Source organism: Pelophylax lessonae, assembly GCF_965119305.1.
Source record: "Pelophylax lessonae genome assembly, chromosome: 3".
Taxonomy (NCBI): Eukaryota; Metazoa; Chordata; class Amphibia; order Anura; family Ranidae; genus Pelophylax; species Pelophylax lessonae.
The window spans coordinates 625,702,846-625,774,934 of record NC_138770.1 but is presented as its reverse complement, the minus strand read 5'-3'; the positions used below and the strand labels follow the sequence as shown (position 1 = coordinate 625,774,934).

Below are 72,089 nucleotides of genomic sequence, written 5' to 3'. Positions count from 1 at the left end.
GATACATCATTAACCACTTAAGCCCCGGAAGATTTTACCCCCATTCCGACCAGGGGGTATTTTGCGATTCGGCACTGCGTGACTTTAACGGACAATTGCGCGGTCGTGCGACGCTGTACCTAAACGAATTTGACGTCCTTTTTTTCCCCACAAACAGAGCTTTCTTTTGGCGGTATTTGATCACCTGTGCGATTTTTTGATCACGCGCTATAAACAAAAAAGAGCGTCAATTTTGCAAAAATAACAATATTTTTCACATTTTTTTATATGAAATTCCCCCCCAAAAAAAAGTAAAAATCAAAATTTTTTAACATTTTCGGCCAATTTGTTTTATGCTACATATGTTTGGTTGAAAAAATCGCAAAAAGCGTATTTTGATTGGTTTGCGCAAAAGTTATCGCGTTTACTAACAAAGGGAAAGATTTTTGTCATTTTTGTTGTTTTTTTTTAACGCGTAATGGCGGCGATCTGCGATTTTTTTTGCGGTACTGCGACATTGCGTCGGACAGATCGGACCCCTGACTGACATTTTTGACACTTTTGGGGTTACCAGTGACATTTCTACAGTAATCAGTGCTATATATATGCACTGTTACTGTAAAATTACACTGGCAGTGAAGGGGTTAACTTTATTTGAGAGGGAGGGGCTGTGTGTGTCCCTAGGGGCGTGATTCTAACTGTGATTGGCTGTGGCTTGAGGTGTAGTTACACTGATCAACGGTTCTACATAATAGAACCGTATGATCAGTGTCTCTACACAGGGAGAACTGACAGGCAGCTTGTTTACACAAGCTGCCTGCCTTTCTCCCTCTCCCCCGACGATCGCAGAGTGACCGGTGGACATCGGGTCCACCGGTCACACGCGCGGGGGGGTGCGTTACCGCGCCGCCGGCGGCGCGCGCTCGCTCCCCAGACCCTCCCAGGCTAGTGACGTATATAAACGTCACTTTGCCTGTGAGGGGCTGACCGCCGCAGTATATTTACTTGCGGCGGTCGGCAAGTGGTTAATGGAGGATGACATTCAGAAATGCATAAGAGACAGCCCATTGCAGCAAGCAATCCAATTGGGTAATATGGACTAGCACCAGATATGGGTAATATAAATAAATTGGAGTTAAAATGTATTGCAATACATAAAAAGTTAGTAGACACATAATGATCATGACGTGGCATCCTTACAGCTCTACGCGTTTCATGGTTGTAACCAATCATCAGGAGCAGATGTAACGTATGTAAGTATAAGCATGTCTATAATAAAATGCATGATTGTTAGTATGGTATAACAAAGGGCTATAAAGGGGGAGGGGGGATGGGCGGATGGGGGAAGGGAAAGGGAGAGGAAAAAGGGGGAGGGTGGGCATATACCTGTTGGCACTGATAAAGTAGCTAAGATTGCAAAAATCACATGAAGTAGTTTGGAGGTGCATAGGGAATAACATCCCCTTCCCGGGAGCTGTGGAAGAGGATCGTGGCGGAAGGTCAACAGGACCACCATTGGATAATATCAGGAAATTGTGGGATACATCCTAATAAATCAGCAAAGAAAGAATGATTAAATATCTCAAATGTGCTGATGTAGAGTACCTTATAAGTGTGTATGTGAGGTATAAACAAATATCTTATATGATTCAATTAAAGATGATCCCCAAAAAGGGTAGTCACAATAAAGTGAATATTAGTGATATGGTAACAAAATTTGAAATTATAGAAATAGCATATGTGAAAATGTGTGAAAATTGAAGACCATAGATCTTAAACTAAAGAAGAAAGGGGGAAATAACCAAAGGTTGCACCAAAAATAACCATAGATAGGCGTGTAAAAAATTGTATATATATATGAAAAAGATGATACCTTATGGGATAGGTAGCACAGCTCCTAGTGAGTAGTGCTAGGTCTCCTCAGGGTAGGTGCTCAAAAAGTGAATGTGATATCCACGGTGGTACTTAGCAGGACGGTATGATCTGTGCTGCTACACAGGGGAGAATGACAGGCGGCTTTGTTTACATTAGCCGCCTGCCTTTCTCCCGGTGTAACCGACGATCGCGAGTGACCTGCGGACATCGGGTCCGCCGGTCCGCCGGGGGGGGGGCGGGGGTCCGTGAGCGAGCGGGAGCGCGCCTCTGGCGGCGCGCGCTCGCTCCCTAGAGCCTCACAGGCAAGCGACGTAGTGCTACATCGCTTTGCCTGTGAGGGGCTGACCGTAAATAGTTGTGCGGCGGTCGCCAAGTGGTTAACACTGACACTGGTGCCACTAATGCCGCACAAAGGGGTTAATTAACTGCCACTGATCGGTCACTAATGCATCAGTAACCAGTAACAATACATTAACCCCCTCATGCTGCGTAATACAAATACCATTGGCAATTAAATTAATCACTTGCCAACCCGTCACAGTACATATACTGGGACAGGGTGGCAGCTACAGGTGTACATCGCTGCCTGTTTCTGGCATATGCCCCTGTTCTATCTATTTTAAAATCATTTGGGGGAAAACAGTCATTTTCGGTTTCGGTTTTCAGCCAATGGCATCCTGAATGTTCGGTTTCAGTTTCGGCCCAGAATTTTCATTTCAGCGCATCCCTAATATATATAGTCATATTTATATTTAGCATATGTTGAAATGCAAAACATATCACAAGGTCTGAGCACACAGAAGCACTTTTTCTCTGGATGTTTTTTCAGACTTATCATAAATTCTATAGAGGTAACTTTTCAAGTGAAATACAAATATACTTATTAACACTGGTGATAAGTTCAGTCATTATTGACACAAGGAAAAAGGTGACTGACCTGTTGATTGCATGTCATACAGTGTTTCAAGCATTCCAACCATTTTCTCCTGAGTCATAGCTGGAGAGCAGTGTGGAGTTTTGAGCTGCTTGTAAATGTGATCACTAAGAGGAAGGAAAGAGGAAAAAGAGATTGCATAACCAGGTTTTGACGTACACAAAATCACTCCCGATCTCTTCCTCATAGGGCCTTCTGTTTCAAAATTCCAGAATTAGGAAATCTCTGCAAAGCCCTGCAATGACCAATCAGAAATCAGATTCAAACCTGCCCTGAAAAAAATATCAGCTGAATTCTTCGATCTCTTTGGTAGCTGTTGGCCATCAGAGATATGTAAGCTACTGACACTGTGCTGCATCACATCAAATGACCGGACTAGAGACCACAAGGCTCAGTGCTGTGTTCATAGCAACCAATCAAAATCTTACATTATTTTCTTAAAAAGTATGGGCTAAAATGTAGCAAATGTAAATGAATTATTTGGTTTCCTCATTTCAGTTAAAGGAAAAACGTTAGTTCATTGGCTGTTAAATGCATCGTAAAAACCCCAAATTGCAAACTTTAATCTGGACCCTATTTAAATTGACAGTAAGTGAATCTTGAAAATCAGTTTTGACCATTTTGAAGGCTTTAACCTCCCTGGCAGTCTGATTATGTCCAGATTTCTGTGCTATAAGCGGTACATTCTTTTGATGGAAATCTGTTGTTTTACATTTTAAAACTCACCTTCCCCTGCGATCCCCCGCCGTCCTTCCCCCGCCATCCTCCTGCTGTCCTCCCGCTCTGTGCTCGGCCGATGTCGGCACCTGTCTTACGGTTCCCTTCCCTGCAAGCATTGCGACGCAGGGGGTGGAACCGGCGGCAATTTAAAAATTGTAAATACACTAAATGACATGATAGAAAGTTGTGATCCTAATGGATTACACTGTATCATGCCATTTCAGCACAGGATTTCACCTGGTGACTTTTCCAGTGCCCTGCCTGTGCTTTTCCAGTGCTTTGTGCCTGAAAAATTGAGAACAACCATGGTGTCCAAAAAGCGCTCTTTTTGCGAAAAAGCGCTTTTAGACTAACTGGAAAACAGCGACAGTGAAACGGAGTTACTTGAAGAACTGAGCGATAGCGATTGGTGGGAAAATTCGTCATCAGGTACGGAAAGTGACGACAGCGACGATTCTGATGTCTCTTTCTGGCACATACTTCCGTTGGAAATTCTGAAGAATACTTCCCAAATTCCACAAGCTATGTGCCAGAAAGAGACATCAGAATCGTTGCTGTCGTCACTTTCGGTACATGATGACGAATTTTCCCACGAATCGCTATTGCTCAGTTCTTCGAATAACTCCATTTAGCTGTCGCTGTTTTCCAGTTCGTCTAAAAGCGCTTTTGTGCAAAAAGAACACTTTTAGGACGCCATGGTCGTTCAAAATTTTCCAGGCACCAGCAGGGCACTGGAAAAGTCACCGGGTGCAATCCTGTGGTGAAATGGCATGATACAGTGTGATCCATTAGGATCACAGCTTTGTATCATGTCATTTGTGTATTTACAGTTTTGAATTTGCCGCCAGTTCCACCCCCCTGCGTCGCAACGCTCGCAGGGAGGGAACCGGAAGGCAAGTGCCAGCAATTGGCCGTGCACAGAGTGGGGAGAGACTGTGAGGACAGCGGGGAGGATGGCGGGGAGGACAGCGGGGGAGCGCAGGGAAGGTGAGTAACATTGCGGGGTAATCCCGAGTGTGGCTCAGGGTTACCACTTTTGGTATTGAAAGTTAACCCCAAGCCACACTTGGGAATACCGCTAAGGCAAGGGACTGTCCAGCAAAGGGCATGGGGTGCGGTACACTGCCTTGGTGGACTTGTACCATTGCAATGCATGCTTGGGAGATGTCTTTAAACTGTATGTTGAGTTCCGGAATAGTACAATTCTCACGGACGTCATCAGCAACACCACCACAAGCTGGCATCACATAATTTTCACATGTAATACATTTTTCTACTTTTATATTATTGCTTGGCTTTAATATTGCATCAACAGCACCCAAACCTGATTTATTCTCATAACTAGGGGGAAAAAAAGCTTTTTTGGGTAGTTTTTGAATGCAACATCCTATTTTTGTAACGCACCCGTAAAAGGAATGAAAGAAAGAGCCACCGCACACTGGATAAATCACAAGCATCCACATTTATTGTAGAAAGTCCACAAACATGACAATAGCAGTCCCCACCCTAGGACCGCTCCCCCCCATTCACCCAATCAGGGCTTAATCATAAAGATCTTTATAGTATAATTATTTCCCAGAAAAAAACACCCCAAATGTTGAAATTTGTACATTTCCAGATTTAATTTCCCAGCTTGCTAATTCAAGTCCCAATCGGAATAGGATCCCTAACAGCCATTTGTAACTGTGGAAATCAATATTACATTGTCATTTATTTTCAGAAAAAAATCCCATATATGTATTTCATTTTAGGATAAATTCCAGGTATGGACATTTTATACATAGTTACATTGGTCCAGCTTATACCAATGTCTCTATGTATATATCATACCTGGAAGCTGGAAATCACGGAAGTAGGCACCACTACTCCAGTGATCTGCACTTTCTTCTGGATCCCGTGCTGATTGGCTGGCTTGATGCTTACTAAATACAGGAGGTCAGTTGCTCAGCACAGTACCATTCAGAGAATGCTTTGATTGAACAAGGTGGAGAGTGTGATGTCACTGTCCTACCTCTCCACCTCATCCAATCAGGGAATGCTTTACATTCACTCAGAACATGCAAAGCATTCTCTGAACGGCATCCATGTTGAGCAGCTTAGCACAGGACCTGGAAGCAAGTGGAGATCACTGGAGTAGCAGTTTCTAATATTTCCAGCTTCCTGGGGCATTGGCCGGGTATGGTATATGCATAGTTACACAGGTCTAAGTTGGACCAATGTAACTATGTAAAAAATATCCATACATGGAATTTATCTTTAAGTGAGTATGTCCTTAGTATTAATGTATTTTGCGTTTAAGCCCCATTTTAAATAGGACCCCCAACAGTCATTTTTAAATGTAAAAATAACATTACAGTTTGATTTTTTTCCAAAACACCCCAAATATTTTGTGTGTTCCCAGTATTCAAAAAAGCCATTTTTAAATTTAGAAATCAACATTATAGTTACAGTATCAATTATTTTGAGAAGAAACAGCCTAGACATTGTAATGAGTGCATTCCCAGGATTCATGTATTTGTGTTCCAGCCCCAATTTAAATAAGACCACCAATAACCATTTTTATATCTAGAAAACTACACTACAGTATAATTTATTTCCATTAAAAACACCCAAAAGCTTGCACTGCTTATGTTCCAAGAATGAATCTAGTTTGTGTTCAAGCCCTTGTTTGAATAGGAAAACAAACAAAACAAAGAAAGCAACATTACAGGATGGATACATTCTCAGTATTAAATTATTTGCAGTTTAGCCCCAATTTGAATAGGATCACCAACAGCCATTTGCAAATCTAAAATATCAGCATTAGTCCCCGTTCACACTGGGGAGACCTGTGAGGCGACCTGGTCGCCTCACAGGTCGCCGTAGGTCGCCTTCCATAGGGAAGCTGCGGACCCGTTCTAATAGGAGCGACACAAGTCGCTCCGACTTAGAAAAAGGGTCCGGAGCTTCTTTGGGGCGACCCGGAGCGACCGTCGTAGACTTCAATGTTATGAAGTCCTTGAACAGGGCCTTACGGTATCATTTATTCCCAGGAAAAAATGTAAATGTTGTAGTAAGCACATTCCCAGGCCCAGCCTTAGGTGTTCAGGCGCCCTGTGCGAGCTAATCCTGTGGCGCCCCCCCCCCCCATCCTCTCCTCTTGCCCCCCCCCCCTAAACATGGCTGTATCTATTGAAAAACTATTTAAGAGTATAATTTCTGCTAATTGACTGCAAGTGGGTGCAGCAGCAAGATATAAACAGGGAAAAAACAGCGCAAAAATAGTATTTACCCTAAAATGATATATAAATATGTCACCCAAATCTGTTTCTGTTGTAAAAAGTGAAAAGTGCTACATTTTTAATTAAATCTGCATGGCTACTACAGTATACATATCATATACCACTACTAAAAAAAAAAAAAAAAAAAAAAAACAATTAAATATTCATAACCTCTACAATGTGCAAAAAATGAATCAACATAGCGTTTCCATAAAATACATAGACTTTTATTTAAGTCTGGTGAGTCAGTTTGGGGTGATTGGTGGAAGCAGCACATAGGGTGCCTTTTTGGCGCACACCTTCCGTTGAAGATTTGTCACCATAAATATTTATTTGCACTTTTTTGCACATTTTCTTGCACCTTTTTGGAACTTCATTGGACTTTTCTTGGAACTTTTTTATGTTCACTAATAACTTAGCCCCCCTTACACCAGAGACCCCCCACGGAGCCCCCCCCATACATCAGACACCCCCCCATGGAGCCCCCCTTACATCAGAGACCCCCCACAGAGCCCCCCTTACATCAGAGCCCCCCCACAGAGCCCCCCTTACATCAGAGCCCCCCCACAGAGCCCCCCTCAGAGACCCTCACAGAGACCTCCCACAGAGCCCCCTCTTACATCAGAAACCCCCCACAGACCCCCCTTACATCAGATACCCCTCCACAGAGCCCCCCTTACATCAGAGACCCCTCCACAGAGCCCCCCTTACATCAGAGACCCTCACAGAGCCCCCCCACATCAGAGACCCTCACAGAGCTCCCCTTACATCATAGCCCCCCCCCCACAGAGTCCCCCTTACATCAGAGACCCCCACAGAGCCCCCCCCTTACATCAGAGACCTTCAGAGCCCCCCCTTACATCAGAGACCCCCACAGAGCCCCCCTTACATCTGAGACCCCCACAGAGTCCCCCTTACAACAGAGACCCCCCCTTACATCAGAGACCACCACAGACCCCCTTACATCAGAGACCCCCCACAGAGCCCCCTTACATCAGAGACCCCCCCCCACAGAGCCCCCTTTACATCAGAGACTCCCACAGACACCCCTTACATCAGAGACCCCCCACAGAGCCCCCCTTACATCAGAGACCCCCACAGAGCTTCCTTTACATCAGAGACCCCCCACAGAGCCCCCCTTACATCAGAGACCCCCACAGAACCCCCTTACTTTAGAGACCCTCAGAGCCCCCCTTACATCAGAGACCCCCACGGAGTCCCCCTTACATCAGAGACCCTCAAAACCCCTTCTTACATCAGAGACCCCCCACAGAGCCCCCTTTACATCATAGACCCCCCCACAGACTCCCCTTACATCAGAGACCCTCACAGAGCCCCCCTTACATCAGAGACCCCCCACAGAGCCCCCCTTACATCAGAGACCCTCAGAGCCCCCCCTTATATCAGAGATCCCCAAAGAGTCCCTTTTACATCAGAGACCCTCAGAGCCCCCCCTTACATAAGAGACCCCCCACAGAGCCCCCTTTACATCAGAGACCCACCCCCACAGACCCCCCTTACTTTAGAGACCCCCCACAGAGCCTCCTTTACATCAGAGACCCCCAATAGACCACCGCCCTTACATCAGAGCCCCCCTTACATTTGTTACATACTGGGGCAGGAGAGAGGGTAAGCTTACTTACCCAAGGATGAAGGCTGGCTCACGCTGTCTGCAGCTTTTCTTCTGTGTTAAACTTCCCGCCCACACATCCCCGGAGAGTGTGGGTGGGGCAGACCCAGGAGGAGAAGGGCGGAAGTAGGAGGAGAAGGGGAGGTAGGACGATCTCTCTCTCTCTCTCTCCTCTCGCGTCCCTGAGGCTGAGCTGTGTGTGAGATACACAGCTCAGCCCTGCAGTCCGGACTCGGAATCGAGACACAGGTACAGCCGCACAGCAGGAGGTAAGCGGCGGCTGTGGCCTGTGTTAACCATGTCCAGGCCGCGGTCGCCGCTTACCTCCTACTGTGCAACCTCATCATTTGCGAGATGTGATGGCCGCATGGTGCCCCTGTTACCCATGGCGCCCTGTGCGGCCGCACAGCTCGCACACCCCAAAGGCTGGCCCTGAACATTCCCAATATTAATGTATTTGCACTCAAGTCCCAATTTAAATAGAACCCCCAGGAACCATTTGTAGAGTACAGTAGAGTACAGTATACTTTATTCATGAAAGAAAACACCCCAGATATTTTAGTGAGTATGTTCCCAGTATTCATTTATTTGCGCTAAAGACCCAGATTGAATAGGACCACAAACCGCCAATTTCAAATCTAGAAATCAACATTACAGTAACATTTATTAAAAAAAAAAAATCCCCATATATTGTAATGAGTATGTTAATTAATTACCAGTATTATTTACTTTACTATAATTTTCTCAAGCCCTAATTTAAATAGAACCTCCAACAGTAATTTTTTAATTCAGGAAATTAACATTACAATGTCATATAATTCCAGAAAAACACTTCAAATAATGTACCGAGTATGTTCAAAGAATTTGTGCTCAAGCTGCTGTTTGAATAGGACCACCAATTGTCATTTTTAATGTAGAAGTCAACATTACAGCATCATTTATTCACAGTAAAAATACATCAAATATTGTAGGGGGTTCATTTCTAGGATTCATTTATTTACACTCCTGTCCAAATTTGAATAGGACCACAAATAACCATTTTAAATCTAGGAGTCAACATTACCAGTATCATTTATTCTCAGAAAGAGTCCCCTATTGATGAAGTCAGTATGTTCTCAATAATAATTTATTTACGCTTCAGCCTCAATTAGAATAAGACTACCAACAGCCATTTTTAAATCTAGAAATAAACATTTAATATTATTTATTTCCAGAAAACAATGTCTCAGATATTGAAATAAGGCCCCTTCCACATGGGGTGGACCCCACCAGGAGTCCACCTGCTCAGTGAGTAATCTGTCCGCTGATCCCTGCTGAGCAGATGAATGGCTGGTCCATGTCCGCTGTGCTTATGCAGAGTGGACACAGACACAGCCCGTTCTCCTCTATGGGCGGTCAGATTTAAATTGACCACCTGTCTGTTTACACCCGACTGCTATCCAATCTGATCTGCTAGATGGATGGGTAACGGATCCCCATCCATCTGTTTTTAACAGATCGGTTTGGATGACAGCGGGTGTAAATGGGCACATGTCTGTTTAAATCCGATGTTCCGTAGAGGATAATATAGGGTCCGATCGGGTCTGACCTAAAAACTAACAGGTGGACCCGTTCGTTCTGCCCATGTGAAAAGGGCCTAAGTATGTTCCCAGTAATAATTTATTTGCTCTCAGGCCCCAATATGAATAGTACCCTCAGCTGCCATTAGTAGCTGTGAAAATTAACATTACAGTATCATTTATGTCCCAAGAAAATATACCCAAATATAGGGAATATGTTGCGAGCATTTATTTATTTGCACTTCAGCCCCAATTTGTATAGGACCACCAGCAGCTATTTTTTAATTTAGAAATCAATATTATAATATAGATTATTTCCCCCCAAAACTCAACCCAAATATTGAAGGATGTACGTTCCTAAATTTACCTTATTTTCTTCAACCCCCTCTGTGAATAGGATCCTCAACAACCATCTGTATTTGTGGAAATCCAAATTGCACTATAATGTAATAGCAAAAAAAAAAAAAAAGTTATTGTACTGAGTATGTTCCCAGTAATAATTTATTGGCACTCAAGCACCAATTTGAATAAATCCCCTAATGTACATTTGTAACTGTGGAAATCAAAATTATAGTATAATTTGTTCTCAGAAAAAAACACCCCAGAGTATAGTATAGTGAGTATATTCTGTGGTTCAATTTATTTACACTCAAGCCCCAGATTAAGTAGGATCCTCAACATTCATTTGTAACTGTGAAATTCAATATTACAGTATCATATATTCCCAGAAAAAAACCCACATATTGTGTAAGGCATGTGCACCGCTGCAGTTTCCTGGAAGGAAAATGTCAATGCTGGGCCAATCAACTACAGGTGGGGGATTCCTGGCCCGCAAGCTACGCATATACAAAGGAGCAGGGTTGCTCATAACATCATTGATAAAAGAGTGACTGTGCAATGGCTCTTAAGCTCAGATAATCGGACGACTTATCGTTCGCATTTTGTTGCATGATACTAACATCGACTTCAACAATGCGTACAAACCGTATGATTTTTGTCGTACGATTCGGGAAAAGCTTCCTGGTTGCTTAGCTACATATCAGATGGTGCAAAACAAAAACAATGGCAGCCAGGCTTTCTCCATGCTATTTTAGTGTTTCTGATCATGCGTGGTCTTTGTCGATCGATTTTTAGTGGACGCATAGTGTACTGATTAAACGATTGTCGTTCGCGGGGGTATCGTACGACAGAGGTTTTCCTGTTTGTCCCTTCGGATTTTGTTGGATGAAATGTCATGATCGGCTGTCGAAAGCTGTGTACTAACGATCAGATTATCGTGCAATCAGGTCGAAAGCGAGTTTTATCGTACAATTATCGGAACGTGTGTACGGGGCATTAGGGAGCGACAAGGAAATGCAGTGGGCAGAAAAAAAGCTGAGGCTACAGATTAAAAACTGACCCCACAGCATTGTGACTCCCCAGCATCTTGGATAATGTAGTCCCTAGCTGCCATGTGAGCAGCATAAATACAACTCCACACCAGCATGACATACTCACTGCCTGAAGAAGGAGCACGCATGTTCCGAACGTGCGCCTGACGGCCATTCGTCCCCTATTCCACTGATGTCACAGCTGACGAGGACGCGACTCTCAGATTCACTGGAAACCACCAGAGTGGACGAGCCTCCACCAGCGCCCAACCCGCCAGCTACCAGGATCGGGACCATACAGAGAGGCCAACCCGTGTGATGTGCCTTTATACATTTTACTTCTTGTGAGTTGCCATTTTTTAATTGCATTAAATGATGAACGTTATTACCCGCTTTACCCCCGCTCACATTGCTGCTACTGCGGCAATGTGGCTCGTTATCGTCCAGCGACGTAGACCTACGTCGCTGGACTCCTCCCCTTGTGGGCGGCGCGCACGCCGCCGGAGTATCGCTCCCGCTGTGTTCAGTCACAGCGGGAGTCGGGCCAGGGGAGGAGCAGCGACGATTGCCGGGGAATCGAGTTTGGAGATCCGCCCGCTTGTGTAAACAAAGCGGGCGGATCTCCTAAGTGACATTCAGGGACAGATTGCAGGGTTCAGCATAGCTGAACCTGAGATCTGTCCCTGTCCTGTGTCACTCAGTCACCTAACCCCACACGTGTCAGTAAGCACCAGGCATACATTAACCCCTCCCTCTCCAATAAAAATTAACCCCTTCCCTGCCAGTGTCATTTTTACAGTAACAGTGCATATTTATAGCACTGATTACTGTAGTAATGTCACTGGTACCCCCAAAAGTGTCAAAAATGTCAGTCAAGGGTCCGATCTGTCTGCCGCAGTGTCGCAGTCCCGCAAAAAAAATCGCAGATCGCCGCCATTACTCGTTAAAAAAAAAACACCAAAAATGACAGAAATCTTTCCCTTAGTTAGTAAACGCAATAACTTTTGCGCAAACCAATCAAAATACGCTTATTGCGATTTTTTTTACCAAAAATATGTAGCAGAAAACAAACTGGCCTAAAATGATAAAAAAAATTTGATTTTTACATTTTTTTGGGGGGAATTTCATATAAAAAAATATGAAAAATATTGTTTTTTCAAAATTTTCGCTCTTTTTTTGTTTATAGCGCAAAAAGTAAAAAATGCACAGGTGATCAAATACCACCAAAAGAAAGCGCTGTTTGTGGGATAAAAAGGACGTCAATTTCATTTGGGTACGGCGTCGCACGACCGCGCAATTGTCAGTTAAAGTCGCACAGTGCCGAAACGCAAAAAGTGGCCTGGACATAAGACAGCAAAATCCTCTGGTGGTAAAGTGGTTAAACAAACTACACTCAGATGAGCTTGCTGTGTCTCCCTGCTTTCATGACATCATTGACCTACTATTATCACATGGCCAGCAGCTGATTGGCCCAGGTCTGATAGCTTTCTTCCAAGTTCGGACCGAACTCAAGATAATCCCTAATAATTAGATATACAGTATATGTTAAAGTAGAGCTGAAGTTTCCCCCACCCCTAACTTTTTTTAAAAAAAAAAGAAAAAAAAACTCCTAGCAGTTTTTTTTTTTGTCTGGGGTGCATTCATGGTGCATTTTGTACATGTTATTGGGGCTCAGCTCAGATTGTGACTTACCCTGGAACTGTTTTTATGTCAGAAACCATTAAACGGTGAAAGTCACATTGAAAAGGTTACTTCCAACAAGTAAAAATATGTGTGCATGGAGAAAAAAACACAGTTTACCTTCAGGGGTTAAAAAGTGCGCTTCTTTTTATGGAAGGCGCAGTTCTGCCTCCCTAGGGCCTAATCCTAAAGTTGATACAGGAGCTTCGGGGCTCCCTAATGACTGCCAGCTGCTGTCTCATCATCTCTCCAGCCGTCTAGAAAATCACTGTGTTTTCCACTCTCATTCATGCAAATTAGCACAAAGGAAAGCGGAGAAGTTCCATCTAACAACCAATCAGATTTTTGTTTTACTTTTAGCAGTTTTCAAATCTTAGGCTGACCATACATGGGTCGAATTTCAAAAGAATTTTCTTTGAACATCTTATCTAGGAATTTTCGTTTGAATTTCGCACCATTAGTGGGCTGCAGCAACGGCCAATTTTCGTGTGGCCATCAATTTTGAGAGATCGAGCCTGTTGGAAATTGTTTGAAATTCAAATGATTTTCTAATCAATGATGGGAGAATCGTGTGAGAAATATAATCAAAAAAGAAATGCGCATGACTGCATGAAAAAAAAATTCCTGGAAGAAAAAGAAGATTCCCGCCCACAAAAAATGATTTTCTGTAGCAACGTGAGGTGAAATTAAAGGCTTGATTGGTCAAATTTCGAAATCCAATGGTGGCACCATGGAATCACAAAACATGGAATTCGACCCATGTATTATTGGAATCAGCATAAAATAACTTTCACTCTTATGGTTTTTCTGGTGTATTAGCTTTGTGAACTGAGCCTTTAAAATGGACAAAACCCTCCTATCATTTACAGCCAAGGAATGCCAATGTAGCTTCTCTTAGATTTGTGGTTGCCATTGTGCTGAACCACGTGATCGGTTTTGAGACAACGCATTTGATGATTTGACAGTTTGGTTGAGAACAGAAACAGTTGTTATCATTTATGGTGTGCCATAAATGTAACTGTTTTGGGAAACCATTATATCGGTTTTGTAATGCTTTAACCTCCCTGGCGGTATGATTGTTTCCGATTTTAGGTGCTGAAAGCGGTACAATTATTTTGCTAGTAATTCTTAAGGACGAGCAGCCCAAACCAACTATTTACATATGATTTTTTTTTTACTGTGCGTTCTTCTTTATAACATCTTGGGTATGATAAAGTTTGAAACACAAAATCATAAATTATAATATAATAAATAACTATAAATAACTATAAATAAGTTAAAGTATATATATATATATATATATATATATATATATACGTATACATATATTATATATATATATGTGTGTACATATATATATATATATATATATAGATATACATGTGTATATCTATATATATATATATATATATATAAGTACAGTAAAACTGCAGGAAAGGGCACCGGGGGGCAAACTAATGCCAATTTATTTTATTTTGTAATGTAATCCAATAGGATTACAATATATCAGTGTGTTTGTGTTTTTTACTTTTCAAATTTGCCGCCAGTTCCACCCCCCTGCGAGTGTCACGTCGCAGGAGACAGAAGCCGGGGGTCACAGCATTGGGCAGAAGATCCAGCCGCCGGATGGGACACATCGCGGGATCCCGGGGACAAGGTAAGTACCCTCTACCAGGATCCAGCAATGCTCCCTGGCGGTACCCCGAGTGTGGCTTGGGGTTACCGCTAATGGCACTAAAATTCCACCCTAAGCCACACTCGGGAATACTGCTAAGGAGGTTAAACAGAAAATAGCTAACTGTCACATTTGCTTAGGAAAAAAATTAAAAATAAATCGGCGCTAATTTCTCAGTGAGTATAGAACTCACCGGTATTTAGTGAAAGGTACAACTCCAATAGGTGTTCAATAATCACTGTGCATATAACAGATGCATAAAACAAGTAAATATATATAAATGCAAATAACAATAAGAGATCACATTAAAAGAAAGTGACCATAGAAATAAAGTGCAAATGTTAAATGAAATATAATGATGAAAGAGTGTCCAATGTGCAAAGTGCAAAGTATTGAATAAAATGTGCTCTTGACGAAAACCCAAAATATATATTGCACTGTTGGTAAATATAAGTTCATACGAAAAAAAGTGTCCACATGCAAGGTGCAGGAAGTACTGGGTAAAGGTGCTCCGACTGCGTGATATAAGTTTTCACTCCAAAGGACGTGTCACCAATGTGAGCAATGGCTGCTCACCTCCAAACTGACTCAAATGAGCGTTGTTTACAATGACTTGTCTCTGGATCTCTCTCCACACAAGGACTATTCAGGGTTATTCTGAGTGAGTCTCAATCAGTATCTCCAATTATGATGATAGACCAGCTGGTGAGATGTGATACATCGCTATCCCATAGATATAATAGGGCAATCTTCCTAAATCTCCCCCTCATATAGGGACATAATAGGAAAGGACTTCATGGTGTAGTATTATAAACATTTTATTGAAAAACAATAGCAAGCATAAACGAGTTGCCTTAATAGCGGTGAAGTGAATCCAAAACTTCCGGTCACATCCGTAGACCAGAAGTGACGTCCCCGGCTCTTCTCGACGCGTTGCGTCACTGACCACAGGTGACTTTCTCAAGGGTAAATCGGTGCTAATTGAGAAATTAGCGCCGATTTTATTTTTCATTTTTTTCTTATATGGTGACACTACAAAATTGGCAGCTTTTTTATTTCTTTATTGATCTTTATTCATCACATTGTTCACTTTCACTTACTTCATTTGTAGCGCATTGGCCTTTTTTCCATTTTTTTGTCACATTTGCTTGTGTTCTCAACCAAACTGTCAAATCATCAAATGCCAGCGTCGTGGCAGTTAGAGATCAAATAGAGGCTAATATGGCAGCTTCCTTGGCTGAAAAAGATATGAGGGTTTAGTTCCGCTTCAGGAGTAGTAAGTATACCTTTCCTGATGTATTAGCTTTGTAAATTGAGCCTTAGGGTAAGTTCACACTACCTTCATAGTAAAATGTTGCATTTTACTGTGAAGGAAGTGTCGGTTCTGGATGGTGCTCTGGCTAGTAGTGCTTTGCTCTTTTAACCACTTAAAGATTGCCCTATAGCAATTTTACTTATATATACATGGTTCTGCACTTTCTCCTGCAAGGGGCACGTGCGCACCATTGGCAGGCTGCTTCTGCTGTGATTATTCACAGCAGAAACTGATCTGCGGGTGCCGGCAATCATTGGTAAAAACACACAGAACGGAGATCTGTCTATGTAAATGTAACGTTCATGCGTTTTTGTTAATGGATGGATTTTCAGCTGCAGAATTATCACACTCAGTAGCCTTGCAGAGATACTGTTGAATAAACCTATCCAACTCTCAGGACTTCATCACGGTGTACAGCCTGTTATACAATATACATATACTCAATCAGATGTTTAGTGGAGGGATAGAACATATGAGAATGTATAGATGAGAGACAGGTTTGTATGGTGATTACTAGGAGTAGTATAGGAGAGTTGCAGATGATGGTAATGCAGATAGGTTCTGATGTCTAGTATAGTGCAGATGGTAAGAGGACACAGATGGAGTATACTTAGACAGAGTAACCTAGTGCAAGGATAGTTCAAGGTAGTCCCAAGAGCTAGCAATCTATGCAGATGGTATGGAATAGATAGATAGATAGTCCAGGTAGTTGCAGTAGGTGACAGTAGGAGATTGGTTAGTAAGGAATCCCCTGTGGGGTACTTATCACTTAGATAGATTAGCAGTAGTAATGTCCATAGAGTGAGAGATGATCCCGTAGCGAGATACGGATCAGCGGCAAGGTTCCGGCGTCAGTTCAGCAAAGAGAATGTCAGCAGCTCCGACTTCACAGGAGAAGGTGCGGTGAACATGTGGGTTTGAACGAGCAATGAGTGAGAGAAAGCCGGCGATTGAAATAGTGGTTCTCGGGAATGATGTCATCCGGTCTTAAAGGTATATGCGTCTCTTGTGTAACAAGATGGGACGCAATTAGTAAGGAGAATTATGGAACAAGGGTACCAGAGGTACCAGAACATTACAGTAAACAAGGCAAATCTCCATTCTGATAGGGGAGGTCTGACCTCCTATCACAATTACGAATAGAGGCAAGGCAGTGTTATTATAATGGGGATTTCAATTATCCAGATATTGACAGGGCAGAAGGAGCTGCTTTTTTCGTCTAAAGCTCGCCATTTCCTAAATGCCTTGCAGGATAATTTCATGGGTCAGATGTTGAACGCACCAACAAGAGATAATGCATTACTAGACCTACTGATTACAAACAACACAGACCCGATCGTGGATGTTTAAATACGGGGCAATTTAGGAAACAGCAATCACAGGTTAATTACATTCAGTGTAAACCACAGGAAAAGAAACCACAAGAGTAACACAAGTACACTAAATTCCAAAAGAGCCAACTTCCCTAAACTGCACTCTATGCTATGTGCTTTAAAGTGATTGTGAAGTCTTGTTTTTAAAAAAACAAAAAACAAACACGTTATACTTTTCTCCTCTGTGCAGTTGATTTTGAATAGGGCAGCGCTGATCCTCCTCTTCTCGAGTCCCTCATTGCTGCTCCTAGCCCCTCCCTCCTGTCGAATGCCCCCACAGCAAGCAGCTTGCAATGGGGCACCCGAGCTGAGCTGCAGCTCTGTGTATCCACTCAGACACAGAGTTGCGGTTCAGCCCTACCCCCCTCTCTCTCCTGATTGGCTAACTAACTTTGATTGACAGCTGCGGGAGCCAATGGCGCAGTGGCTGTGTCTAAGCCAATTAGGAGAAAGAGTCCTGGAAGGCAGAATGATTTGTGGACATCGCTGGACAGAGATGGGGCTCAGATAACTTAGGGGGTGCTGGGGAGGCTGCTACACAAAGAAGGCTTTTTATCCTAATGCATAGAATGCATTATAATAAAAACCTTCTGACTTTACAACTCCTTTAAGAACATACTAAATAAAGGTATTGGCCAGTGTATTCCATTGGGCAATAAATGTTAAAGAACTAAAATTAAACCTGGGTGGCTAAACTATAATGTAAAAATGCAAATAAAAGGGGGAAAAAAGGCCTTCAAAAAATATAAGGCTGAGGGGTAATTGTCAGCATTCCAACAATACAAGGAAAGAAATAAGAAGTGTAGAAGCGCAATCAAGGTGGCTAAAATAGACAACGAAAGGCACATATCGGAGGAGCGTAAAAAAACTCCCATGAAATGTTGTAAATAATTTAAGAGTAAGAAAATGAGGCCAGAACTTATTGGCTCCATAAGAGATGATGAAGGGAATTTGGTTACAAAAGTCAAGGAGAAGGCAACGGTTTTAAATTCATTCTTCTCCTCAGTTTTCACAAAGGAAAAGGAGGGGGATATAGTAACCAAGACTTTAATGTTAATAACATGTTACAGAATGTACCCTCGTAGCTAACAGAAGCCAGTATCAGAAATAGACTTGAAAAACTTAACACAAATAAATCACCAGGACCAGATGGCTTATACCCGATGGTCCTTAAAGTGTTACTAAACCCACAACAGTAAAATCAGTCTGTATATGCCATAACGCATGCTTGTTATACTCACTATGAAACTTAAGTGGTTAGTCCTCCACATTATGTAAAAAGACTGTTTGATTCTGTCTTCTCTGATCCTCCCCTTCTTCCACTGTCCCCTGATTATTTCCTAATGACACAGAGTCTATAGAGTCAGGCTGCACATGCTCAGTTTGGTGTGTATTGCTAGATAGTTTTTTTTTTTTCTTGGGAGAGTGCATGTGATCAGCACAGGGCCAATTAGCACTAGACAGAGGATCAGGGGTTTTGCAGTCTTATAGGACAGTCAGAAAACTCCTCCTACAAGCTTTAACCAGTGCTTGGCTGGACACTGATAGAAGTAACAAGACTGCTCTAACTGCTAATAAGAAAAGGTATTTAGCAGTTTATATTTACTATAATAATTGCCTTTCCATATTCTGTGTATTTTGGGAGACCAGATATAATGAAGGCAGGCTCCTGGGTTTAGTAACACTTAAACCACTTCTGGCCTGGAAGGTTTTACCCCTTAATGACCAGGCCATTTTTTGCAATACAGCACTGTATTACTTTAACTGACAATTGCGCAAGCCGACAACGCTGTACCCAAATGAAAATTGATGTCCTTTTTTTCCCCACAAATAGAGATTTCTCTTGTTGGTAATTAAACACCTCTGTGGTTTTTATTTTTTGTGCTAGAAACAGAAAAAGACTGACAATTTAACCACTTAAGCCCCAGAAGATTTTACCCACATTCCGACCAGGGTTTTTTTTGTGATTCGACACTGCGTGACTTTAACGGACAATTGCGCGGTCGTGCGACGCTGTACCTAAACAAATTTGACGTCCTTTTTTTTCCCACAAACAGAGCTTTCTTTTGGTGGTATTTGATCACCTGTGCAATTTTTACTTTTTGCGCAATAAACAAAAAAAGAGCGTCAATTTTGCAAAAATAACAATATTTTTCACATTTTTTTTATGAAATTCCCCCCCAAAAAAATGTAAAAATCAAAATTTTTTAACATTTTAGGCCAATTTGTTTTATGCTACATATGTTTGGTAAAAAAAATCGCAAAAAGCGAAAGAGGAAGCGAAAGGGAAAGATTTCTGTCATTTTTGGTGTTTTTTTTTTTAACGTGTAATGGCGGCGATCTGCGATTTTTTTTGCGGTACTGCGACATTGTGGCGGACAGATTGGACCCTTGACTGACATTTTTGACACTTTTGGGGCTATCAGTGACATTACTACAGTAATCAGTGCTATATATATGCACTGTTACTGCAAAATGACACTGGCTGGGAAGGGGTTAACTTTATTGGGGAAGGAGGGGTTAAGTATGTCCCTAGGGGCGTGCTTCTAACTGTGATTGGACATGGCTACTGGTGTAGGAACAGTGATCAACGGTCCTACATAGTAGAACCGTATGATCACTATTTCTACACAGGGGAGAATGACAGGCGGCTTTGTTTACATTAATTCTCCCTTCACAGCGGACGATCGCCGGTAACACGCACGGACTTCCCAGGGAACGAGCCGGGGCGGCGCGCGCCTCCGCGGGCGCGCGCTCGCCCGCTATTGGCTCACAAGCAAGTGACAGGCGAGTGACGTAGCCATACGTCACTTTGCCTGGCCGGGGCTGACCGCCGCAGTATATGTACTTGTAAAAAACAAAATTTTTACTTTCTGCTATAAAACATATCCAATAAAAAAAATGTAAAAATCTAATTTCTTCATGAATTTAGGACAATATCTATTCTGCTACATATTTTTGGTTAAAAAAAATACCAATAAGCGTATATTGATTGGTTTGAGCAAACGTTATTGGGTCTACAAACAATGGGATATTTATATGGCATTTTTATTTAATTATTTATTTTTTTACTAGTAATGGCAGCGATCAGCGATTTTTAGCTGGATTGCAGTGGACAAATTGTACACCTAACTCACACTTTTTTGGGAACCAGGGACATTATTACAGTAAACAGTGCTAAAAATATGCACTGTTACTGTACTAATGACACTGGCAGGGAAGGGGTTAACAACAGGAGTTAATTGTGTCCCTAGGGCAGTGATGGTGAACCTTGGCACCCCAGATGTTTTGGAACTACATTTCCCATGATGCTCAACTACACTGCAGAGTGCATGAGCATCATGGGAAATATAGTTCCAAAACATCTGGGGCGTCAAGGTTCACCATCACTGCCCTAGGGGATGCTTTCTAACTGTGTGTTGGATGGACTCACTGGATTAACACAGAGATCAGTGTTCCTGCTTAGCAGGAACCCAAGATCACTGTGTTTATCCCTTACAGAACGGCGGTCTGCCTTGTTTACATTGGCAGACGGCCTTTCTACCTCTCTGGGGAGCGTCGCGGATGGCCGGCGGACATTGGCTCCCCCTGTGGCCAATCAACATGCGCGCATGCTCCACTGCTGGCTATTTAACGAAACGACGTACAGCTTCATAGTTTTGCGCAAAAGGAGCCGATCTGCCGCAATATACAGTATATAATCTGTCTGATTGGCAAGTGGTTAGGGGAACTCATGCAGGTGATAGGTAGACCATTGTTCCCAATTTTGTTGGACAGTTTACTGATTGGAATGGTACTAGCTAATTGGAGAAAAGCCAACGTGGCACCAATATTTAAAAAAGGGGCGAGATATATTCCTGGAAACTACAGGCCAGTCAGTCTAACATCGATAGTCTGTAAGCTATTGGAGGGGATGATAAGGCACTATACCCAAGAATTTGCTGATGAAAACAGTATCATTAATGGTAATCAGCATGGTTTCATGAAGGATCATTCTTGCCAAACCAATCTGTTAACATTCTATGAGGAAGTGAGCTCTAGATAAAGGAAGGTCTGTGGATGTGGTATATCTGGATTTTGCAAAGGCATTTGATAAAGTTCCCTAAAAATGTTTACTTTACAAACTGAGGTGTGTACCTGGATAGAAAACTGGATAATCAGAGCAGGGATCGCTGCACTGTAACATTTTTTATTTGAATTGCCGGGCGCTCAGCTTCACACGCAGTCCCGCCTCCTGGTTCGGCTCCTTTGATAGATAGAACACCGCCGGTACGTGTGACGTCTATCATAGGAGCCGAGCCAGGAGGCGTGACTGTGTGTGAAGCTGAGCGCCCGGCAATTCAAATGAAAGATGTTACAGTGCAGCGATTCCCGCTCTGATTATCCGGCCGCCAAACCCGTTTTTAACGCATACGGTTGGTAAGTTGTGACTGAAAATCTCTTCGTTTTTTTGATTAATGTGCCCTGTACCATATTGTGTACCCTGCTGTGTGCCTTTTACCATGTTGTGTACCCTGCTTTGTGCCCTGTAACGTGCTGTTGCCCTGCACTGCCCTGTACCATGTTGTGTGTCTTATACCCTGCTATGTGCCCATTTCCATGTTGTTGGCCCTGCTGTGTGCCCTGTATAATTCTGTGCGCCATGTTTCATGCTGTGTGCCCTGTATAATATTGTGTGCCCTGTACCATGTTGTGTGTGTACCCTGCACCATGTCATGTGCCCTGTACCCTGCACCATATTGTGTGCCCTGTACCCTGCTATATGCCCCATGCCCTGCTGTGTGCCCTGTACCTTGCTGTGTGCCTTGCGATATACCCTGCTGTGTGCCCCATGTTATGCTGTTTACCCCATGGTGTGCCCCATGTTCTGCTGTGTGCCCTATGCCTTATTGAGAACCCCATGATGTGCCCCAAGCCCTGCTGTGTGTTCTATGCCCTGCTGTGTGCCCAATGTTCTGCTGTGTGCTCCATAATGTGCCCTTCTGTGCTCTGCTGTGTCCACTCGTAATGTGCCCTGGAGTGCCCAATAATGTGTCCTGCTGCCCCCCCCCCCCCCCCTGTATTGTGTCCTGACCTCCTGTGCTTTGTCCTACTGCCCCTGTACGCTGCTTATTTCACGTTAAACCCAGAATTGAGCATCTATGCAGAAGAAAAGTTTCACATAAATTGGTAAGTTGTATTATTTATAATATTTAATACTATTTCCGAAAATAATTGGTTGTGTCACAGTTATATCACAGCTCGCTAATCACACCAAAGTTCCGTGAGCTGTAGACCTGAACGTTATTTTAGGGGTTTCCCGAGATCTCAAAACTTTTGCCAGGGATTCCTCGACGGTAAAAAGGTTGAGAAACACTGCTCTATAGGGTCCAGGTATCACCTCATGCTTCCAGTAGTTACACTGACCCTAGCCAAATGCAAAACTAGTGTAAAACAGTCAGAAAAGATGAGTAGGGAAAAAAAAGTCATTGGCCTCCACCTGTAAAACCATACCTGTTTTGGACGTTGTCTCATTGTTGCCCATCTACTGCACCTGTTGTTATTTTCATTAACACCAAAGCAGTTGAAACTGATTAACAACCCCCTCTGCTACTTAACTGACCACATCAATATCTCAGGAGTTTAATTGACTTGATGCTGTACTCTGATTAAAATGTGTTCCTTTAGGGCGTGGCCTGGACGGCAATGGAGTAGGTCGAACGTGTGCTTCGCTCCACTCTCGGCTGAACCAGCTCTGACTATCCTGGGTGCCCACGATCTCCTCTACTTACCGAACCTGCGTGCCTTGATCCCGCACATCCCCGAGCCATGTCTCCGCCGAAGAAGTCTGCACCCGCTGCCGCGGCTTCGCTGGAAAAGTTCCGCCGCCAGGACCCGGGCCCCTCTGCTCAAGATGGCGCCGAGCCTCCAGCGCCAGTGACTGCTGCGGACTTAAATAAGGTACTCAATGCTATTTCCACCTGCCAGGCCACGTTAACGGCCAGGATTGAGGAGGTCAAAGTGGATGTGTCCCTGATCAGGCAGGACATGTCCAAACTCAGGGATCGAGTCACGGACACTGAGGCCAGGATTAGTCAGGCAGAGGATGTCATCCTCCCCCTGCAGCACACTACAGAGTCTCTTCAGCATCAGCTCCAGCAACTTGCCCAAAAGCAGGATGACTTGGAAAACAGGGCTAGACGCTGCAACCTCCGTTTTGTGGGATTACGGCAGGGTGCTGAGGGTACCGACCCCCCCACTTTTTTGGAGAACCTGCTCGTCTCCACCTACGGCAGGGAGGCCTTTTCCACTACATTTGCAGTGGAGAGAGCGCATCGCATGCCCGCCCGCCGCCCTCCGGAGGGAGCCCCAGCACGGACTTTCATTGCCAAGCTATTGAACTACCGGGACAGGGATAAAGTCCTGCGCCTAACTAGGGAACGTGGCAATCTCCCCTTCCACAACGTGTCTATTATGGTGTTCCCGGACTTTTCCATTGAGGTTCAAAAACAACGATCCAAATTCACAAATGTTAAGAGACGGCTTCGTACCCATAATCTGAAGTATGCTATGCTGTTTCCTGCGCGCCTTCTGGTGATTTGCGATGGCAAGGCTCAATTTTATGAGGATCCGGAGCTGGCGTCAGCATGGCTTGACCAGTACACGGCGCAAGGCCGCAACTGAATTCTGCACAGAATCTTTACCCTGCACTGCTGCTTTCCTCCTACCCACGGGACTCCATGGCGTTGTGAGTCTTGCTGATGACTTCTTTGCTAAGACCCCCCCGCTTGCTGAACTGTTGTCCTCCTGGATGTCCTCATTTGGGAGCGTGGGGCTCACGGCGTCTTATGGGCGTCCCATGCTTGGTTTGTCTACTGATCCCCCTTTAGTTTGTGGGCACCACAAGTAATACTGTGTATATCATTTTTATACCTGTTTGCTTGGGTTTATCCCCTCCCCTCTTTTTTATTTTCCCCCTTTTATATTTTTTTGCGCCCTCGGGGCATCTGTTCATACGATGGACTTATGGTTAATTTTTGTATATTCCAGCTATACTCTGTTTTACTGTTCGGAGGTGCCTTTTCATGCTTAAAGTTGATTATTGTATATGTTATAGTTATTTTGTGGCCCTCCTGATGCACAATGGGTCTCATTACTTTCGTTTACAGGGGGTCTCATTTTTCTCATTTACTTTGACCGATTGCGTGAGCCGAAGGCTGTCTTTACTGACATGCACGGCGAGTTCAATTACATTTTCTTTTTTATCCTTGTTTTTTCCTATGGGTTCCTACTCCAGGCTTCCTAACCAGTGTTAGGTCGCCCCCAGCGTTCGCAGAACGCATTGCAGAGATGTTCCATGTTTTTTGTATGTTACCGATGGGGTCCTGGTTCACCCTCCTGGTGTTCTGGGTTGTTCATTGCCTCAAATTTTCTCTCTGCACTTGTTTTGGGGTTCATGCTCCCATCAAGTTGGGGGGGCGGGGTGGGGGGTGGGGGGAATGTTGGGACAGTTCTTTGACTTTCATATGCGTTTTACTGCGATGTTACTGTATGCTTTTTTTTGGTATTTTTTTGACCTGTGTGCTTACTGTTTTATCTATGTGGTATGCTCTCCAATATGACTGGCCGGTGTCCTGTATCCCCAGAGTTCTGCTGATACCCATCCATTTTTTTATTTACTTCTCATTGACATGAGCCCCTTGCGATTCCTCACGTGGAACGTTCGTGGATTGAGGGACAAGATTAAGAGATCCGCGATCTTCCAATGTCTTAAATCGTACCGGGCGGATGTGGCGGTCTTGACGGAGACCCACGCCACGGGTCACCTCCCCTTGGCCCTGCGTCGGCCTTGGGTGGGCTGGGCCTATCATGCTGTCTACACGTCCCATTCCAGGGGGGTCTCTATATTAGTGGCTAAAACAATTCACTTTTCCCTTCTGGCGGCACATACTGATCCACAGGGCAGGTTTGTTTTTTTACATGTCCTCATCTACTCTAAACCATATCTCCTACTGGTATGCTATATCCCCCCCCCCCCCCATACAGCGCTGAGGTGGTGTTTGCGGAGGTAGCCTTTATGGCTCAGCACCCTACCGTCCCCACTGTGTGGATGGGGGACTTTAATATGGTCTTGCACCCGGCCCTTGACCATACGCCCCAGCCTCCAAATTCTACTGCCTCAGACACTACTCGACTGTACATATTGTTTAGGGACTTTGCACTAATTGACACGTGGCGCCATCTCCATCCTGATACTAGGGCCTATTCGTGTTTCTCCACCACTCACTCGTCGTTCTCTCGCATTGATTTTATTGTGATTTCAGCGCAGTTGCTCCCATTATTGGGGTCCGCTGGGTTTCATCCGCGTTCTCTGTCAGATCACGCTCCCTACTGGGTTTCCCTGGATCTGGCCCCTCCTACCGTGCCGCGTCCGTGGCGACTTCACCCTTTCTGGCTTCGGGTGCTGGCGGACCAACCTGATGTAGCACAGGAATGGGCTTTCTTCTTGCACGCCAATGAGGGGTCGGCTTCGGCGGCACATGTTTGGGAGTCATTTAAATTACATGCCCGCTCCACCTTGGGCAGACGCATTAATCGTCTTAAAGCCTCCTCTAAAACTGTCCTTCAGCAGGCCCTTACACGCCTTACTGAGCTTACTGAGGAATGTGCCGCGGACCCGTCCCCGACTCGTGTGTCGGAACTCAAATCCCAAACTAGAGTAGTCGATTAACTTCAATATGAAACGGCCAAGTGCAAGCTTTTCTTTTGCAAACAGCGGATCTTTGAGCAGGGGGAAAGGGCGGGCAAACTCCTGGCCTACTTAGCGCATCAGGAATTTACGCCCCCGGTGGTGGTGTCTCTGGTAGGGGTGGGTGGTGCGGAGGTTACCGATCCGGCGGGTGTAGCGCAGTTGTTCTGATCCTACTACGAAGCTCTCTATGCCTCCCAAGCCACTGTGACTGGCCCTGAAACCCGGGAGTTTCTCCGAACTGTGAAGTTCCCGCAATTGTCCGCATCTCAGCGGGCCGCCTTGGAGGCCCCTCTGACTGTGACCAAGATTGCGGATGCAATTGCCTCTCTGGCCTTGGCGAAAGCGCCGGGTTCGGGTGGCCTTCCCTTGGATTTCTATGCCTCTTATGCTGAAATCTTGGCGCCAGCCTTGTTAGCGACTTATACACATGCCTTCGATGTGGAGACTGTACCCGGTTCCATGTGTGAGGCTACGATCATAGTCCTTCCCAAACCTGGGAAGGACCCCCGCCTTCCAGAATCGTACCGTCCGATATCCCTTTTACAAGCAGACATTAAAATTCTAGCTAAGGTGCTCGCCCGTCGCCTTGCGCACTCTATTCTCTCACTCATACACTCCGACCAGACGGGTTCATGCCCGGCAAGAATACGGCCATGAATACCAGACGGCTTTACCTTAATATTCAGGCCCAACACGAGCAAATGGGGGCCAGGGCGGTGGTCTCATTGGACGCAGCCAACCCCTTTGACTCCGTTGAATGGAGCTACCTGTGGGAATGCCTGCGGAGTTTCGGATTTGGCCCTTCCTTTATCCAATGGGTGCGCTTACTGTATTACCGCCCGGTTGCCAGAGTCGCAGTTAATGGATGGCTGTCTGATCCTTTTCCCCTAAGCCGGGGAACACGTCAGGGTTGCCCGCTGTCTCCGTTGCTCTATGCCTTGGCAGTGGAACCATTAGCCATTGCACTTTGGGCGCATCCGGGCATACTTGGTTTGCGAGCGGGTTCCCTGACTGAGAAGGTGGGACTGTATGCGGACGATATGTTGCTTTACTTAGTGGATACCGGCCCGTCCCTCCACGTAGCTCTCCAATCCATCACCAAATTTGGTTGCCACTCGGGACTTCGGATTAACTGGGACAAGTCTCAGATATTGCCCCTGGACCCCTCCCCTTCCTCTGCTGCTTCTGCTGGCTTGCCGTTGGCTAGGGTTTCCCAAATCCACTACCTTGGGTTTATGGTTACTAGAACGACGGCAGACTACATTGCTGACAATGTGGAACCTCTTGTCCCACTGCTAAAACGTGTGCAGAGTGCAGACATGGTCTAGACTCCCCTTGGGCGTTATGGGTAGGGTGAACCTGATCAAAATGGTCATACTCCCCAAAGTCCTCTATGTTTTTTGGCATTCTCCCATACTTATCCCTTTGAAACTGTTGATGCTATTCTTAACTCATTTATTTGGGGCCGTAGCCGACCCAAGTTGGCCTGGCAGACACTTAAAAACCCAACCACGCGACGGGGTATGGCGGTATCTGATTTCCATACTTATTACCTGGCGGCGCAACTTTCACATTTTCACTATTTTCATGGCCTTGAAGCCGACCGTTACCGTGCGTTGGTGTGTACTGACCCATTTCAGACCTCTCATTCCCCACTGCAAATGGTGCTACGGAGTCGGGGCTCGTCAATGGCGGCGATTGCCTCTACTCCACCGGTAACCCTGCATAGACGCATCTGGGAGCTGTCAGGCAAACATTTGGGCCTGGCACGGTTCCACGCTTATACTCCCTTATGGTATAACTCCGGTCTGCCTGAGTTGAGCTCCCTTCCCGCTGCTGAGATGTGGGTGTTGAGGGGGGTGCTCTTTCTGCACCAGGTGGTGCGGGACACGGAGGTTCTCTCCTTTCAATCCTTGGCTGCCAGCTTTGATCTCCCAGCCCATTTCTATTTCGGGTACCTCCAGCTTCATCATGCCCTCCTGGCCCAATTTCCCGCTGGCTTTCCGGATCTACCCGAGGCCCCGTCTCTTATTATCCTTATGGGTGAAGACTCGTCTAAATTAATCTCTGCGATGTATTTGGAGCTGCGCTCTCGAGCCGTTGAGCGGGTGGTGGAGAACCTACAACGTAAATGGAGCTCTGATGTCCCCCAACTGGACGACTCAGACTGGAATGCAATACTGGACAGTCTCAAGCTTTCCTCCCCCAAACTGTCAGATCATACAACGCAACTGTATATCCTTCACAGGTCTTATCTTACCCCTCTTCGCCTGGCGAAATATCGGGGGGGAGGGGATACTGACTGCCCCCGCTGTCCCATACATTCAGGCACATTCACGCATCTACTATGGTCATGTCCTGTGGTGCAAACCTTTTGGCTACAGGTCATCACCTTTCTACATAATCATATGGGTTCCCCACTTCAACTAGATATTAAGCAGTGTGTCCTGGGCCTTTTTCCAGATGACGTGGCTGACAAGTTCCTAACCACCTTCCTACATGAAACGCTTTTCCATGCCCGTAAGCTCATAGCCAAATTGTGGATGCGTGCACAGCCCCCTACTCTCCGTCTTTGGATGGCCGACGTTAACTCTACCCTTCCATATAAATGGTTGATATATCTACGCAGAGTGTAAAAATAGTGGTTGATGATAAAAAATCTGTCAAACACACACCCAGCGCTGGTGGTCACTATAAAATAATAATAAGTACCCTCTTCAGATACTTATGTGCAACACAATAAAGGTGCAACATTAAATAGAAAACAATGAATAAATATATATCCGGTCAGCAGCCACTGTAAATAAACAATAGCTATAAACAAGGTGCAGTTAGTACTGTGTCAATACACAAGACGATTCACACTCAGCAGCGCTATACCCAAAGCAATCCACTTTAAGTATCTAAAAGTTATTTAAAATTGTTAAAAAGTCATGACCTTGTTTATAGATAGCTACACAGAGGTTGCCCCAAAAAATTTGAGCGGGTTTGGGGCCGATGGTTGGAGAACTCCCGTACATGCACTGGCCAGTCGTAACTGCTCCCCTCTTTCTTGGATGCCTCTCACCATGGTGGGTATGTGGGGGGTGGGAGGTTTCTCTTTATCCTTCCACACAAGAGTATGCTGTTGAATTTTTCTTTTGCTAGATACCACTTATGATCACCAGCCCCTTTTTTCTTATTCTCTGTGGCAGTGTCCCTGGGGTGTATTATTGTACTATGTTTCCCTTGGTAATTGCTTAACTTGTTGCTTAATCTCACCAGTGTCTTTATTCTCTGCTACACAGTGTGTTACCTTGTTTTGTTCAATTATCTGATGTTGCAGTAATTGACTGTATATGTTTTTTTTTTTTTTTTTCAATAAACTGTATTTTGAAGGTCAAAATGTGTTCCTTTAGTTTTTTTTAGTGCATTTACAGCTAGTGTGAATGGGCTCTCAGTTTTGCCCATCCCTAGTCACACAAGTCTGGTCAGGGTGACCTTGACATAGCAATGAATGGGCTCCACCACAGCACTGTTGCCATAGAAAAAGAAGGCTCTAGTCAGGGTGCCGTTGCCACAGCCACCATGGGCTCGGCCAATAGCATCGCAACTAGAGTCACTCAGGCTCCAGCGCAACAGAGCTTTTTCCTCAGGTAATGGCGGTCACTGCTGGGGCTACAAGCTGTGTGCGCATTTATGTAAATGGGTCCCCAAACCATGATGTGTTTTAATGTATTTACAGCTAGTGTGAAATGAAAGGGCCCCTCAGTTTCGCCATTTCCTAGTCACACAGGTCTGGTCAGGGTGCCCTTGCTATAGCAATGAATGGCTCCACCACAGCGCTGTTGCAACAGACAGAAGGCTCTAGTCACGGTGCCATTTCCAAAGCCACTGTGAGCTCGGAAATAGCGTTGTGGCTGGAGTCACTCAGGCTCCAGCGCAACAGAGACCTTTCCTCATCTAAAGGTGGCCATTGCGGTGGCTACAGGTTGTGCGCACATTCAGGTAAGTGAGCCCCCACACAGGTCTGGTCAGGGTGACCTTGTCATAGCAATGAATGGCTCCACCACAGCGCTGTTGCCAAAGCCACCGTGGGCTCGGCCAATAGCATTGTGGCTAGAGCCGCTCATGCTCCAGCGCAACAGAGCACTTTCTCAGGTAATGGCGGTCATTGCTGTGGCTACAAGCCGTGTGTGCATTCAGGTAAGTGAGACCCCACATTATATACGACTTTTTAGTTTTAGTTTTTAGTTGACTTTCTAGTTTTTAGTGTATTTACAGCTAGTGTGAATGGGCCCCTCAGCTTCGCCCTTCCTTACTCACACAGGTCTGGCAGGGTGCCCTTGCCATAGCAATGAATGGCTCCACCACAGTGCTTTTGCCACAGAGACAGAAGGCTCTAGTCACGGCGCCCTTGACATAGCCACAGTGGGCTCGGCCAATAGCGTTGCAAATAGAATCAATCGGGCTCCAGGGCACCTTCCTCAGATAATGGCGGTCATTGCTGTGTGCACATTAAGGTATGTGAGCCATCACACTTTAATGTGTTGTAATGTATATATGATTAGTATGAATGGGCCCCTCAGCTTCACCCATCCTTAGGCACACAGGTCTGGTCAGGGTGCCCTTGGCTTGCCATAGCAATGAATGGCTCCACCACAGTGCTTTTGCCACAGAGACAGAAGGCTCTAATCACGGCGCCGTTGCCAAAGTCACCACCGGCTCAGCCAATGGAGCCAGTCAGGCTCCAGTGGGCAGCGGCAACAGAGCGCTTTTCCTCAGGTAATGGCGGTCATTGCTGTGGCTACAAGCTGTGTCTGCACATTCAGGTAAGTGAGCCCCCACACCATGATGTGTTTTAATTTATTTACAGCTGGTGTGAATGGGCCCCTCAGCTTCGCCCATCCCTAGTCACACAGGCCTGGTCAGGGTGCCCTTGCCATAGCAATGAATGGCTCCAACACAGTGCTGTTGCCACTGAGACAGAAGGCTCTAATCACAGCGCCATTGCCATAGCCAAAGCAGGCTCAGCCAATAGCTACGCAGCTAGAGCCACACGGGCTCCAGAGCACCTTCCTCAGGTAATGGCGGTCATTATTGTGTGCACATTCAGGTATGTGAGTAATGTATATATGACTAGTATGAATGGGCCCCTCAGCTTTGCCCATCCTTAGTCACACAGGTCAGGTCAGGGTGCCCTTGCCATAGCAATGAATGACTCCACCACAGCGCTGTTGCCACAGGGACAGAAGGCTCTAGTCACGGCGCCCTTGCTATAGCCACAGCGGGCTCAGCCAATAGCGTCGTGGCTAGAGTCACTCAGGCCCCAGAGCACCTTCCTCAGGTAATGGCGGTCATTGCTGTGAGCACATTCAGGTATGTGAGCCCCCACACTATGGTGTGTTGTAATGTATATATGACTAGTATGAATGGGCCCCTCAGCTTCACCCATCCTTAGTCACACAGGTCTGGTCAGGGTGCCCTTGGCTTGCCATAGTAATGAATGGCTCCACCACAGTGCTTTTGCCACAGAGACAGAAGGCTCTAATCACGGCGCCGTTGCCAAAGTCACCACCGGCTCAGCCAATGGAGCCAGTCAGGCTCCAGTGGGCAGCGGCAACAGAGCGCTTTTCCTCAGGTAATGGCGGTCATTGCTGTGGCTACAAGCTGTGTCTGCACATTCAGGTAAGTGAGCCCCCACACCATGATGTGTTTTAATTTATTTACAGCTGGTGTGAATGGGCCCCTCAGCTTCGCCCATCCCTAGTCACACAGGCCTGGTCAGGGTGCCCTTGCCATAGCAATGAATGGCTCCAACACAGTGCTGTTGCCACTGAGACAGAAGGCTCTAATCACAGCGCCATTGCCATAGCCAAAGCAGGCTCAGCCAATAGCTACGCAGCTAGAGCCACTCGGGCTCCAGAGCACCTTCCTCAGGTATTGGCGGTCATTATTGTGTGCACATTCAGGTATGTGAGTAATGTATATATGACTAGTATGAATGGGCCCCTCAGCTTCACCCATCCGTAGTCACACAGGTCTGGTCAGGGTGCCCTTGGCTTGCCATAGCAATGAATGGCTCCACCACAGTGCTTTTGCCACAGAGACAGAAGGCTCTAATCACGGCGCCGTTGCCAAAGTCACCACCGGCTCAGCCAATGGAGCCAGTCAGGCTCCAGTGGGCAGCGGCAACAGAGCGCTTTTCCTCAGGTAATGGCGGTCATTGCTGTGGCTACAAGCTGTGTCTGCACATTCAGGTAAGTGAGCCCCCACACCATGATGTGTTTTAATTTATTTACAGCTGGTGTGAATGGGCCCCTCAGCTTCGCCCATCCATAGTCACACAGGTCTGGTCAGGGTGCCCTTGTCATAGCAATGAATGACTCCACCACAGCGCTGTTGCCACAGGGACAGAAGGCTCTAGTCACGGCGCCCTTGCTATAGCCACAGCGGGCTCAGCCAATAGCGTCGCGGCTAGAGTCACTCAGGCCCCAGAGCACCTTCCTCAGGTAATGGCGGTGATTGCTGTGTGCACATTCAGGTATGTGAGCAATGTATATATGACTAGTGTGAATGGGCCCCTCAGCTTCGCCCATCCATAGTCACACAGGTCTGGTCAGGGTGCCCTTGCCATAGCAATGAATGGCTCCACCACAACGCTGTTGCCACAGGGACAGAAGGCTTTAGTCACGGCGCTGTGCCATAGCCATGGCGAGCTCGGCCAATAGCGTCGCAGCTAGAGTCACTCGGGATCCAGAGCACCTTCCTCAGGTAATGGCGGTCATTGCTGTGTGCACATTCAGGTATGTGAGCCCCCACACTATGGTGTGTTGTAATGTATATATGACTAGTATGAATGGGCCCCTCAGCTTCGCCCACTCATAGTCACACGGGCCTGGTCAGGGTGCCCTTGGCTTGCCATAGCAATGAATGGCTCCACCACAGCGCTGTTGCCACAGAGACAGAAGGCTCTAATCACGGCGCCGTTGCCATAGCCACCGCGGGCTCAGCCAATGGAGTCAGTCAGGCAGCGGCAACAGAGCGCTTTTCTTCAGGTAATGGCGGCCGTTGCCATGGATACAGGCTGTGCGCGCACTCCGTCACGCCCCATCCATGGCTCGGCCAATGGCGGGCAGGCGCTAGCGGTTGGGCGGGGCTTCTCAGCTCGCTCCGTGTGGAAAAGACGGTTTCGGGTGCAAAAGTTTGTATTATTTTCCTCCTCCGGACGTCAGAGATGCCCAGTGAGGGAGAAGCCGCTGCCGCCGCCGGTCTCCGGCCTATGCTCGTCTCCGCAGCCTGCTCCGGGCCGCCACTCCTCTCTCTCCAGCGACCTTTGTCCCCGACATTCCGCCAAGATGTGGGAATCCAACCGAATGCGGCTGCTATGTATGCTCGGCCTGACCTCCGTGTTTTTCGTGGTGGAGGTGGTGATCAGCCGGTTGACCGGCTCCCTGGCCATGCTCTCCGACTCCTTCCACATGCTGTCCGATGTCATCGCCCTGTTGGTCGGCCTGGTCGCCGTGCGCTTCGCCCAGAAGACCCGCTCCACCGACAAGAACACCTTCGGCTGGATCCGGGCCGGGGTGATGGGCGCCCTGGTCAACGCCATCTTCCTCACCGCCCTCTGCTTCACCATCGTGCTGGAGGCCATCGAGCGCTTCACCGAGCCGCAGGCCATCGAGCAGCCGCTGGTGGTGATCGGGGTCGGGGCTGGCGGGCTGCTCATTAACCTCATCGGCCTGTGTATGTTCCGGGACAGCGCCGGGGGCGGCCACGGGCACTCGCACGGAGGAGGAGGAGGAGGACACGGGCACTCGCACGGGGGGAAGAAGAACCGGGGCCGGGGGGAGAGATCGGCCACAGAGGGGGCCGCCCTGGACCGGGAGGAGACCAACAACCTGGTGGAGAACTGGCCGAACGGGCCGTCCGTGGAGGTGGTGCCGGGGAAGCACGGTGAGCATCACCCATAAGTGTCACTGCAACGTGCCTGTGTGAAAAGCCTCTGCTGGAAGCTGACACTTGTAGAGCAAGCACCTTACTTCACTTACCGCTACTGCTAGGAGAATGACAGCTGTCATCTGAAGCTTCTCACATGGGCACCTGCCTGAGACAGGTTCTCTTTTCATCTCCTGTAATGTCATGAGAAGTGCAGTAAAAGGGAGATGTCACCCTGTCCCTGGTAGGGGGTCCCCAGATATAGATCGCTAGAGAGGGCAGAGAAATCACCGCCTGTTTCCATGGCAGTGATGGCACCCTCCTGGAAATGCTGCCTGGTCAGGCCATTGCCGCCCTCTCTGGCAATCCTGACACAGGTAAGTTCACCCCCCAGAAATAGATCGCTAAAGAGGGCAAAAAACCACTGCCTGTTTCCATGGCGGCACCCTGGAAATGCTGCCTGGTCAGTCCATTTCTGTCCTCTCTAGTGATCCTATCACAGGTAAGTTGTCCCTAGCAATAGATCGCTAAAGAGGGCAAAGAAATCACCGCCTGTTTTCATGGCACCACCCTGGAAATGCTGCCTGGTCAGGCCATTTCTGTCCTCTCTAGCGATCCTGTCACAGGTAGGTCCCCCCCCAGAAATAGATTGCTGTCACAGGTAAATTGCTGTCATCTGAAGCTTCTCACATGGGCACTTGCCTGAGACAGGTTCTCTTTTTGATCTCTTGTAATGTCGTGAAAAGTGCAGCAAGAGGGATGTCACTGTCCCCGGTAGGGGGTCCCCAGATATAGATTGCTAGAGAGGGCAGAGAAATCACCGCCTGTTTCCATGGCACCCTCCTGGAAATGCTGCCTTGTCAGGCCATTTCTGCCCTCTCTAGCGATCCTGTCACAGGTAGGTCCCCCCCCCCCCCCACAGAAATAGATTGCTATTGCTGTCACAGGTAAGTTGCTGTCATCTGAAGCCTCTCACATGGGCACTTGCCTGAGACAGGTTCTCCTTTTGATCTCCTGTAATGTCATGAAAAGTGCAGCAAGAGGATGTGTCACACTGTCCCTGGTAGGGGGTCCCCAGATAGAGAGGGCAGAGAAATCACCCCCTGTTTCCATGGCGCCACCCTGGAAATGCTGCCTGGTTAGGCCATTGTTGTCCTCTCTAGTTGTAAGTTGTCCCCAGCCCTAAAGAGGGCAGAAAAATCACCGCCTGTTTCCATGGCGGCACCCTGGAAATGCTGCCTTGTCAGGCCATTTCTGCCCTCTCTAGCGATCCTGTCTCAGGTAAATTGCTGTCATCTGAAGCTTCTCATATTGGCACTTGCCTGAGACAGGTTCTCTTTTGATCTTTTGTAATGTCATGAAAAGTGCAGCAAGAGCAGATATAGATAGAGAGGGCAGAGAAATCCCCCCCCCCCCGTTACCATGGTGACATCCTGGAAATGCTGCCTTGTCAGGCCATTGCCCTCTGGCGATCCTGTCACAGGTAAGTTGCCACCAGCAATAGGTTTCTAAAGAGGGCAGATAAACCACCACTGCCTGTTTCCATGGCGGCACCCTGGAAATGCTGCCTGGTTAGGCCATTGTTGTCCTCTCTAGTTGTAAGTTGTCCCCAGAAATAGATCTCTATAGAGGGCAGAGAAATCATTGCCTGTTTCCATGGCGGCACCCTGGAAATGCTGCATTGTCAGGCCAATGTTGCCCTCTCTGGCGATCCTGTCACTTGTAAGTTGTCCCCAGAAATAGATCTCTCAAGAAGGCAGAGAAATCGCCACGTGTTTCTATGGCGGCACCTTGGAACTGCTGCCTGGTCACACCATCGTTTCCCTCTCTGGCGATCTTGTCACTGGTAAGTTGTCCCCAGAAATAGATCTCTAAAGAGGGCAAAGAAATCACCGCCTGTTTCCATGGTGGCATCCTGGAAATGCTGTCTGGTCAGGCCATTTCTGTCCTCTCTAGCGATCCTGTCTCAGGTAAATTGCTGTCATCTGAAGCTTCTCACATGGGCACTTGCCTGAGACAGGTTCTCTTTTCATCTCCTGTAATGTCATAAAAAGTGCAGCAAGAGGGATGTCACACTGTCCCTGGTAGGGGGTCCCCAGATATATCGCTAGAGAGGGCAGAGAAATCACCACCTGTTTCCTTGGTGGCATCCTGGAAATGCTGCCTTGGCAGGCCATTGCTGCTCTCTGGCGATCCTGTCACAGGTAAGTTGCCACCAGCAATAGGTTGCTAAAGAGGGCAGAAAAACCTCTGCCTGTTTCCATGGCGGCACCCTGGAAATGCTGCCTGGTTAGTCCAATATTGCACACTCTGGCGATCCTGTCATTGGCAGAGAAATTGCCGCCTGTTTCCATGGTGGCACTCTGGAAATGCTATCTTGTCAGGCCATATTTGCCCTCTAGCTCTCGTGTCACTGGTAAGTTGTCCCCAGCAATAGAGGACGTCACCTTGGAAACGCTGTTTTCAGCGTTTCCCACTGTAGCGGTCCTGTTGCTGGCATGTTCCAAGCAGTGGCGTTTATAAGTGGGACTCACATTTTTCTCTGTGCTGTCCTTTCCTGAAAATGGATCTCCAGCTAATAGGTGTGCACTGAATGGGAAATTTTGGCGCAGAAAAATTAGTTTTTAAAAAAATAAATGCATATATTTTTATATATAATTGTATTATGTTGACTTTTTTTTTTTTATCAATATCGTGAATTTGTCGGCCATTAACGCAAGGGAAGCTTGAAAAAAATGCATCCCTTTTAATTTCTATGCATGTCTTTACACTTGTCCCTTGCTATTCAGTTTGTGGTGTTCATAGTCTTGCTTGCTGTATTTTTGGTCAGTATAAAAAAAAAAAAAAAAAAAAAAAAAAAAAAAAAAATGTACCTCCCCATTGAAATGCATTGAAACCGCAGGAAGAATGCACCCGTATTACATTTTTGATGCGGTTTTTGAGTCGTATGACCTATAAGACTCATCAGCACAGTAAAATTGTGTGGGCTTTCGGTATAATTATCTGCACCTTTTTTTTCCTCTATCAGCAAACTGCTGAAAAAACAGTCTTTGGCTGATGTTTTTTGACTGCTGAAATCTCTGTTCATCTTTACCAGATATGGTACCATGTGATCAGTGCTTCTGGTCCTTGGTGTTTTAGTGGAAATAGTCCTTGAGATAGAGGTTTATGGGGCCATCATTGTGGTCACTTAAAGTGATATTAGTCCTGGTTCACCTTGGTGCGATGCAGGAAACCCTGTGATTTCAGTGCCGGTTCCCGCATCGCACCTGAATCTCACACTGAGATTCCCGAACCGCTGGGGTTGTCAATGTAAAGTTATTGACACCCCCCCCCCCCCCCCCCCGATCACAGTGCGAACTGTCAAGTGTTGCAGGAATCAGATCGCATAGGTTTGAACACCCATGTGCTCCAGTTTCCTGCACTATTTTGGTATGAACGTGATGCAATTTCAGCCGTACAGTTTGTATGGCTGAATTCACGTCGCATCTGCACAGCAATGTGGTGCGAATTGCATGCAATTTCTGTCACCGCACAAGTGTGAACCCAGCCTAAACTTGCTACCATTGTTGTTTTTTTTTTTCTTATAACATGTTATACATATCTGCTCTGTGCAATAGTTTTGCACAGAGCAGCCCCAATCCTCTTCTTTTCTTGTCCCTTGTTGGCACTCCTGGTCTCTCCCTCCTGGCCTACTGACTGTCTCAGCCAATGAGGAGGGAGAGTCCCGGACAGCCAAGACTCGTGCAACATCGCTGGATGGAGATGGGGCTCAGGCAAGTATTGGGGGGGGGGGGGGGCTTCTACTCGCAGAAGGTTTTTAGCTTGATGCACAGAATTCATTACGCAAAGAAAACCTTCTGCTTTTAGAACCACTTTAATTACATTGGGATATTAGAAGGCGGGAGAACTTGACCAATGGGCCTGCAGAAGACGTGGTGCCAGGAGGCACGGTTAGATGTGTTCAGCCTCACTTACACATACTACTATGAGAATGACAGCTGTCATCTAAAGCTTCTCCCCTGGGCACCTTGCTGTGGCAGGTTCTTTTGATCTCCTAGAATGTCATGAAAAAGCACAGCAGGAGGGAGGTATCGGGTTTTCTTGTCACACTGTTCCTGGTAAGTTGTCCCCAGCAACAGATCGCAAAAGAGGGTTTAAAACCACCTGTTTCCATGGTATAACCCTGGAAACGACACATTTTCCAATCGGGCGAGGCCATTGTTGCCCTCTCTAGTGATCCTGTTGCTTGTAAGTTGTCCCCAGCAATAGATCGCCAAAGAGGACGTAAAAACCACCACCCATTTCCATGGCATCACCCAGGAAATGCTTTTGCCAGGGTTTCCCTCATTGCGTTCCAGTTGCTGGCGAGTTGTCCCTAGCTGTGGGATTTACAAGTGTGACTTGGGCCTCACATTTCCCTCTGCTGGCTTTTATCGGATGAGGATCTCCAAATACTCTGCACAACCGTACCATGTGATCAGTGTATCTGCTCCCTGATGTTTCAGGTGAAATTGTTCTTGAAATACAGGTGTGCAGGGCCACCGGTGTGGTGGAGATATTAAGGAGCGGGAGGACTGAGCTAATGGGTCCGCAGTAGAGGTGGGGAGCAGAGAAAGCACAGTGACTGACCACAGGTCATAGGTGACATTACAGCAACGTGCCTGTGTAAAATGCATTGGGTGGAAGCTGCTTCTCGATGGAAGGAACACCAGGGATTTAACATAAAGAAAGCCGTACAAAGAGATCAGGATACTTTCTCATACAAGTACATGGTACAGCAGGCACATATCAGTAATATGAAGTGTTGGGGTTACAAACGCTTTCATTGAACAAGCTGAGGATTGGAGCGGATTGGCTACCATGCACAATTGCACCACTTTTAGTAAATCTCCCCTGCTGTTGCTGGTAAGTTGTTCCCAGCAATAAATCGCTGAAGAGGGCAGAAAATCTGCTGCTTGTTTTAATGGCATCACCCTGGAATTGGTGTTTCCCTCTATAGCGATCCCAGTGGCAAGATTTGCAAGTGTGATTACTGGATAAGGATATTCAAATACTCGTACCATGTGATCAGTGCTTCGGGCGCCTGGTGTTTCAGTGGAAATAATCCTCAAAATAGAGGTCTCCGGGGCCACCATTGTAGTGAATTGAATTGAGATCATAGGGAACTGGAGGACAGAGCTGATACCTCTAGAGATTTCTGACTGCTGTCCTGGGAAATTATTATTATTCGGGATTTATATATAGCTGTACATGTAAAGACAGGGCCGTGGAATACATTTATAAATTCCTCTACACATGCTAAATAGCGCAGATGGAGGAATGTAATGCTGTATTGTATTCTGACAGCCAGCAGCAGTTCAAACATCTGTATAGTTGCTGCAATTGGTTGGCCACATCTCATTGTTTTGGCTGACTTCTTTGATTATTTTTTTTTTTTTTTCCATCACAATTTGTAAAGTTGGGTGATGTCAGCAGGGCCTCAGGAATTCAGTTCACAGGGATGGGTTGAAACTTGAGCCATGCTTGGCCATCTTACCTCCCCTCAGTCCATTGAAAGAATTCCTGGAGCTCTCCCTTTAACTCGGCCTTGGTGATCTCTGGAAGCCTATCCTATTAAATGTTTTGGGTTTTCCTAAACCAGTTTACAATCTTCTCATGTGGCCTTCAGGTTCTACCAACAGTTGTGTGGCATGAGGGGCTACCTGATTGGATAAAAATTGAATGGGTTGTTTAGGTAAGCCTTTGACACACAAATAGTCTGATTGGAGTCTTCTTACCAAAAAGATGTAATGTGAGGATTTAGAGCCGGTTCACGCTGAGGCGACACGACTCCTTACTACTTCGGGGGCGACTTGTGCATTACCATGCACCATGACTTCGGAGCGACTTGCAGGGACTTCACATAATGGAAGTCTATGCAAGTCGCCCCAAAGTAGTACAGGACCCTTTTTCTAAGTCGGAGCGACTTGTGTCGCTCCTATTAGAACTGGTCCTGTAGCGGTCAATGGACTGTGAGGAAGCGCGACTTGTCAGCCTGACAAGTCGCGCTAATGTGAACCAGCTCTTAGGTAAAATATTTATAGATTGGTCATATTTGTATCCAGTCAGACATGCATGAATAACAATTGAGCCCATGGGACTGAACGACTGTAACCTTGCAGTGTATGGCCAGCTTTGCACAGGGTTACCAGCCAAATGGTTACTTATTTGAAACTTCCAGATCCAGATATGTTGCTGCTAAACTGCTCTAATATAGTGATTTCCAGGAGCACAGGATACATTGGGATTGATTTACTAAGGCTGGGTTCACACTGATGCGGCTTTGGTTCTAGCAGGGGGTCTGGTGCATCCCTGTTCACAGATTTCAGGTCTGAATTGGGCCAATTTTTATTTTATCTATTCCTTCCTTGAATAGGCATCTAATTGAGAGCCAAAGACACACAGGACTCTTTTCCAATGCGGCCCTTTGCCGCCCCGGAGGTGTGTGAACCGGTCCCATTGAGAGCTGGTCACACACTCTCCTGTCATGCGATTTTTGGATGCGGGGAAACCTGCATTCACATCAGTGTGAACCCAGCTTAAAACTGGAGAGTGCAAAATTGGGTGCAGCTCTGCATAGAAACCAATCAGCTTTCAGGTTTTATTGTCAAAGCTTAAAGCGTTTTACGCTTAAAACTGTCCGACCCTGCCAGTTTCTACCCCCCCCCCCCCCCCCGTAAACTGACCATGGTATATCATGGCTGCCTAGCCCTGACACTGTGGTCAGTTTATGTGCCTCCGTCAGACGCAGTCCTGCTCTGTCCTCCCCCCCCCCCCCCCCCCCCTTCCCTGCCTGTCTGCTCATGTCGGAGCCCACCCCCTCCCCTCCTGCTCTTACATTTTAATTTAAAATCACGCCATCCCCTCTGTAATAGGTGTGCCTATGTTACAGAAAAAATATGTTGATCTGTTCCTAAAATCGGACCGGCTCCTGGTGATCACATGACCACTTGACTCTCTTCTCTTCCCCCTCCTCCCCGGCGACGTCTGTGCTCGGCCCTGCCTGCTGGAGCTGTCAGCCGGGCAGAGAAGAGAGTCGGGGAGCCACTCTGATTTAGGTATAGATCGGCATATTGTTTCTATAACACAGGGACACTTATTATATTATTTTGTTTTATTATATAGGATGGGATGATTTTATATAGGTGGCTCAACAACCAAATGGAATAAAAAAATTGAAAAAGGAGGAAACATGGACTTTGCAGGCACTGGGTACTTAAAAATCACATTTTATTGTATAATGCATTTAAAATCATCAAAGAAAAAAACACAAAAAAAAAAAAAATAACAGTAATATCCCATATACGGGAAATATAAAATACAAAGTTGACAAATGGGTGATTACACTGTTGGTAATGCTGGACAGTTATACAAACACAGTAGAGTATATCAGTAATAATACTTCACATCGAGACGATCATAGCCGCAGGTGACAGGGAATGGTACTGTCTCCCCGGTAAGATCGAACAATGTATATTAGCAATGGATCGTACAATTCCATTGAGCCATATTGCACAGGATACTTACCCGCTCCGTGCAAATGGTTTTGCACAAAGCAGCCCCAGATCCTCTTCTTTTTGGTCTCCTGTCGGTGCTTCCAGTAGCAAGCCTCTTGCTATGGGGGCACTTGTGCAGGCTCAGAGCGTGGCTCAGGGCCACCCCATGTTCTCTCCTCATTGGCTGTGATTGACAGCAGCAGGAGCCAATGGCTCCCACAGCTGTGTAAGCCAATGAGGAGAGTGAGAGACCCAGAAGGGCTTCTGTCTGAGAGCTTCACTTTTGTACAGATAATCTAGTATAAGGGGGGCATGGAGGGGGAGCATGCAAAAAAAAAAAAAAAAAAAACTTCATTATAGTTGACTCCATGGAATGCTGTAAAATGGGATTTAGAAATGGCTGCTTTTCTGATGATTCCAGGTTCCTGACTATATTTTCAAAGGCAGCATCTCCCCGATTGCCCCATAGGAAGCGTGACACTGGGACCACACAGTGGCTGCTCCTTTTAAGTGTGCTTATGTGACACATTTGTGTTGCTTATCTGGGAGGGACATGTAGTGAGGGACATGTAGTGATAAGTCAGAACATGCCTACATCAGCTACTGGCTCTTTTGACACCCAGTGACCTTTTTTTCTTCTTTCTTCTTTCAAGAGAAGCTTTAGAAATTCAGCAGTTTGAAGGAATGTAGAGAAGACTGCAGATAGACAGATACTTATGAAGGAGGATTTGTTTCATCTCTCTATCACCTGAGGCCTGTCACTTCACTTGGTATATGTAATTGTTTATTACCTTCATACATTCATGTTAAAAAAAACCTTCTGTTGCCCTCCCTTCTAATTACCTGAGCCTGATCCAGCACTGTGTGCATGAGGGTAGCGTCTTTCTCCCTCCTCACTGGGCAGATTGGTAAACAGTCCTGTCAATCCAATCAAATCCTAATAAGGGAGTTGCCCCCATAGAAAATGGCCTCCGGGTGAGGGGTACTCCAGAAGAGGAGGATCTGGGCTGCTCAATGCAAAACAATTGCACAGAGTATAACCTATTTATTATTTTAATTTAAAAAATTGAATCTTTACAATTGCGTACTTTTTTTTTATATTTTTTTTTTTTCTAAAACAAATTTCAAGCACATTTAACCACTTCTGGAACGGAAGGTTTTACCCCTTAATGACAGGCCATTTTTTGCAGTACGTCACTGCGTTACTTTAACTGACAATTGCGCGGTTGTGCGATGCTGTACCCAAATAACATTGATGTCCTCCCTTTTTTTTTTTTTTTCCCACAAATAAAGCTTTCTTTTGGAGGTATTTGATCCTCAGCGTGTGGGGTTTTTTCTTTTTGTTTTTTTTTTTTGTTTTTTTTTTTTGGCGCTATAAACCTAAAGAGCAACAACTCTGGGGGACAAAACAAATTGCAAATCAAATTTTTTATTATTTTAGGCCAATATGTATTCTACATATTGGGATTTTTTTTTTAACCAAAAATATGTAGAATACGTATTGGCCTAAAATGAAAAATTCGATTTTCACTTTTTTTTTTTTTTTTTTTTTTTTCCCAGAGTTGTTGCTCTTTAGGTTTATAGCGCAAAAAAAAAAACTGAAAATCAAATTTCTCATTATTTTAGGCCAATATGTATTCTACATATTTTTGGTAAAAAAAAATCCCAATAAGTGTTTATTGATTGGTTTGCAAGGGGAAATATTTTTTAAATGTATTTTATTTTTACTAGTAATGGCGGAGATCAGTGTGTGTGTGTGTGTGTGTGTGTGTGTTCTCTCTCCAGGACTGGGACATTACGGTGGACAGATCGGACACCTAAACTGACATTTTTGACACTTTTTGGGGGGACCAGTGACGTTGCTACAGTAATCGGTGCTAAAAATATGCCCTGTTACTGTTCTAATGACACTGGCAGGGAGGGGGTTAACACCAGGTGTGATCAAAGGGTTAAATGTGTCCCTAGGGGGTGCTCTCTAACTGTGTGGGGGATGGGCTTGCTGAATGAACACAGAGACCTGTGTTCATTACTGACAACATCAGTCTGTCGTGTTTACAAAAGGCAGACCGCTGTTCTGTCTCCACGGAGAGCAATTGTGGGTGCCCGGTGGCAATCACGGCCACCAGACCCGCTGATTGGCTTCCTCTGTGGTTAATCGGCACGCACCCCCACCAGCGGTCCCACAAAGAGACGTACAGGTATGTAGTTTCGCAGGACAGAGCCGACCTGCCGCAGTAAAACTACAGCGGCTGATCAGCAAGTGGTTAATTGCAACTAGTAACCATGGCAACTTACCACTAACTTTTAGTTAAACTGGCAAATTTATGGAGCAAACTTAAAAATTCTGAGATCACATAGAATCTGATTTGAAAACTTGTCAAGCAATCTGATAGTTGATGGTTAATATTCAGCAGGAAATGCAGACAATTTTCTATGTTCTAGTTGCCTGATGGTGAATTGAAAATAATAAATTGCTTGTTGTTTTTACGTAGATGGAAAATAGAATAAAATATGTGACTGGACAATAGGATTGCACTCTGGTATAAATTGTTCACCTTGTACTTTGTATAGTGCTTACAAGCTTCACCTCACATTTTTACATTAGCTTTTGCCTGACCACAGTAGGGACATTAAATAGTAAATACACTAAAGGGGCACTTCTTGGATGGAAGCAAATTAAGGCTGGCCATACATTATACATTTTTTTTTTTTTTTTTTTTTTTTTAACTATTTTTCTGTAGATTTACCTTCAACTATGTAGTACAAGGGCCTGCCTAATTGGATACAATCAAAAGTGTTATTTCGTTTTGACCTCCTATTACATGTTTTTTGGTAAATCGAATCAAAAATTGAACATGTATGGCCAGCCTAAGGTGTACGAATTGTCTTGGGACTGTAAGAACAAACGCCTGGAAGATGTTCTTTGTAAACTTATGGAGAATATGGAAGTTTCATGCAGGTCGTAATTGTGGTAGGAATGAAATCCAAGACCCCAGCACTTCCAAGGGAAAACAACCCAACGTTTGGCCTTCCTGCTTAAAGCATATCTAGAGGCCCGTACACACGATAAGAATATCGGAAGTAAAATTTTGACGGCCGATTACGAATTTTCGGATGACAAAAACGGGATGTGCAGGCTATATATATATATATATATATATATATATAAAAAAAAAAATAGTAAATTTGTCCGTGGGTTTTTTTTGTACAGTTTTTGTCCCAAAAAAATTGTAAGAGTAAGACTGCATGCTCGGAAACGAAAGAATACATACAAAACACTTCAACACGTGACCTCGCTTCTGAAGTTTGTATTCTGTTGTATGAGAATTTTCGTATAAAAGGAACCTTCACTTTTTATGAGACTAGCATACAACAAAAAACTAGAAAATTTGTCTGATCTGGTCGTGTGTACGAGGCTTGGGCCTCATGCACACAGGGCATTAAAGAGCTGCATAGCCAGTACCTACACCAGGAAAAAGCGGCTGTAAGAATGCGCTTTTAGAAGCGTTTTGCATTGCCATTAATGCACGTTTAGCCGCATTGAGCAGCGTTTCTCTGCCCTCTTCTTTTTTTTTTTTTTTTTTTTTGTTTTCCACTCACCAATCCAATTACTACAGCCTAAAAATGCTTAACGCAGTATACAGCGTTAACACGGGTTTAGCTCTGTCGTACGTTTTTACAGCTGTGACGCTGTTGCTCCAGAATGCACTGGCCCTCGGTTTTATTTTTTATTTACCGTATTTTTCGCCATATAAGACGCACTTTTTCTTCCCCAAAACTGGGGGGGGGGGGGGGGGAAATTGGTGCGTCTTATACGGCAAATACACATTTGCCTGCCAGTTCCGGAGCCAGAAGTGGAGTCCTTGCCGCGCCTCACGCTCTGCCCTGCAGCGACTACTGGTAGTTATCCTCACTCAGACTGACTGTCTGAGCAGAGCGACCCGCACGATCGTTCTGTCCCCCCGTGCCGCTGTGTCAGAAGGAGCCGATGGCTCCGTTCTGACACTGTGAATCTCCTAAAAGTGTGGACCCGAGGCGCAGAGCAGCGCGCATCGAGCCCGCCCATTTGTGTGACAGTAGCGAATGAAAATTCGCTACTGTCTCACGGATCCTCCTCCTCCTCGGCCAATGCCTTTGGCCGAGGAGGAGGCGGGACTCGGAGGACTCGAAGAGACACGGGGACTGAAGAGGAAGCCGCCGCTAAAACAGGTAAGTCAATGTGGCTTGGTACGCTGTTCACTCTGCATTCTAGGCACTCCACATTGAAAGGGGGCACTCCACATTGAAAGGGGGCAGGCTGTGGGCACTCCGCATTGAAAGGGGGCACTCTGCATTGAAAGGGGGCAGGCTGTGGGCACTCTGCATTGAAAGGGGGCAGGCTGTGGGCACTCTGCATTGAAAGGGGGCAGGCTGTGGGCACTCCGCATTGAAAGGGGGCAGGCTGTGGGCACTCCGCATTGAAAGGGGGCAGGCTGTGGGCACTCCGCATTGAAAGGGGGCACTCCGCATTGAAAGGGGGCAGGCTGTGGGCACTCTGCATTGAAAGGGGGCACTCCGCATTGAAAGGGGGCAGGCTGTGGGCACTCCGCATTGAAAGGGGGCAGGCTGTGGGCACTCCGCATTGAAAGGGGGCACTCCGCATTGAAAGGGGGCAGGCTGTGGGCACTCTGCATTGAAAGGGGGCACTCCGCATTGAAAGGGGGCAGGCTGTGGGCACTCCGCATTGAAAGGGGGCAGGCTGTGGGCACTCCGCATTGAAAGTACTTGGTTCAGAATCTTTTTTTTCTAGATTTTCCTCCTTTAAAATTGGGTGCGTCTTATACGGCGAAAAATACGGTATTTTGCAGCTTGAGAGAGCCTGTGCAACTTACAGCTCCTAAAAGCCTATGTGCATAAACACATAGAATACCATGGAGAGGCGTTTTTAAGCTGTTAAAAAAAACCCTGATGCCCCTAGAAGCAGCTGTAAAAAAGGCCAGTGTCCTTTGTGTCCTTTCACACGGGTGATCAGATCTGCCTGTCAGTTTTTTAGGCGGATCGGATCCTCCATGCTTCCCTATGGGGCAGCGGATGTCAGCGGAAACATGTCCGCTGCCATCCGCATCTGATCCACTGCCATCCGCATCTGATCCTGTCTGTGAAATCCGGACGAATGGAAACCCTATTTTCCATCCGTCCAGGGTATCGGATGAGAGCGGACAGGTGGTCCGCTCTCATCCGATTCCCCATAGAGAGCAGCGGGGCTCTTGACACCTCGCTCTCTGCACACAGAGCGGAGAGGGAGCTGTCACCTGCGTGCTCAGCGGGGATCAGTGTATCGATCCCCTGCTGAGCAGCACAGAGTCCGCTGACGGAGCGGACCGTGTGAAAGGAGCCTTAAGCTGAATTCCTAGGAAAGGAAGAAGCTTCCTTGCTGCCCCCCTGCACTGCAAGGGTCAAATGCTTGTTTAGGTAGGGGCTGTAAAAATCAGTTACTTATTGAATCCCCTGTGTTGGTAGGCTTTCCCCAGTCTGAAAGGCTGGTCCCTGAAGCCTCTTCCTCCCTGGTCTTTAACAGTCGCAGGTCCTCCTGACGACACAAAGTCCAAAGCGGAGACCATAGCTGAGGAGTGCGTTGATATAGCTACGTTGTAGAAATTACCTGATCATTTGTTAGTCTGTCATGAAACCTGCACAGCAATGCACTTCTAGCACTGTCTTTGATGCTGTTTGCTGTCATTCTCTAGGGTATTTAGTTTGTTACTTAAGTATGCGTGTGATCATCTGTCTTTGGTTGCACAACGTTTGTTCAAGCATTACTCACAGGTATTATTCTTTAGGAACCGTGTGCAGAATCGTGGAGTGTGCAGAAAGCAAGAAGTGTGCAAAAAACAAGGAGCAGCCTATTGGGCTTTTACTTCTGTTTTTGTAAAAACCAAGCCTTAAGGAAGCTCATTATTTTGAATGGGCTGACTCATCCACCCACCTACCCTCCCCCCCCTCAGTTTTTTTTTTTTTTGCAACACACATCTTTGGCAGTGGGGTGCTAGCAAGAATGCATGGCACTGCAGTGCACAGACATGTTTTAGCAAATGTCAGCTCAATAGGGTGAATCCATCAGCGTTAGGCTGCAGGGGATGGTCCCTATATTGTCCCAAGAAGAGAAAAATATAAATAAATAAAATGTGTATGTATGTATGTATGTATACACACACTCTCTCTTCAAAAAGCAAAAATCATACTTTTATATGGATATGTTCACAGCGTGATATTTCAAGCATTTGTTACTTTTCATTTTATTATGGCTTGCAGCTAGCGTAAACCCCAAAATTCAGTATCTCAGAAAATTAGAAGATCCTGTATAAAAATTGGCCCTACTATGTATGTATGAATGTGAGTTAGGGACCTTAGATTGTAAGCTCCTTGAGGGCAGGGACTTATGTGAATGTGCAATGCATATGTAAAGCCATGTGTAAATTGACAGCGCTATACAAGTACCTGAAATGAATAAAAATATTACATAAGACAAATTTAATAAAAAAAAAAAAAAAAATATATATATATCCCAATTTCTTTGTAAAAATAAGGGATATTACTCTGTGTAAATACCTAACGTCATGCTTTTAAAATTGCTCGTGGAATGGTACCAAACTACAGTACTTTAACCACTTAAGCCCTGGAAGATTTAACCCCCCTTTCTGACCAGGGCCTATTTTGCGATTCGGCACTGCGTGACTTTAACGGATAATTGCGTGGTCGTGCGACGCTGTACCTAAAACAAATTTGACGTCCTTTTTTTTTCCCCACAAACAGAGCTTTCTTTTGGTGGTATTTGATCACCTGTGTTTTATGCTGTACTGCGACATTGTGGCGGACAGATCGGACCCTTGACTGACATTTTTGACACTTTTGGGGTTTGCAAGTGACATTACTGCAGTAATCAGTGCTATACATATGCACTGTTACTGTAAAAATGACACTGGCAGTGGAGTTAACTGTATTGGAGAGGGAGGGGTTAAGTGTGTCCTAGGGGCGTGTTTCTAACTGTGATTGGCTGTGGCTACTAGTGTAAGAACAGCCTTTCTTGCGGTGTAACGGACAATCGCGAGTGCCCAGCGGACATCGGGTCTGCCGGGCACACGCGTGGGGGGGGGGGGTCTGTGACCGCGGCGCTCTCTCCCTAGAGCCTCACAGGCTAGCGACGTAACCCTACGTCGCTTTGCCTGTGAGGGGCTGACTGCCGACGTAAATAGTCGTGCGGCGGTCGGCAAGCGGTTAAGATCTCCATTGGCGACGCTTTAAACATTTCTACAGATTATCAGTTTAGATTTAGAGGAGGTCTAGTGCTGGAAATGGTGCCCTCACTCAGACCTTTGTGGCTATACCTCACAATTTGTGGTGCAAACACCATTTGCATATGTGGGTGTGACCTTACGTATGCGTTCACTACTGGATGTTTTTAAAAAAAAAAAAAAAAAAAAACATTTTCACTGTTCCTTTTTTAATATATTTTAACAGTTTTATTGCTATCGTAAGGATTGAAAACATCCTCTTGCAATAACAATACAGTATGACAGGTCCTCTTTATGGAGAGATTTGGGGTCTAAAAGACCTCAAATCTTTTACCCTTTTCAAAAGCAAAAGATGATATATTTATTTTCTTTCTCTTTAAGGGGAAAAACAAAGCAAAACCATGACCCGAGAACTGGAAGTGATGTCATGATGTCACTCCCATCCTGCAAGGGCATATAGATGACCGGTGCCCATCTTGCTATCACGTATCACTATGTGAAGACCCTGCCGACGCATGGTTCCCAGGCTCAAGGATCTGTACCCTTAATCTGGGAAGCCTGCTGCTTCTAAAAGTGATCCCACGGCAAATCTGCTGCAGGGATCACTTTAATCTGAAAGAGAATCGCCTAAGGGAAAATAAAATACCCGGGCTTATTGCATCTAGCTGAAGCCATATAACCTTGGTATTTATTGTCAAATAATGACATGAATTCCCAGTTAGGCAGTCGGCAAGTGGTTAATGCAACACATAAGTGGGTGGCATGGTGCCCATTAACGCACGGCAAAAGTGTGAACTTGGCCTTAAAGTGGAACTAAATCCATCAATTTAATGGTTTAAAAAAAAAAAAAAGCATTACATTCCTGGGGATTGCTAACTTTTGCTTGTGCTCTCAATCAAACTGTCACATCAAATGGCTGGTGTGTTTATAAAATAAAAAAAAAATCCCATGTGCAGCACCATGACAGTTACAGATCAAACAGTGGCCAAGATAAGATGGCAGCTTCCTTGGCTAAAAAAAGGAAAGGAGAGTTTTTAGGTCAACTTCTTAATTTTCTTGCCCTCTAATATTCTTCCCCAAGGTAGGGCCTGCGTAGGGACTGGATGGCGGTGCTCTGTTTGTCTCCCGCTTGTGCTCCTGTGTCGTCTTTTGGGACTATAGGCAGCAATTTGGACTCTTTGAATAGGCATGGTCCACTGTTGTCACCTTGAGAGCCTGCCCTGGGCAATGACATTCAGATGTTCCTGCAGATGTACATGTAGTTCAGCCTTAAGTTGTCTGTATTGTCTTGCGTTTTATGTCTGAAAAATCCTTGTCCCATTTGACAATATTATAAATGAGCACATCTGTGTAATTTAGTGAGGCTGTGTTTGCGGTAGCAGCTGTGTCCTGGGTTTGTACATTGATTTTTCAGTATGCTCCTGGGGCTCCCACGTTACGGCAGAGCTCGAAGGATTGCCAAGGAACAGTTTAGTCCTAACTGCCAAGAATGTTCCGGTCAATTCTTTGGTTACGCTTAGTCTTGTATAACAGTTTCCTCGTTGGGGTTTCCCTTCTTGACATCTTGTGGTAAACCATAGTTCTAAATAAATGTGTCCCCACAGTTTAAAGTAATTGTGTCGGTGAGTTGCAGTCATTCTACTAAAAAAAAAAAGACTAATATCTAGAACAATAAAAGGGGGAGGGGGGGATGGGTTTGACCACACATCAAATTTTTCACATAATGGGGTCCCTTTATTTGGGATGAACTATTGTCACCAAATATTTAGAATTCTAATGATTTATACAAAATGCATTGCACTGTAGGGTCCTGTAGACACTGTGTTGTCGTGGAAACTTACATTAATTGCGTTGTTGCAGCACAATGCTATTCCTTTCTGAATGTCACCCCCAACACACCTTGAGGCAGTTCTGTGTTCCTGAGAGGTGCCCTTGCCCATAACATAGAGGGCGAGGGGGCATGTAACATTGACCTGATGTTGGCTGGAAACACCTTAGTAGCAGGATTGATGAAATGCAGCTGCCATTATCCCTACGTGTGTCACTCCTTTACTGGCTAAAACAGTGGAATATTGATCGCTAGAGGGGGACCAATTGGACCATCCATTGCCCTCTACGGAGCAATGCCTGTTAAAGAAGCTTAAGAGTTATTCTATAAAAGATGGTGAGTTTAGTGATTTTGCCGGTAGGGTGTAGTGTGTGTGTGTGTGTGTGTGTGTGTGTGTGTGTGTACGTCACACACAGGAGTCCATCTCCTCAGATCTTCTCTATCCATAGTGCTTTTATCTTAAACCTATTACACTATGGAAGCTTGCTCTATTTATATGGTGGCTGGTACGTGGAGGTGAGGAGGATAGAGTGCCGGAAGTATCAGGAGTAATAAGAGGACATCCTGGAGTGACCCCCCCTATCCCTGGAGAAGGTGTTTTACCACTAGGGGAGACTTGTAAGGCTCATATCCAACCTACTTCTGGTAGGCAGGGAGGAAGGAGGGGAGCACATCTCGCAGTACTGGTAGTGTGAATTCACAAGTGTGATTACTCTGCAGAGTGGACACTGGTCACCTATTTGATTTATCTATGAACTATTTAATCAAAGGAATGTAGAATATTGGGAGGAGGAGTCTATGAATGTTTTGCACTTGTCACTTTAGTGAATATATCTAATGTATGAGAGTTTTTATGATATTTATTTAACACTACTGTATTTATTTGTGAATATAGCATAAGCAGTATATATTTCTCTTATGTCCTCCGACAGTCGCCACCCATTCACACAGTCTTCACTAATGGGGTATTGCTTCCTCTCCACAGGAGTTTCTAGGCATAAGACTTGTAAAAGAACAATTCATCTGCATAGTCGCACCCATGAGGGCTGTCCTAGTCCAATACCCCCCTGCAATAGCCATCCCAATTCAGTTTGTCTTCTGCCTAGCTTAGGAGTGGATAGGCTTCCCTGCGCTGAGGCTACAGTCTCAGCCTTCATCTTTTTCTTTATGATTTTATTTTCTGAAAATGTCATTTTTCTTTACATTGCTAGCTGTTTATTTTATCAGCGCTAGTTAGTTGGATCTTCAGATGAAGATGGCGTTTGCGGAGCTGGGAATCAGACTGATTGTCCTGGTTCTCCAGGACAGAGGGTCAGATGGAATCCCAGCCCGCCATCGAGCGTTTCGCAGGCAATGTGTTCGCCCTGGCCTCGCAAACGACTCATCCCAGTCCATCAGGGATGCAGCCATGTGAGGTGGCTACCTCACTGGACACAGCATAGGTTCGTCCGTGCACTACTAGTGTCCTGCGTTTCTGGCTGGCAGCACTCCCCTGCCATCTGAGGGTGGGCGGTTTTCCCGCTTGATATGAGGCACCCCACGCCATCGGGTACAGGTAAGTACATTCTGTGTGGGGCCTCTGTCTGGGGTCGGCAGTCCGGTGTGTCTGTGGTGTCCCCTATATCTGTACGTTTTGGGCTCCCTGTTCCCGGTCCCTGCAAGGGTTTTATTCTCTCACAGCAGCACTGTGTGTGGGGGGGTCCCTCTCCTAAGGTCACTTTAGGGTGCTTGGAGGTGCAGACACATGCGGCGACCGCTGCGGGGTTAAAAACCGCCGGTCCGCCATTTTGTGTGGGCAGCATGTCTGGCTTCTTTATGGGCGTTTCGTACAGCATGCTATGTATTGATTTTTGGCGCCTTGCGGCGCCATCTTGCTTGTGGCATTTGATCGTTCAGAGCACATGTCGGCGGCCATCTTGCCGAAGCCTCCCATTAGTTTCAATAGGCATCCATTTTCCCTTGGCCTGCAGCTTAAGTTTAGCCTCCAGCAGTGACATCACTTCCTTCTTTCTCACAGAGCCGACTGAAGGAGCTGGTAACACACTGTGGGGTTTCTGTCCTGCTGTTCTATTCCTGTCCTGCTTTGTGCAATCTTCCTGGTCAGTTTTGTCCCTGCGGGGGTCTGTGTCTCAGTCTCTATAGCCGCTCTTAAAGGGCCAGTAAAAAAAAAAAAAAAAAAAAAAAAAACTTTATTTCTGTTATGGAATCCCGGGACAGCAAATTCCCTCCAGCTTTGGTGGGGGATGCAGGGTCCTCTGAATCCTCTAACCTGACTAATTTGGCTGCTGTTGTGGCAACTTTGGTGTCAAAAATGGATGTGCTGATGACTGAACGTGCTTCTAGGAAAAGGCCTAGGATTTCCTTTTCTTCTGATTCGGAGTGTGACATGGTTGCTGTAGGTAGCGTTGCCCTTTCGGGGTCTCGCTCTTCTCAGGACCAGCAAGAGTCTGAGGGGGAGGCGGAGGTTGCAGGGGTCGCCCGAGTTGATCCTAGCAGTAAAGGAAACACTACATTTGGAGGATTAGCCCACTCCTCCGGGCATTGTGTCCTCTTTTGGTACACACAGGACCCGCAAGACGGCGCAGGTTTTTCCACAAGGTGAATGAGCTATGGCGTAATTTAAAACACACCTTCGTGGTGCCTAAGAAGTTTCAACTTCTCTACCCTTTTGCGGCTACTACGGCTGCGCGCTGGTGTGTGCCTCCTCAAACGCATCCTCGTGGCTGACTCTGCCCCTCCCACTAAAGTGGAGATGGTGGATCAGATTTATCGAGGGGTCATGTATTTGTGCGATGCGGCTCTAAATGAGGCCCCTTTGGTGATACGCCTGTCCAGTGTCGCAGTGATTAATCGTTGCTTAATCTGGTTAAAAAGCTGGTCGGCTGACCAAAAATCCAGGAAGGCGGTGGCTGATTTCCCCTATGCAGGGTCTCGCCTTTTTGGGGAATCCTTGGATGAATTGCTTAAAGGAGTCACTGGGGGTAAGAGCACTTTGCTGCCCCAGAACCCTAAGGGAAAATTTTTCCGCGGTAAGCGGGCCCCCTCCTTTAAACCTAATCAGGGGTCCTTTCATGCCTTCAAGGCGCAGAACAAGGGAAAACCCTTCCAAGAGCCAAGGTGGCCAGAAAAAGCCCTGGTTCGGCAAACAAAAATCCTGCCAGGCTGGGAGGGTGGCTCAGTCCGCCTCTGCCTGAAGGGACGCCCTCACCCGTTTCAGGGGTGGGGGGACGTTTGCGCGGTTTCCTCCAACCTTGGCTGCTCCGAATCTCGGACAGGTGGGTTCAGGAAATCATTCGGTCAGGTTAAAAGATCGAATTTCTTTCATAACCGGCGAACAGATTCTTTCCCTCAAATCTTCATTTGACCCCAGGGCGGTTACAGGACCTGCATCAAGCGGTACAGGATCTCCTCGCCCAGGGGGTTGTCGTCTCGGTGCCTCATCGGGACAGGTTTCTGGGTTTTTATTCGAATCTGTTTACTGTGCCCAGAAAGGAGGGCAAAGTGTGTCCGATTCTGGACTTGAAAGCGCTGTACCGCTTCGTTCGCGTTTGGAAATTCCGCATGGAATCGCTCCGCTCGGTGGTGGCCTCCCTGAATCCGGGGGAGTTTATGGCCTCTGTAGACCTGAATCTGAACATCCCCATTTTCGAGGGTCATCAGAGGTATCTCCGATTCGCTATTGCAGAGGATCATTACCAGTTTGTGGTGTTACCTTTCGGTCTCCCTTCGGCTCCAAGGGTCTTTACCAAAGTGTTGGCGCCTGTTCTGGGTCGGTTGCGGGCACAGGGCATTGCCGTCTTGGAATATCTGGACGATCTCCTGTTAAGATCGAGTGCCAGTCAGAGCCTGTTGCGCGATCTGTCCACTACGGTCCAGACGCTCCAGGAGTTTGGTTGGACTATCAACATTCAGAAGTCGACCTTGTCGCCTTCGGTTCGTCTCCCGTATCTGGGAATGGTTCTGGACTCTGCTCAAGCAAAGGTGTTCTTACCGGAGGACAAGCTCCAGACCCTGCAGAACGAGTTCAGGTCCCTCAGGGACAACAAATCCTCGTCACTCCGGACCTGTATACAGTCCCTGGGGTTGATGGTGTCCGCCTTTTGAGGCGATACCATTTGCACAGTTTCACACCCGATCTCTCCAGGCGGAGATCCTGGCCAGGTGGGACAGACTTCCTCAGTCCTTGGACCTGAGAGTGTCTCTGAGTCGCCAAACCAGAATGGATCCCTTTTGGTGGCTTCAGTCCCCGGCGGTGTCGGACAGAAAATCCTTCCGGCCAATTCTGTGGACGGTAATAACCACGGATGCCAGCCTGTCGGGCTGGGGTGGGGTTCTGGGCAACCTGTTTGCCCAGGGCACTTGGTCAGAGGAGGAATCCTCCCTCCCGATAAACATTTTGGAATAAAGAGCGATCAGGCTGTGCTTGATCCAGTGGTCGGATTGTCTTCGGGGCCGCCCTGTATGGGTGCAGACGGACAATGCCACTGCGGTGGCTTACATCAACCACCAAGGGGGCACCAGGAGTGCCCGGGCGGCCCAGGAAGTGACCAGTATTCTGTCTTGGGCCGAGACTCATGTCCCGGCAATATCGGCAGTGCACATTCCGGGTGTGGAGAATTGGCAGGCAGATTATCTGAGCCGCCAGACCCTGGACCAGGGGAAATGGTCCCTGCACCCGGAGGTTTTTCAAATGCTGTGCGTGAAGTGGGGATCCCCAGTATGTGGATCTGTTCGCGTCTCGGCTAAACCACAAGGTGGAAAGGTTCGTGGCAAGAACGCGCGATCCTCTGGCAGACTCCTCGGACGCGTTGGTGGTGCCTTGGCATCAGTATTGTCTGATTTATGCCTTTCCCATGATTGTTGTTGTCCAGGTTCCTTCGCAGGTTGGCCTCGGAACAATCACTGGTGATTCTGGTAGCGCTGGACTGGCCTCGCCGGGTCCTGGTACGTGGACATCGTTCACCTGGCCGTAGAGCCTCCGTGGCGGCTGCCAATGCGAGAAGATCTGCTGTCTCGGGGACCGATCTTCCATCCTACTTTACAGTCGCTGGCTTTAACGGCATGGCTGTTGAAAGCCAGGTCCTGAGAGACAGAGGTCTCTCCTCAGAGGTCATTCCTACTTTGATCAAGGCTAGAAAAGCCTCTTCTGGTAAAATTTATTACTGTACATGGAAAGCTTATTTTGCCTGGTGTGAGTCCAGGGGTTTCTCTCCTTGTTCCTACTCGGTAGCGAGGGTGTTGGTTTTCCTCCAGGCTGGTGTGGACCAGCGCCTTGCGTTGGCCACGATTAAGGGCCAGGTATCTGCGCTGGCTGTTGTTTTTCAGCGCCCTATGGCGTCTAATTCCTTGATTCGCACCTTTTATTCAAGGTGTGCGTCACTTGGCCCCTCCCAGAAGGGAGCCCTTACCTCCATGGGACTTTAACTTGATTCTGTCCGTGTTACAATGTTCCCTGTTTGAAAACATCAGGGAAATCTCGTTACCTCTGCTGTCTAAAAAGTTTGCCTTTCTCTATCGCCCATTGACAGACGTAGTCTTCTTGATTCTCAAGAGCTGGGTTATGTTGTCTCCGCAGGAGTAGGACTAGGCAGAATGACAAAACGTTCTGGCTCCACCCTAGGGGCAGTCCCTGAGGGTATATCCTCCCTCTCTCTGCTACAGGGAATCAGTTTTTTTCTGTCTAGTCAGGAGTAAGGACCTAAGTTCCTTGCTGGGATCTTTTGGTCCTGGCAAGACTTTTTTTCTTTAAGAAAAAGACATTTTTTAGGTAGTTTTCTCCAGTGTTTTTTTCCTGTGAGATCTTCAAGCAAAAATGCCGGACTGGGCGACACTTGTGGTCACCCCAGCCGGCCTACGAGCGCGTGCAGACCATGGCATTGCGCTTGGTCGGCCGCGACATATTCAAGTAAGTATGCGGGGCCGGGCGACGGGCTGGATGTTGAAATCCAGTGGTCACCCCGGTTTCTGCCTAAAAGCGCGTGCAGACCAGTGCGCTGAGTCGGCCGCAACGGAGTCCCAGTAAAGGGACTGACTTTGCGAGTTAAAAGTCTCGCTTGGACGCCAGGTACCAGAGAGTCGAGGCGTCCACAAACCCCCACCTCGGTGGAGAGGGTATTGTGAAGAGAGGGTGCCTGTCGGTTTGGTATGGTGAGTAAACGTTCCCTTTTTTCCTCATTATGAGGCAGTATATATTATGGGCCCCTCCATATATGGTCAGTATATATCTGATACTTACAAGTCACCCTTGTAATACAGCATGTGTTTGTGGGAAGTGGACTTGGTTCAAGAGCTAACACTCTACCCAGCAGACTGTAACATTACAGCAGACATAGGAGGTATAATCCTACCTTATGTGCAGTGTATCTCTGTAGATCCATATGTCACCTCTTAGCAGAGTGCGGGTGGATGTGCTGGGAAGACGATATCGGCGGTCCGCCGCCATTTTGCCGTAGACCGAATGCCTGTATGTCCTCAGGTCACGCCGGCCGCCATGTTTTTGGAGTCTTATGTCTCTTCTATGGGGGCGGCCATGTTTTGTGAGCCCAGCTACCTCGTGGAGGGCTGGGAACGCCGGAAGGCGTACACAGGGGGCGGAGCCACGCCTTCTGCCCGGGAAAAAGCAAACAGCTCCTTCCAGTCTGTGTAAGACAGACGCTGACTGCAGTTTGTTGGAAACTGCACTGCATCGGTTGGTGAGCCTTGGGGGTCCCTCTCTCTCTCTCTGGGATCGAGAAGCAGGTACTCTGAGGGGCGCTATTGCGCTAGGGGGAGACACACAAAAAAAAAAAAAAAGGAAAGTTTTTTTTGTTTTTGCTGGCAAAGGTGTCCTGTATTAACATGGACCCTGCCACTCATGTATCTCCTCCGGATCCCCTCGAGGGGTCTGCGGGATCCTCCAGCACCCCATTGACAATTGAATCTTTGTCAGCTATTATGGAAACTTTTGTGTCCCGGGTGGAAGTGGCTTGTCAGGGACAGGGCGCAAGAAAGCGACCCCCGCCTAACCCCTTATTATCTGAAACTTCGGATTCAGACTCTGAGCCTATTTCTGCAGTTGCAGGTACTTCATCTGGTATTGGTGTCTCGGGTCCTGTCTCTTCAGACAGTGAGGAGGATGTTTCGGCATCCGCCATAGCCCGAGAGGAAGCGTTGGTAAACGCACTCATTGTATCTGTTCAAGAGGCCTTAAGGTTACAGGGTATTCCATCAGAAATAGCTGAAACTGAGATCCCTTTTGGGACTAAAAAACGCATCAAAGTGGCGAAGGTTTTTCCATTGCCCAAATGTTTTGGCAATCCAATCGAAGAAGAATGGCGTCTGCCAAAACGCACCTTTAATATTTCTAAACGCATTGACAGGCGTTATCCGTTTGAGGAAACCCTGATTAAGAAATGGACAGAACCACCTGTGGTGGATTCACCTATTGCTAGATTGAATAAAGCCACGGTTATTCCTTTAGAAGACGCTCCGTCTTTTAAAGATCCAGTGGATCGCAAGATAGAAGCTATGTCTCGCACCATGTTTTCCTTGATTGGATCAGCTTTCAGACCAATAATTGCTATTGGTCTGGTTTCGCAGGCTGTAACTGAATGGACCAAGTGGTTACGCCGGGACTTAGAAGAAGTCCCTCAGGCGGTATCAGATTTGTTGGAACAAATGATACAGGGGTTACAGTTTGTATGTGATGCGGCGTTAGACGCCACTCCATTAATGGCGCGAGCATCTGTCTCAGCAGTGGTTCTCAGGCGTACACTGTGGCTAAAAGGTTGGTTAGCCGACCAAGGTTCCAAAAAAGCATTGGCTAATATCCCCTTTTCAGGAGAGTGTCTATTTGGAGCCAACTTAGATGAGATCATTAAGGATCTCACCGGTGGAAAAAGCACCTTTTTACCGCAAAATTTTAAAGGTAGAGGAACTCGTCAAAGACGAGGGCCTTCTTTTTCTGCTCACAAGAGGTTTTTTCGTCCAGCGGGTGAAAAAACTAAGTCCTCCAAAGCTCCTACAGGAGGCGTCAGGGGTCGTTGGTCGGGCAAGCAAAAGCCCGCCCCCTCCAGACCTGAAGATAAACCATCCAAAGCCTGAAGGTGCGCCCCCACCCGTAACTGGGGTGGGGGGACGTCTTCGCCGGTTCCCGGATCCATGGCTTTCCAGAATCCCGGACAAATGGGTTTGCGAAGTCATAAGGTCAGGGTACAAGATCGAGTTTCGATCTCTCCCACCGGCGCGATTCTTCCCTTCCAATATCCGACTATCCGCAGATCGTTTAGAAGATCTGCGGAGAGCAGTCACAGATTTACTACAACAAGGAGTGGTAGTCCACGTTCCTTGGACAGAACGGTTTCAAGGGTTTTATTCAAACCTGTTTACAATACCCAGGAAAGAGGGCAAAGTGCGTCCAATTCTGGACTTAAGAGCACTCAATTCTTTCGTCAACATAAGAAGATTCAGAATGGAGTCCATTCGCACGGTAGCAGCCTTCCTGCATCCAGGGGATGTCCTAGCGTCCATAGACATCAAGGACGCCTATCTTCACATTCCCATTTTCGCAGGACATCAGCGTTTTCTACGCTTTTCCGTAGAGGAGAACCACTATCAGTTTGTGGCGTTACCTTTCGGTCTCGCCACGGCTCCGCGGGTCTTCACAAAGGTGTTGGCCCCAATGTTGGCACTTCTGCGCCAAAGAGGTATATCGATTCTAGGTTACCTAGACGATCTTCTGCTTCATGCAGAGTCTCCTCAGACCTTGCTACAAAACATAGAAATTACTATGATTTCTTTACAGGAATTCGGGTGGCTGGTGAACCAGCAAAAGTCATTCCTGGTTCCCACCCAGAGGCTCGAATATCTGGGTCTAATTCTAGACACAGTCAGGACAAGAGTTTTTCTTCCGGTAGGGAGACTCCGAAAGATTCAATCAGCAGTCCAGTTGTTACTGTCCAACAGCTGGTCTTCCCTTCGGACTTGCATGAGGGTTCTGGGGTTGATGGTGGCTTCGTTCGAAGCAGTCCCATTTGCCCAGTCCCATACCCGAATTCTTCAGCAAGAGATTCTTCTCAGATGGAATCGGAATCCGGAATCCCTGGACAATCAGATCCGATTGAGCAAACAGACCAGAGAGTCTCTGGTTTGGTGGCTTCGGTCTCCAATGCTCAGCCAGGGAAAGTCATTTCTGCCAATATATTGGACGACAGTGACCACGGATGCCAGTCTATCCGGATGGGGAGGAATTCTCGGTCAGTTATCTGTCCAGGGACTTTGGTCCCCGGAAGAATCCAGGTTACCGATAAATGTATTGGAACTGAGAGCGATCAGACTTTGTCTGATTCACTGGACCGAGCAGCTCCAGGGCAGCTCGGTTCGGATCCAGTCGGACAATGCCACGGCCGTGGCTTATGTCAATCACCAGGGGGGCACCAAGAGTGTCCGAGCGGCCAAAGAAGTGGCTTGCATTCTTCGCTGGGCGGAACGATTTGTTTCCAGCAATCTCTGCGGTGTTCATTCCGGGGGTGGAGAATTGGCAGGCAGATTATCTCAGCCGTCAGACCCTGGATCAGGGGGAATGGTCCCTCCATCCAGACGTTTTCCACCAGTTGTGCCTACGGTGGGGCACCCCGGATGTGGATCTGTTGGCATCACGATTCAACAGGAAAGTTCAGAGATTCGTGGCTCGCTCCCGCGATCCTCTAGCAGAAACCGCAGACGCACTGATCGCCCCGTGGGGGCAATACCAGCTAATATATGCCTTCCCTCCTCTCGCGTTACTGCCAAGACTTCTTTGCAGAATAGAGGAGGAAGGAATCCCAGTAATCCTGGTAGCTCCGGACTGGCCTCGTCGAGCTTGGTACGCCGACATGGTCAGACTGGTGGCGGACGTCCCGTGGAGACTTCCACTCAGGGAGGATCTACTGTCTCAGGGACCGATCTTCCATCCTGCTTTACGATCGCTGGCTTTAACGGCCTGGCTATTGAGACCCAGGTGCTGAAGGATAAAGGTTTGTCAGCTTCAGTTATTCCTACTCTAGTTGAAGCAAGGAAAGCGACTTCCAGAAAGATTTATCATCGCACATGGAAGTCCTACATTGCATGGTGTGAACCTTTTGGGGTTCCGTCCTCGGTCTTATTCGATTAGTCGAATATTGGCTTTTCTGCAACAAGGGGTTGAGCAGAAACTGGCCTTGAGTACTATCAAGGGTCAGGTCTCAGCATTAGCCATCTTCTTTCAGAAGCCTTTGGCTACTCATTCCTTGGTGCGGAATTTCATCCAGGGGGTGCGACATCTGGCTCCGCCAGTGCACGCGCCGTTACCCCCCGGGGATCTTAATTTAGTGTTGTCGGTTCTTCAGAAACCTCCCTTTGAAGATATTAGGGAGATTCCTCTACCCACGTTGTCCCAGAAGGTGGCCTTCTTGGTGGCTATTACTTCTGCACGCAGGGTGTCAGAACTGGCCGCATTATCTTGTCGTTCACCATATCTGGTGGTTCATAGAGATAAGGTGGTTCTTCGTCCGAATCCATCCTTCCTACCAAAAGTGGTTTCAGAATTTCATCTGAATGAAGAAATTGTATTACCTTCCCTGTGTCCTAAGCCCAGTCATCCTCGGAATTTGCTTTGCACTCCTTGGATGTGGTCCGGGCGTTCAGGGTATACTTGAAAACGACAGACTCGTTTCGCAAGACGGATTCACTTTTTGTGATCCCAGATGGACCCAAAAAGGGGTTGCCTGCATCTGCCGCGACCATTTCCAGATGGATCAGACAGACGGTAGTGCAGGCTTATTCTATTAAGGGTCGGGAGCCCCCGTTCCCTGTTAAGGCGCACTCCACTCGGGCACTTAGTGCGTCATGGGCCTTTCGCCATCAGGCGTCAGTGGTCCAGGTGTGCAAGGCGGCTACCTGGTCGTCGGTGCATACCTTCTCTAAACATTATAAAGTTGATGTAATGGCATCGTCTGATGCCTCATTTGGCCGCAAGGTTTTGCAGGCCGCAATTTGAGGAGACCAGTGGTCTACCTCGAGGGTTTTTTTCCGTTGGAAAATTTTTTCTTTAGCCTCATTCTTTGTTTATAATGAGCCTTTAAAACTTCTAGTTTGGCACCGGTTGGGCCTTCTAGATTGGATTTGATTTTGTCAATCCCACCCCTCATTTTGTGGCACTGCTTCTGGATGTCCCAGCTCTTGAGAATCAAGAAGACTACGTCTGTCAATGAGCGATAGAGAAAAATGGATTTTTGTAAGAACTTACCGTAAAATCCTTTTCTCTTAAGCTCATTGACAGACGTAGTACCCGCCCCTCTATCATTGAGTTGGGTTGGGTTAAATTCTCTGTACTGCTTTAAACAGAACTGATTCCCTGTAGCAGAGAGAGGGAGGATATACCCTCAGGGACTGCCCCTAGGGTGGAGCCAGAACGTTTTGTCATTCTGCCTAGTCCTACTCCTGCGGAGACAACATAACCCAGCTCTTGAGAATCAAGAAGACTACGTCTGTCAATGAGCTTAAGAGAAAAGGATTTTACGGTAAGTTCTTACAAAAATCCATTTTTCTGGTGGCGATCACTTCGGCTCGCAGAGTGTCGGAGTTGGCGGCGTTGTCTTGCCGTTCCCCTTACCTGGTGGTTCATAGGGATAAGGTGGTCTTGCGACCTAATCCGTCCTTTCTGCCAAAGGTGATTTCGGATTTTAACCTCAATGAGGACATTGTTTTACCTTCTCTTTGTGCGAACCCTAAGCATCCAAAAGAGGTGGCCTTGCATTCTCTGGATGTTGTCAGGGCGATCAGGGTTTACCTGCCGTCAACTGAATCCTTTCGGAAATCGGATTCTCTCTTTGTACTTCCTGAGGGTCCTCGGAAGGGTATGGCTGCGTCTGCGGCAACCATTGCCAAATGGATCAGACAGACCATTGTTTAGGCCTATTTGTTGCGGGAACAGGTTCCTCCCTTCCCTTGTCAAGGCACATTCTACCAGGTCGGTGAGTGCGTCCTGGGCCTTCCGGCATCGGGCTTCGGTGGACCAGGTGTGCAAGGCTGCGACTTGGTCGTCGGTGCACACCTTTTCCAAATGCTATAACATTTGTTCTGGCATCAGCTGATGCCTCCTTTTGGCCACAAAGTTCTCTGTGCGGCAGTGCCATAGGGAACCCTAGTTTGTACGGGTCCCTGGCTGTTGGAGTTGTTTATCCCCTTGGTTATTTGTTTTCTGGGTTGTTGCTCATGTTGAGCCCTTTTTTGTTATCCAGAAGGTTACCTTTCTGTGCATGTAAGGTTCCTTTCTCTGATGTGGGTACTGCGTTGCTTTTCTGGCGGTTGCGTTGCCCACCCCTCATGTCTACACTGCTTTGGGACATCCCCATTAGTGAAGACTGTGTGAATGGGCGGCGACTGTTGGAGGATGTAAGAGAACTGCATTTTTGTAAAATCTTACCGTAAAATTCCTTTCTCTGAGTCCGACAGTCGCCGCCCCCGCCCCTCTTTGGGGGTTTTTTATACAAGATCACTGCTTGCGACCAAACTGAATTGGGATGGCTATTGCAGGGGGGAATTGGACTAGTAGGACAGCCCCCATGGGTGTGACTATGTAGATGAATTGTTCTTTTACAAGTCTTATGCCTAGAAACTCCTGTGGAGAGGAAGCAATACCCCATTAGTGAAGACTGTGTGAATGGGCGGCGACTGTCGGACTCAGAGAAAGGAATTTTATGGTAAGATTTTACAAAAATTCAGTTTTTTTACACTTTATAAGTTATTGAACATTCATCGCAGATTTTATTTATTATCACATCAGATATGATCACTTTTATGATTGTATTGTTTGCACGTTCAATTTATTTATTATAGTGTGAGATAAGAGGTAGCACATTTATACCACATATCCCTGTTTTTTATATATATATATATATATATATATATATATATATATATATATATATATATATATATATATATATTCTATCATTCATATATAGAAATGTTTTAGTGCAGCGCTGATTCACTTGCGCACAGTCACTTTAAGGGAATTGATTCCTCTTTATCAGCTGCAGCCTAAGAAGTCTTTTTCTTCACCATAGAGTCTATATACTTATTCCTAAGCGCAGGTACACCCCCCCCCCCCTTTTTTTGTCTTGGGAGGATTACACGCCTCTTCCCTCCCCCAGAACGCTATAGCGGTCAGTAGCCAGGGTGGGCATACAAAATTAGGCTTCGGGATCTTAGGCCTTGTACACATGAGTTTGTATTGAGAGTGTATAACAGGAGGCTCTTACCTTCATGTATTCTATGCATAAAGGTAAAAAACCTTTTCTATGCAGCGGACCCCTGAGCCCAATCTTCATCCAGAGATGTGCACGAGAGCCTCAGCTCTGGGGACTCTCCCTCCTCATTGGCTAAGACAGCAGCAGTCAATCACAGCCAGTGAGCCAATAAGGACAGAGAGGGGGTGGGGCTAAGCCGTGGCTATGTGTGAATGGACACGGAGAGCAGCTGCTTAGGAGCGAGCCTCTCGGGTGCCCCCAGAGCAAGCTGCTTGCTCTGGGGGCAGGCAGGAGGGGCCAGGAGTGCCAGCAGGGAACCCAAGAAGAGGAGAATTAGGGCTGCTCTGTGCAAAACCACTGCACAGAGCAGGCAAGTATGAGGTTTGTTTTAAAAAAAAAAAAAAAAAAAAAAAAAAGCAGCCCCTTACTTCCTCTTTTAGAGTCCCCTGCTGGCTTGTGATTTTTAGAATTACTTTTGAGGATTGTATTTAGACACAGCTAAATCTATCCTTTAGAGGTAGGTGGGCTTATAGGCTCATACTGGCTAATTCGCTGTGACAGTTTGACATGTCAGCAGTCCACCCAGACCAAATTGTTAAGTCATTGTATGTGGAAACCTTCTTTAGACCCTATAGGCAAATCTAATCGAAGATTGGCTATAGAAACTAATCAATGGCAGCAGAGCAAGCCATTCTGAACTTTCAAAAAACCCCGGGTCCTGAGAAGAGGATCGGGGCTGCTCTCTGCAGTGCACAAAGAAGGTCAGGGTGACCTGTTTTTAGTTTTATATATAAAAAAACTTGCTTGTACTTTTGGCAGGTAGAAATGCAAGTGTCCTTTTTATATCTAAAGTTTATCTTTGTAGGGCAATTACTTCTGATAAGCTGGTGCCAAATGTCAAGCTGTCATATCAAATAACCTTTCCTTGAAACATCTGAGGTTCTAGCTGACAAGTGTAAAATATATATTCTATTTTTTTTTTTTTCTTTAATTGATTTGTATAGTTTTTTCATATCTTTCATATTTGGCAGTGGATGTGAATTGCAGAGCTTGTGCCTTTTCCAGGCAGTGATAACGGAGTGTACACGGCTGATTATCCCTCCTCAGGCCATCTGTCATGGGGAGATTTGTGGATGTCATCAATTTTATTATAACTTCTGCCTGAACTTATTGTATGTGGAAGGTTTTTAGGATCCTGTAGGAAGTTATGATTGATCACCACTATGGCCAGCCATAAAAATGTTATACCACCAGCCAGCGCTTGTAAAGTCATAGGCCTGCTGTGTTGATGACATAGTTCAAAGCCCCCAAAATACATTTTAATTCCAGGTAGTAATGCAGCAAAACAGGGACCCCCACCAAGAGCAGGGCACTAAGTGCAAGAAAAAATGCCCCAATGATCCTGCCAGAAATCTTTTGAGCTTATAACTTCCTGTGATATCTGCCTGTTTTGTACTCTTACCAGTTACACTGTTGAACTGGTTGGCTATCTGTGTGGACTACACAAGTATTACCTTGGGGAGATGCAGACTAGAATACTGCAATCACTGAGCAGCAAATGAGATCACCTGATGTAATTTAGTTATCTTGCAAACCTGGCCTGCTAGTGGGCCCCGAGGACTGGAGTTGAGGACCAATGCACTACAGAACCACCCCTGGGTGTTGGGCTGCATTTACACCTGAGCAGAACTCGGGAGTTTTATATGAGCGTTTTTGCAAGTGTGTTTGAAAGAGTGTTTGTTTATTATAGGTGTTTTACATGTGTATTCATGCTTCAGAGCCGGTTCACACTGGGGCGACCTGGTCGCCTGACAGGTCGCCTTAGGTCGCCTTCCATAGAGAAGCTGTGGACCCGTTCTAATAGGAGCGACACAAGTCGCTCCGACTTAGAAAAAGGGTCCGGAGCTTCTTTGGGGCGACCTGCATAGACTTCAATGTTATGAAGTCCGTGCCGGCCGCTCCGAGGTCGCGGCGCGAGCAGCGCACCTTGACTTGTGTGGTCACCCCGGCGAGTCGGATCGCTCTAATGTGATCCGGCTCTCAGGCTTTTTGTTTTAGCCAACAGAAATCACAAAGGGGAGGAGATCAGTTAATTAGATTTCATTGGGAACGCCAGAAAACAAATGTGCGTGTTTTCGGGCATTCCCATTGACATCTTTGGGGCCCTAAACTCTCAACTCTGCCTGAAAAGTAGCTACTTTTTGGAGCCACAGGTGTTCAACTAAAAGTGACAGGATCCTCCGATGGGAACAAAGGCTATGGAATACAATGTTTGTTTTTTTTTTTTTTTTGTTTTGCTTTTTTGAGCTACAAGCTACAAAACGTGTGACCGGGGCCTAAAGGAGGGTAGATGGGGAGGTGTTCTGTAGTCCTGTCCTAGGTTGAATACAGTACAGTGAGTGCTGCCAAAATAGGACAAGAGGTCTGTAACTGGCAGGATCATCAAGTGACCATAAAGGAGGGCAAAAAAGCCTTAGGCTTGGCCGTACATTTTAGAATTGGCTTGTACAGTTTTTTCCTTTTTTAGATTTACCTAAACCATATATAAGGTAAAACCCTAAACCCTTTCATTTTGTATGCAGTCATGCAGGTCCTTGCACTACATAGTTGACGGTAAATCTAAGGATAATTGTATAATGTATGGCTAGCTTTAGTAAAGAAATGTCTAGGGATGTGTAAGATGCTGTCTATTACATTTTTGTTGTTCGGTTTTTGATGCGGTTTAAATTTTAGCGAGTTGGGTATTTTCTACATCAAGGTAATTAAGATGAGATTTTTGCCAAAGCAGACAACTAATATTTTTTCTATTTTGTGTTTTTTCTATAGATTCTTTGGCAGACAATAAAGTGGACCACAGATTTAATGGAAATGTGCAGACTAACATGACAGAAATTAATGAAGATGGATCCCAGCTCAACATGCGGGGAGTATTCTTACATGTTCTTGGAGATGCATTGGGTTCTGTCATTGTGGTGGTCAATGCTGCAATATTTTACATGGTTTTTAACCCCTGTCCACCAAATGGACCGTGCTACAACCCTTGTGTACATGACCACTGCTCCGACCATCCATTATTGAATCACACCTCAGCAGCACTCAACGATAGTGCGGAACACCCGCAGGTTCCCATTGCTGGACCTTGTTGGGTCCTTTACCTTGATCCGGGTTTGTGTGTTATTATGGTGTGTATATTGTTGTACACAACCTATCCACTACTCAAAGAGTCTGCTCTTATCCTTCTACAAACAGTCCCTAAACAAATTGACATCTCCTCCCTGAAACAAAAGCTCAAAAAAATTGAGGGCGTGGAAGCCGTCCATGAGCTGCATGTCTGGCAGTTGGCTGAAAGCCGAATCATTGCCACAGCGCATATAAAATGCCATGATCCCACTGCTTACATGGACGTGGCTAAGCGGATTAAGGACTTCTTCCACGACGAAGGAATCCATGCCACAACGATCCAGCCTGAGTTTTCCAGCGTCGAGTCTGGCTCTAGAATTTCCCTTTGTGAACTCTCTTGCAGAACTCAATGTGCTCCCAAGCAGTGCTGTGGCAGCTCTGAAAAGAACATAGCGGCACGAAAGTCCAGCAGTGGAGCAGCCATCTTGGGAATGATCAGCGAATCTCCTGAGCACAAAACAAAAAGGACTTTGGCTTCTGAGAAGCCTGTTGATGAACTTAAAATAGATGTAGATGTAGACACTACTATCTGAACAGATCTTGCCAAATTAAAAGCAATGGCTACAGCCAGGGGAAGACATAAAGGGAAGTATGGCGATTCGCTTCCTAAAACTGCAGTTTGACAATATTGGTTTATTAGCACGACTGTTCACATAGACTAGTTTTTCATCTGCTTTCTGTTCAAAATGTGTTAACATAATGAAAACAATGCAGGGTTTGATTATAGAAATATTATAAGAAATGTCATTGTTACATTTTTTTTTTTTTTTATCCAGGACACTTGCAATGCTAAAAGTAATCCTCCTAGCTAAGGCAATGTCGTCATATATATGTATATTTTTATTTCTTGGGATTTCCACCTTCAGATGACTCTGAGCTTGCTAAATTTTTAGGTGATTTGTTTTGCCATATTTTTTTTTTTTTTTTTTTAATTTTTTATGGGACTTAAAAAATGCATTTCTACAATGCATGGCAACTCGGTACATGCATATCCTCCATGCTACAATTAAAAAAATCCAGTGGATTCCTATCTTCCTGTGTTAGCAGACAATGCTGCCTCTTCTACACTGAAATTCCATGCTGTGTAACCCTGCATGAGCTCTTCCCTGCTGGACTCTTAACAGCTACCCCTCTATTCTCCATAACCTATTATGGGAGGAGTTATGTAGTCTCCAGTTATCAGCCAACGACAGAAGGTTAGGTAAACCCTGGGTTCATAGAAGATCAAAAGATATTTTGCTTTACTTGTGTGGGGGTTTTCTTCTCTGCCCCCCCCCCCCCCCCAAATGTTTTTTTTGGGTGGGTCGATGTTGTTGAACAAGCTGAAGTTAGTTGCTGATTGGCTACCATGCAGAGCTGCAGCAGATTTTGCACTCTGCAGTTTTAGTAAATCAACCCCACATACATTGTCTAGTGGATTTTCTCCTTTGCCATGGGATGCCACAGCTTTGTTGGTGTTTCCATGTAGTATTCTGTATTGGGCTCCATTCACACTTTTGTGCCAATCCAAAGTCGTGTGATTTTCCATTGTGACTTTGATGCAACTTTGGATAGGCATGACTTGGATGTGACTTTGGCTTTGATTGTTGCACAACTGTCGCATTGATAAACTTTAAAGGATAAGTTCACTTTTTAGAAAAAAATAAATAATAAATGCCTTTTTTTTTTTTTTTTCCAGGTTAAAAAAAAATGTGCATTTTTATTGTCGTTTTTTTAATAAATTTTATTTATTTTTTTTTCCCACAACCAATCAAAACACTTATTTTTGTCCAGGACTTTTAAACTGACACTTGGAAAATGATTGGTTGCTGTGTTACGTTGGAAGTCCAAGACCATATGTATGTGGCAATAAATGTCATCTGAAGGTGGAACCTCCTGTAATAGCTACTTTCTATTTAAAGCTGAATTCCAGGTAAATTGCTTACACAATGGCAATACTTACATGTGAACTGTTGTACTTGCCAGCTGAGTGGGAATTCCCCATAGCCAATCTTGTGCTGCACTCTCCTCTCTCCCCTTCCGCTGCAGTCAGGAAGGTAATGATTGCCGATTTCCTGGTACAGGTGGCCCTGTATTCTGTCTGCTTATTGCATACTGAATCACTAATATGAATGTGCAAGTTGGAGAAGGGGAGTTTTATATTGGGGAAGTGTTGCTGACATAGTTGTGTGTATCACAAGAATGACTGACTAAGCATTAGAATCTTTCAGCTGGCAGAAAAGGTCCCATAATAAAAAGTATTTCAACTGTATGTTTAGCTGTTTGCCTGCAGTTCATTGATTGACCCTCTTGTCAGACACTGACAACAGTTATCTGGAGACTGAGGAGCTTTGTTTTAAAATCCCAGATAATTCCCTTTGTCTTAGAGATGGGGGATGCTTGTTGCATTGGCTCTTATTACAGTTTTGCAGCATCCACAAGCTAATTTCTCTGACCTCTAAATCCCAGTACAGCTTGTGGATGTGGCAGTATGTGGGAAAACAGAACTTCTCATCTGCAAAGAAAAACCTCAAATTTTAATTACAAAAAAAGTGGCTCTAAATGGAAATTCTTGGTCACCTAATTTTATGCAATAACCTATTATGTTTAGCACTTTCAATGTACTGTACTGCAAGTTGTAGTTATTATTTTTATTTTATATTTGGCACTTTTTTTTTCTTTTTCCTCAGTACAGTATAGTTGTAAAATCCTGCGTGAGCGATTTGTAAATGTCCTGGTTTAAGCTTATCAGTACGAAGCACTCACATGCAACTGGAAAGATGTTGAAATTATGAAACTGTAAGCATATGGAGGTAGGGATTAAAGGGGAACTCCGCCAACAAACGATTAATAGGTTGGACGGAGTGAGTGTAGGGTCCCCACAAGTGTGATTGGACGTCTTGTTCCAAGCGCATTTAAAAGTAATTGCCTTGTTCCTCTTTCATCATGGGTGTTTGATATCTCTGCACCATTTTCCGGTTCCAAGCATTTTGTTATTTTCAGTGCTGGCAAATTGTTTGGGATTTAGCATTCACAATGCTATAAATAGTTGGCCAGTGCTTTGTCATTAATGTGTGCCATTGGCAGACGTTTTTAGCACAGTAATGTGAATGGTGCCCCCTGAGTCTGACATCTAGTGGAGACAGAGGAGAATACAGTGTGGTCTCTGTAGCTCTTGGCAAATGTGGGGTTTCAAAAGCCTATCCAAAGGGGTGTGTGTTTTTTTTTTTTTTTTTTTTTTTTTTTTTTTTTTTTTTTTTTTTTTTGGGGGGGGGGGGGTGGGTGGGTGGGTTTGTCATGCTGCTGTCAATTGTTTATGCCAGTCTTTATACTAGACAACAAAGCAGAAGTCTAGCCAATACTCACCCCAGTGGACTTGGCTTTTTAATAGGGTTGTTTTAATGCAACACCAAAGCAGGTTTAAATGCCATCTTCAACTTTTCATGAAAATGGGCTCCAGTAGGGAGAAAAAAAACGATTTGTAAGAAATGTTCTTTATTGTAATTGCCATACATGTAGGCCCGGTACACCTCCCTTTCCTTAGTGGTTGTAAATCCTTGCATATAGCCAGTGAAGGGACTGGCCTCAGGTGAACGGAGATAAAACAAATCCTTCTGCATAGGTTGTACCTGTTTATCTGTAGACGTCTCTTCAAAGTGTTACTTTTTTAAAGCTTAAGAGTTAAAAGAAGGGGGCAGAGAGCTGAAGTTTATCCTTTTAGGGAGGAGCGCTCTGAGAGCTGATTGGAAGGAAGAGAGACACCCCCCCCCCCCACTTTACACAGCACCCAGGGATAGAGCTGAGACTGTCAATCAGCTGGAGGACCTCCCCTGTTATCTTTTCCTCGCACCAAAAGAAAAAAGGTATCCGAAGTGATTCATGCTGATGGCAAAGGAATGAAGCAAGATGACAAGTGATCTTTGATTGAGACAAGTACACTAGAGGGATATGCTTTGCTCATATTTCATGTCTGAGGTTTACAACCACTTTAAGCCTGGCCAAAAACTCCCCATAGTTGGCATTCCTCATCCTGCCTTGTTGCTTGAATGCCTCAGCTGTTGCACACTTTCCTGAAATATCACAGGAGCAAGTCCTTTCCTTCGTTCAAAGCTCAGTGAATGAGCGGTTTCCCCCTTTTGCAGAAAAGCGGAGCTCAGGTGCTGCTGTAACAGGGGAGGAGAGTGCAGCATGTCTGCACAGGGTTTTGAAGAAAGAAGGGTGCTCAGTCTTGTGATGCTGGGGGCAATTGCTTAACAGGTAGCATGTCCTAGGCTTTGAAGGGGGGTCTACAATGGCCTACAGGTGTGACATTACAATCAACATTTTTTAAAGCTGTTTGGGGTTTTTTTTTTTTTTTTTTTTTAACCTGCTGGGACTCCCTGAATGCATAGGCCATTTTCTTGGAAATATGAATTTGGCCTTTTAAATTGGACCAATCATGTTGTTTACGTTTAATGTAAGCCACCTTGACAAAACCTGGTTAAGGCATGGAATACTGTGTGACCTGGTATGTAATGGTGCAGTGCAAGGTGTTCGGCAAGCTTTGAGACTGTCGGAATCGCCACTCTCCACATGCACTTTTATGGTATTTTGATACGTGTGGTCACACCACTCAAAGCACTGCATATTGCCGTTTTCTGATTTTGACACTTGGGCCGCTTGCAGTAGCGGTCAGTCTCAACCAACCCCTTTTTTTTTTTTTTGTTTTTCTCTTTCTCTGAGCTAGGAAAGAGAGCCTGATTAAGTTGCTAAACGTAACAGCTCCAGTGTTTAGCAGTGGGCACCACTGACTTCCTCTCTGCTGTGTTCAGGTGTCTTATTCTGCTTTAAGTCTAAAGTTCATGAATGTAAGCGACTATTGTCACGTCATCAGCACACACGTGTATTGAATGCACATCTTTTCAGAATTTTACATTTGTAATAGTCTTTTTGCAGCCCTTTTGGATATACAATTTTATAAACTACTTGAATGCAATCTTCCTTGAGTAGTTGCTGCAAAAAAATCAACAGAACGAGTAGCCTAGTTTT

At 46.0% G+C, this 72,089-nt stretch overlaps 1 protein-coding gene across 1 annotated transcript; it reads left to right on the top strand.

Annotated features, from left to right (window-relative positions):
- The first annotated feature begins 33,155 nt into the window (after positions 1–33,155).
- Positions 33,156–67,846, top strand: SLC30A1 (solute carrier family 30 member 1). The gene is made up of 2 exons (XM_082251666.1): positions 33,156–34,036; positions 66,729–67,846. The coding sequence occupies exons 1-2, from the start codon at positions 33,157–33,159 to the stop codon at positions 67,613–67,615; spliced, it is 1,767 nt and encodes a 588-aa protein (XP_082107792.1). The 5' UTR covers position 33,156; the 3' UTR covers positions 67,616–67,846.
- Positions 67,847–72,089: the final 4,243 nt, after the last annotated feature.

Excerpts from the sequence above, each read along its gene's own strand:
- SLC30A1 (XM_082251666.1), top strand. The coding sequence starts at position 33,157 with ATGGATACAGGCTGTGCGCGCACTCCGTCACGCCCCATCCATGGCTCG. Across the intron at positions 34,037-66,728 it reads GGTGGTGCCGGGGAAGCACG|ATTCTTTGGCAGACAATAAA; the intron begins GTGAGCATCACC and ends TTTTTTCTATAG.